Source organism: Benincasa hispida, unplaced genomic scaffold, assembly GCF_027475165.1.
Source record: "Benincasa hispida cultivar pf3 unplaced genomic scaffold, pf3_genome.v1.1 HicScf825, whole genome shotgun sequence".
In the NCBI taxonomy this organism is placed as follows: domain Eukaryota; kingdom Viridiplantae; phylum Streptophyta; class Magnoliopsida; order Cucurbitales; family Cucurbitaceae; genus Benincasa; species Benincasa hispida.
Window position 1 is genome coordinate 1 of NW_028326960.1, and position 61,344 is coordinate 61,344.

General features: G+C 34.2%; 2 non-coding genes and 1 pseudogene across 2 annotated transcripts; 1 reads left to right on the plus strand and 2 right to left on the minus strand.

Annotated features, from left to right (window-relative positions):
- Positions 1 to 25,212: 25,212 nt before the first annotated feature.
- Positions 25,213 to 34,072, plus strand: LOC150029892 (zinc finger BED domain-containing protein RICESLEEPER 2-like; annotated as a pseudogene).
- Positions 28,322 to 28,395, minus strand: TRNAV-AAC (transfer RNA valine (anticodon AAC)). The gene has a single exon. It is a non-coding gene; the product is annotated as a tRNA-Val (tRNA).
- Positions 34,073 to 35,206: 1,134 nt separating the features above from the next.
- TRNAV-AAC (transfer RNA valine (anticodon AAC)) lies at positions 35,207 to 35,280 on the minus strand. The gene has a single exon. It is a non-coding gene; the product is annotated as a tRNA-Val (tRNA).
- Positions 35,281 to 61,344: the final 26,064 nt, after the last annotated feature.

Below are 61,344 nucleotides of genomic sequence, written 5' to 3' on the forward strand. Positions count from 1 at the left end.
AGGCCCATCAATCAAGAGTCATTTACAAGAATTACAACACAATTGAAGAGAATTTAATGCCAAAACTCAAAAAAACCATATCAGTTTAAAATTTCCATACAACTTATGGAATACACTCACCAAGCCAAAATTAACTCGAATTGAATGATTAAATGAAGCTTTGATACTAATTCTTAGTTTCTAAAAACATGCAGTGGAAGAAAACAGGATCATTAATTCTAATTCCTCAATTTTGACATCAAAATAAGCATGTTCATAGGGTATCAAGAGGGTTTCAACACATACTTTTGAAGATTCTCTTCAAACACGAAATTCAGAAGCAATCTCCTCCAATTCTTGTTATGGACCACCACTAGAGTTTCCCTACTATTCTCTAGGAGCCTTATATTGAGTTGTTACACTCAAAAAAAGTTTGAATTTAGGGAAATTGGAAGAGAAGAACACTTGTTCAACATTGTTGAAGAACCTTTCTTCAACCTTGAGATTTCAGCAGAAATTCAGCTTATTGTTTGGACTTTTCCACTCAATCAAGAGTGTATTTATCCAGCCAACTCATGCAATCAGATTGCATACATGGATTTCAGCTCCAACTTGAGAATTTTAGCCGTAAATATGAGTGGAAGTTGACTAACCTACTTGAATTGAAAGTGGGGAAATCCCACATTTTGGGATTTTCTACTTTCAATTTCTTTTCTCTCTCTCTTTTTTTTATTTAAAAAAATTGATTTCCAAAAGCAATAATCTTTTCAATTTTACTTCTTTTAATTAAAAATGAAACTTTATTAATTTTATAAAATTAATTCAATAATTAATTTTTCTAATAAAATTAATAAATAATTAATTAAATATTTTAATTAATTTTATTAATTTAATATCAAATATTAAATTAAACATCAATTCCACTTATCATGAATCCCTATTCATGACTTTAATATTTAAATCATATTTAAATAATATCTGATTCTCCAGTTTAATTTCAAAATTAAACGTGTAATTATATCACATATAATTACTAATTCCCTTAATTCAAATTTGAACGATTCAAATTAACTTATCACGCTATTCCAAGGCTAATTCCATTTGTGAGCTAGTAGGGGGACCTAATGGACCTACAAATCATGGCTCCAACAATCTGAGATTAATTGGCTAAACTCTTTAAATCGAATTAACCCTCATTCGTTAACTACCGAGTCATTCTACTAAAGCTCAATAGTTGCACTCCCACACTGTAGATATATTGTATCCACTTGATATAACCATGATTAGTAAGTCAATATTTCACAGGTCATTCGTATTTACAGCTAGGTCAAAATTATCATTTTACCCCTATAAATATATCTTGCTCCTTAAGCTCCCACTGATCCTCCATTGAACAATTTGTTTATAGTCCGACTCATAAACCATGACCCCTCTTAATCAAGAGGTTGAGAAAATGAGACGGATTTCCTATACATCAGCTATTGATAGCCTTATGTATGTAATGTTATATACTAGACCTGACATTTGCTATGCAGTAGGGATTGTCAGTCGATGTCAGACCAATCCAGGATTATATCACTAGACGGTGGTCAAAACGATCCTCAAGTATCTTCGGAGAATGGAGGACTATATGCTCGTGTGAAATAAGGATTTAATCCTTATAGGATACGCAGACTTTGACTTTCAGATTGATCGGGATTCTTGGAAATCCACATCAGGATCAGTGTTCACTCTGAATAGAAGAGTTATAGTATGGCGAAGCATTAAGCAAGGATGTATCACAGACTCCACTATGGAAGTCAAATACATGGCTACTAAAGAGGTTGTTTGGCTTAAGAAGTTTCTTACTAATTTGGAAGTTGTTCCAAATATGTCTGTTTCCATCACACTTGATTGTGATAACAATGGTGTTATGGAAAATTCTAAGGAACCTAGGAGTCACCAAAGAGGCAAGCACATAGAATGGAAATATCATTTGATTCGGGAGATTGTGCATAGCGGTGATGTGATTGTCACGAAGATCACGTCGGAGCACAACGTTGCTGATCCATTTAAAAAGGCTCTCACGCTAAAGTGTTCAAGGGTCATCTAAAAAGTCTGGGTCTATGGGATATGCGACACATTGTCTAGGGCAAGTGGGAGATGTTACTGAGATATAGTGTATGCCCTAGTTTATTATATTTTGTACTTTATTTGTATTGTACATTAGTCTCCCTGAGCTTTAGGACAAGTGGGAGATTGTTGGAAATTGTGTCATAAATCTCCATGTAATCTCATAGTTTGTAAACTTTGTATAAACATATTGTTGTTATAAAATAATTGTTATTTTATAAGCATATACTCAATCCAATAAACTAAGATCCAAGATTATTTCATGTAATTTAAATAAGTATGTAGAGACATACTAGTGGATCTTGTTTAAATAATAACCTAAATGGTATGTAGTAGATGGATAAGGTTAGGTACCTTATCCTTGTGACACTGCGGATATGACTCGCTCTGTAGGTGTTACAAATCTTGTAAAGTACTACAAATGATATGATTTTGATCATTCATGTGGAGACATGCGAGCGGGGGTATTCTATATAAAGAGTTTGTATAAAACCAGACCATGAAATGATTAGTCTCTTTATATAACACCGTTAATAGTAGAGACTTATATTTCACTAGGATGACCATAGGTGACATGACCAGAATCCTAAATGAGTTGTAAACTCCTGCTCATGAAGGCGGTCCTTTGAATTGTATGGGTGAGATTGGCCAGATTGCCAACTTAACAAGCCTACCATTTCAGGATTCATCTGGCTAGGGAGTTGGGAACTCAGCTATACAAGACGGAATTCACTCCTTCCCTGATGCAGGGGCAAGTAGATAAATTACTCCCTTAAGAACTGATTCTGGGTCTTGAACATAGTGGCCACACTCTCTTCTGGCCCGAGAGAACTTAGTCATAGTCGGACTATGACTTATTGTTCATTAGAGGAATCAGAGGTACTTAAGGAGTTAGATGTAACTACAGGGAAAAAACGGTATTTTGGCCCAACTATACTTACGAGCATTTTGTGAAGGGTCATTGCATTGTTGATTGGTTATATCCAATGGACACAGAAATATCTGTAGTGCGAAGAGTGCAGTTGTCGGTCTTTAGTGGAGTGATCAGCAGTTAACGAATGTTCAGTAATTTAATTAAAGAGTTTAATTAATTATCCGAGTACCGTTAGAACTTTAATCTATAGGTCCATAAGGTCCCCACTGTAGCTCAACAGAGATTTAATCTTTGGATTAATGTGAAATGTTCAAATTAATTGAGGAAATTAATTATATATGATATAATTAGTTATAATGTATTTGATACATTATGAGAGGAATTTGAATATGATTCAAATACTAATTATATGAATGAGATTCATGTAATTAAATATAAATATGATTTATATTGAGAGGAATTAAAATATTTGGATATGATCCAATATCATTTATATGGATGAGATTCATATAAATGGGTTTATTATAAATGTGATTTATATTAAATGTTATGTATAGTTAAGAGAGAATAAAAGCTATAGTTTATGTTGTATTTGATGCAATATAAAACTATAGGTTATATGTTACATTTGATATAACATATAGTTTATATATAATAAAGTAGTTATTATATATTTTATTTTATTAATTTATTTGAAATTAATAAAAGGGAAGGACTTATAACTCCCTCCCGTGGTAAAAGAAGTCAAGGGAATCATCTTCTTTAATCGATTTACATAGAGAAAATTTCTCTGAGAAAACTCCCTCTCATCCTCTCCTTCTCCTTCCCTCTACCAAGGATTCAAGCAAAGTCCACAACTCCTGCTTGAATCCTTTAATCCTAAAAGAGAATACAGAGGGTTCTCGATTAGTAGTGTCTGTGCAAGAAGAAGGAAATCCACGAAGAAGGAGTTCTATTCGTGATTGTTCGAGGGATTCGTGAAGAAAGGTTCTTCAAAAGTGATATCTCTTGAACTTTTTTCTTGTTTAAAAGCATGTTGTAATTTAATGTTCTATTCGTGATTGTATGTTTACTGTAAATCTTATATTTGATAATTAATGGAATTCGGACGATCCGCTTCCGCTCAAGGATCTCATCATGTCGAGATTTCCTTCAGATGCCCCCACTTACATGTCTCTACATGAATGATTTTAGGATCACATCATTTATATCAGTATACAAAATGGGCCGCATCCAATAGTGTCACCAGGATGAGGTGCCCAATCTCATCCATATACTTATATACATTTTTGTCTATATACTAAAACTAAATCCTCTTTTATGTTGCCACATAAAGTTAAAGTATTCATATTATAACCATGGATTTATTTATTGGATGTATAATAGAATGCAATATCAATAACAATTTATTGAATAAGATACTCAATGACACATTTATTGTTATATAGAATATGTTGACAATATTTACAAACTGCGAAGCGAGTCATATTATAGTGTCTCTATATGTCTCCCGCTCACACGTCTCCATATGAATGATTAGGATCAAATCATTTGTAGAACTTTACAATAATTGTAACAACTACAAAGTGGGTCGTATTCATAGTGTTACCAGGATAAGGTACCCAGCTTTATCCATCTACTACAGACTATTTAGGTTGTTACTTAAACATGATCCACCTGTATAAAACCACATACATGTTTTAAGTTACATAAAATAACCTTGGATCTTAGTTTATTGGATTGAATTAATGCAGTCTAAATGTTAATAAAATACCTCTTATTTTATTAAATGTATGATTTGTATTTACAAACTACAAGATATATGAGATTTAGGACACCAAATCCAACAAATGTTTTGTAAAAAAACCAGCAAGCTGATGTTGTGATTGAATAGGCATGAGTTGAAGAGATTCCATTAACCATTTTATCATGAATGAAATGATAGTCTAACTCGTTGTGTTTAGTTTTTTAGTGAAAATGGGGTTGATAGCCAAGTGAACAACAACTTGATTGTCACAAAACAATAGAGATGACATAAAATTGGGAATACGCGAGTCAGTTAAGAGGGAAGTCAGCCAAACTAGTTCACATGTTACAATAGCCATTGCTCGATCTTTTGCCTCTACTAAAGAGTGAGAAATAATACTTTGTTTCTTTGATTTCTAAAAAAGTGGATTTCCCATGAAGATACAATAACTGGTTATGGATTTAAGAGTATAAGGACAAAAAGCTCAGTCTAAATCAACAAATCCTCGTAACTAAGAAGACTTAGATGAAGCAATGATTAAACCTTGTTCGGGAGATGATTTCGAATATTTCAACAAGTGATGAGCAACAGTCAAATGTTGTTTGCAAGGTGAAGACACAAACTGACTTAGTTTGTTAACTGCAAAAATGATATCAGGTCTTACAACGGCAAGATAATGCAGTCTGCCAATTAATCTTCTATAAGAAGTTGGGTCTGCTAGCAAATTAGTGTTGGACATTTTTAGTTTAACAGTAGGATTCATTGGTACATATTTTGTTTTGTCACCAAGCATTTCGACATCTTAAATTAGTTATATAGTATAATGCCTTTGAGAAATAGAAATGCCTTTAGATGTTCTAGCCAATTTGAGACCCTAATCAAACCCTCATACAAAAAGGGAATAATCCACTAATTAGATAGTGTGAAACCAAAGGAGATAAGAACATCAGAAAATTTAGCAAAGCACTGTTAGGAAGCTTGTAATTTCAAACCATATATTGATTTCTTAAACTTGTAGACAAGTTTTGTTCCTGATGTAGAACAAATATGAGGTTGATAACTTTGTGGAAGATCCATATAGACTTCTTCAAATAAATCTCTGAAGGCATTATTTACGTCTAACTGAAGAAGATAAGAATTATTCTTGGAATTGACAAATTGTCCTTGACTAGAAATTTGTATTATCAATTTTGAGGTTAGAGATTCGATCCCTCACCCCAATACTATAAAAAAAAAAAAAAAAAAAAAAAAAAAAAGAAGTTAATTGTTATCAAAATCTATTAAACAATAATTACTACTTATGTAAAGATGAAAATATATTTTAATATAGTATCAAAGCATTAAACCTCTCTTTTTTTTTTTTTTTTTTGGACTCCACTATGGAAGTCGAATATGTAGCTGCTTGTGAAACTACTAAAGAGGTTGTTTGGCTTAGGAAGTTCCTTACAGATTTGAAAGTTGTTCTAAATATGTCTTTTTCAATCACTCTCTATAGTGATAACAGTGGGGCTGTGGCAAATTCAAAGGAACCTCGGAGTTATCGTAGAGCTAAGCATATCGAACGAAAATATCATTTGATAAGGGATATTGTGCATCGCGATGATGTGATAGCCACGAAGATCGTATCGGAGCACAAAGTTGTTGATCCGTTTACAAAGACTCTCATGGCTAAAGTGTTTGAGGGTCATCTGGAGAGTCTGGGTCTACGAGACATATGACATCTTGTCTAGGACAAGTAAGAGATGATACTGAAGAAACTCTTATCAAAGAGTAAGGAAGACACCACCACTTAGAACCCTCGATATTTTTGGAGTGAGAATCCAGGAGGTATGGGCTCTACTGGATTTGGTAGAGGGAAGAAGGAAGAGATGATCGTTACCACGACCAAGAAAGTGGGAGATATCTGGTGTCTATCGTATACACAAATGCTTGATCGTTTAGGTAGAAGAACACGATCGTGTAGTAAAAGAAGTGAGATCATATAGACGATCGTTTAGTAAAATGCTCGGGCACGTGATCGCGTAGAAAACACTAGACGATCATTTAGTAAATCCTATGTGATCGTTTAGTAAACTGCACGCGTATATACGATCGTTTAGAAACTTTTAGTTGTTGTGTATGCTCTCGGTTCGCTATGCAATAGGCAGTATACTACTCAGTGAGCGAATTTTAATTCTTTGCAAAATGAAAACCATATTCATTTTATCCTTCAGTTACGAAAACTGAAACCAACCTCCCACTATCTCATTCGGTTACGGAGAAAAAGCTGGCATAATTATCCCATAATTGTTAAATTAGAAAATAAATATAATCATATTATATTTATAAACTTTGGTTTAATATCACATCCTATGCAATATATGATCCATAGTCCTTTTCTCCTCCACTAGATATAAATAATATTTATATCATTTTCCTCCAATTAAGGTATCTCATACATCATGTCAACTATATCATATATAATTGACCACTTCAATCATATCATATATAAGCAAACTCCCTCTTATCAATTTGAACACTTCAAACTGACCCAAAAACTGATTCTCGACTTGAATCCATTGAGCTACCAAGGGAACCTTGTAGGCCAATGGCTCGAAGCTCCAACAGTACGTGAATAGCTGACTAAACTCTTTAGCCACGAGATCCACCATCCGTTATCTATCAGGCATTCCACTAAAGACCGATAGCTGCACTCTTCTCACCATCAACCGAACCATGTTCAACAAGGTTCTGTTTCTCCTCTCTGCTACACCATTCTACTGAGGTGTACCCAACGCTGAGAGTTAGGAAACGATTCCATGTTCTATCAAATAGTCCTGGAACCTCGAATCCAAAAACTCTCCACCTCGATCCGATCGAAGTGTCTTAATCTATCGATCCAATACATTTTCAACTTCAGCCTTGAACTCTCTAGACTTTTCAAATGATTCAGACTTCCGTTGCATCAAATAACATATCCATACCTAGAGTAATCATCAGTAAAAGTGATAAAATACTCATAGCCTTCCCTAGCTCACACATTCATCAGACTACAGAGATCAGAATATACTAACTCTAGAAGTTCTTTGGCTCGATAACCTTTTTCAGTAAACGATCTTTTAATCATCTTACCCTCAAGGCAAGATTCGCACACTGGTAAACAATTTTCCTCTAACTCACTTAGAAGTCCATTCTTCACCAATCTATCAATTCTATTGAGATTGATGTGCCCTAATTGAAGGTGCCAAAGTTGGGCATTTTCTTTTGGAGAAACTTTTTGACGTTTATTTTGAGTTACGATAGTTTTGAACATCTCTTTATTATGAAGGAACTCGACAGATGTTTCAATGGTACATGAATAGCTGACTAAACTCTTTAGCCACGAGATCCACCATCCGTTAACTGCTAGGCATTCTATTAAAGACCAACAGTTGCACTCTTCTCACCACAGATATATTTCTGTGTCCATCAGATATAACCAATCAACAGTACGATAACCCTTCACAGATGTTCATAAGTACAGCTGGACTAATTTACCTTTTTCCTCTATAGTTACATCTAACTCCTTAAATATCACTGATCTCTCTAATGAATAATACAATATAGTCCTACTATGTGTGGACACCTCTCGGGCCATGAGAAGGTGTGTGGCGCCACATCATTCAAGCCCCAAAATCAGCCTTTAAGGGAGTAATCTATCTACTTACCCCTGCTTCGGAGAATGAGTGAATTCCATCTTGTGTAGCTGAGTTCCCAGCTCCCAAATCAGACGAATCCCCAAAGTTGTAGGTTTGAGTCGATGATCTGGCCACTCGCACCCATGCAAATCAAAGGACTGCCCTCAAAGGCAGGAGTTCCCAACTCACTCAAGATTGAGGTCATGTTACCTATGGTCATTCTAGTGAAGTGAAGTCTTTGTCATGACCGGCGTTATATAAAAATTGAATAAGATTCTTGACTAGAATTGGAAAAATCAATCGATAGGATGGAAGGTGTCAGAAGATTCATCAGGATGTTGTTCGAAAAATGAGTTGGCGGTGGCGGAAGGTCAGTCGAAGGAGGAATGGGATTCATTGTTTGGCACGCGAGGGAAGAAGACGAAGGGTAAAAGTTTAAAAAACTTCTAATACCATATTAAAGTTAAAAAAATGGAGAAATTTGGAAAGAAAAAAAATATATTCATTTTTCTATACTTTATTCCTTCATCAGCAGCACTTCTATATACATTATTCAATAATGTAAAAAGACTAAAAAGGCATAACTAAAAAAACTTATTAACAGAAAGTATAACCAATACATAACTAATCAATTTTTACATCTAATACTGGAGAACTTCAATGTGTTAGACTGATGTGATAACCAACTACATCAGTTACTGCTCTAATAGTACATTATACTTTATTCAATATATTTGTTTTTTAATTATAACGATAAGACGTGAAATAATAATATTTACAAAAAAATAAATTAATAAATAAATAGTGAGAGAATAAAACTTACATTCATGTTTTATTATCAACAATAAAGAAGATTAAAATATTATTTTAGACATTAAAGTTAACTTTCTACCGAAATTAATGGAATAATTAAAATAATTTTCATACAATAAAATAAAAAGGGAATATATTTGCAAAATTTATAGTAAAAATACTAAAGATAACAAAAAAAGAAAAACTAAAAACAACCCTAAACTAGCATTGAGACTAAATGTAAGATTTATTAGGAGTACAAACAAGATACAATTGAAGAAACTTCAAAGTGATGCAGCACACAAGGTATTTAGGCCAAATCTATGGCCAAGCAAAGGGAATCCATCTCGTAGATGAAAGAGCAATCTCAAAGAACAAAGTTCTATATTAAGAGAATGATCAAAAGCTTCCTATCACAAACCCTAAATTGGCTATTTATAACCTTACAAGAAAATATGAAAATAATTAATTAAACACTAATTAAGTTAAATTATCAACTAAATTAAATATTGACTAAAATATACTAATTATCCTATAATTCTTCTCATCATTGAAGTATAGGGACCAAAATAACATTTAATATAAAAAAAAATGAATGAAAGAAATATAGTTGGTATTAGCATAGTTCAACTAGGTTAGACATATATATCATCAACCAAAAAGTGGAGCATTGAATATATGCTATCATATTTTGTCTCCAAGAATAGGGGTGTTTAAAAGACTCGATAACCAAAAGAATTAGATCAACTCAACCCAACTAAGTTGACTTAGGTTCAAATAAATAAAAATGTTATGATTTAGGATGATTCTTAGTTTTGATTTGAACCAAACCAAACATAACTTATATTTTTTAAAAAATATATTTTATTGATTTCATTACAATTATATATAAGGTTGTTTTCAAATATAGGAAAATGAATCAAAATATTTATAACTATCAAATAGACACAGATAATAGTTTATCGCGGTCTCACAAATGGACTATGATATTTTGCTATTAATTGTAAATATTTATAACAATTTTTTTCATTTAAATTAATTTCTCTTATATGTAAATATATATTTTTAATTTTATTTATTTCACAATTAATTTTTATTATTTCTTCTCCCATCATTCTTAAAAAATAAATTGTGTGGCATTATAAATATCATAAAAATAGATGCTCAATGCTTAGTATTTTAAAAGCCATGTGTCATTTTTCATGTTGTCCATGTGCCTTATTGTCACACCCCGCCCCAGACTACCCTCTGAGCCTAGGAAAGGACATGACTGCAGCAATTATCAACCCTTTTGCTGACACTTACTGTCTAATAACTCTTGTGGAAATAACTCTAATACCAATGAACAAATTCAACAATCAACTGATTAAGTCAAGGAGGCAAACAACAACAGATTAAGTAGGCCCATTTTAATACAACAATGTAACGTTTATACAACTCCAAGACTTAACTACAAAGTTTACAACATCAACTGTAAAACCCTCCGGAAGTGTAACTGTGGCTTGTGGCAGACCCTGACCTTAGCAGCACCCTGGAACTCCTCACCTTTCGCTACCTGGGAAGAAAACATGAAATAACAGAATGAGCTTCACAAAGCTCAGTGAGTGGTAAGAAACTTCTAGAGTCTATTTCAACTCATAATTAAAAACATATCATAGATACGAGGTTACATTCAAACCTCAACCTTGAACGAGTCTGTTCTCAACTCTATCTACACGCACGGTAGATAGCTAAACTGATAACTACTTAGAATGAGTATGTTGTCTGCCTACACACACGGTAGATAGATAACTGTTACTAAATACAATGCTTACTCTTTACGTTTTTCTTTGTCTCCTATGTCTCCTATGTGCACATAGCTCCCTGCTCATGGGCTCAGAAGCTAGGCCGGTCAGCCCTCTGACCATCCCATATGAGGATCCTCCCACAGGCTCAGGAACTAGACCTCTTGGTAGCCTGACCATCCGGTGAGGTTTTGCTTTCGGGCTTAGGAACTAGGTCTAATGACCCCTTGACCATCTCGGTCACATAATCTCATTCTCACGCTAGATACTCATTCATAACATAAGCATATACAATTTACTCTAAAAAACATGCTTTAAGACTTAAAGGAAAGTACCACTCACCTTGATCATTTAGGAACCTTTCTTTCTAGAAGTTCCTTGATCTTCCCGGGCTCCTCTTTTGAACCTTAAAATCAAGTCTCAAATTAAAGCTCAGACTACTCATAGTTCTAGGCTTTATCTCGAGATACTTCTTTCTACAAATATATTCTAAAATATCTCAGGAATCATACCTAAAAATCTTAGCTCATAAATTCTCGTGGTTTGACCGAAAAAATTATAAATATTAAGACTGGCTCGCTTACCCGATAGCTCGATCCCTCTGTTTTTTCCTCATTCTCCAGTTCGATTCCTTGTAGCTTCTTCTCCGGCAGCCCTACCTTGAAAACTAGACTCTCCTAGATTTCAAGTGGCTTTGAAATCACTCCAAACGCACAAGTATTCTAGGAGAACGCCTTGTCCTAAGTTAATACTACTTCCAGACCTTCCTGTCCGACAGCATCTCCCCTCTTGGAACCTCTTAACCAACGCATGGTCTTGCTACCAATGCATAGTTTCCTCCCAATATACTCTCATGTCATTTGAAGAGAATTTGAGTTCTCATCCAAAGTCCTTGGCCCTATTTATAGGCGTTCAACATTGCTCTAAGGCCGACACCTCCTACTTGGCCTCATGTTGAAGTGTCTCTTCCATACACTATTACCGCAATCTTGCATCAGCGCAATCCAAGGTGTCTTGCTCCCCTTTTACCAATGCATAGCCCTCAACTTTGCATGTCTTCTTTTGCATCCACTTAATTTGCCTAAGGCCTAAGGTTTCCTCCTAACAAGCCACATGTTCGGATGACGTCCTTGAATGCGTCCATCCTTCATATACGTTCATCCAACTTTATATGCGTTCAACTAGGATAATGACCAACACTCCTTCAACGCATACTAATAGCTTGTCCTATGCGCCCACGTGCCTTCGGATGTCCAGCGCATAATAACCTTTGGGTCGACTTGGTTCTCAACTCAACACCTCAAGGCATAGCTCACCTTCACCTAGGTTCTTGCTAACGCATCCCTTATGACCAACCAACCCACCTCATTAACCTTGCTGCCGCAAGCCTTAACAATGCAAGGTCAAATCACTATACGTCCACCTTAGCTCGTTCCATCGCATACCTTATACCTTACCAAGGCGCCCACCCATCGTATCCATCGCATCCATCGCCGCATGCCATCACATACTACCAACGCATTCCTTCGGCCGCATACGTGCACACCCTCGGCCGCATACCGTAGGTCACATACCATAGGCCGCTCCACTACATGTCCTTGGCCGCACACTCTCGCGTAGTAAGGCCACCGCAGACCACCAATGCATACCACTGTCACATGACATCAACGCATAGCACCGCGCACATGTCATCAACGCATAGCACTGTCGCATGACATCAACGCATAGGCCCCCATGCATGTCATCAACGCATAGCACTGTCGCATGACATCAACGCATAGCACCGCTGCATGTCATCAACGCATAGCCCTATTGCCGCATGCCATCCATTGTCGCATGGTACCAACGTATCCCTTCGGCCACAACCCATCGGCTGTATCGTAGTACCACCGCAACCATCGCATCCATCGCACCGCATGTGCATGTAGTACTACCGCAACCATCTCATCCATCGCACCGCATGCGCACGTAGTACTACCGCAACCATTGCATCCATCGCGCTACATGCGTTGTTCTAACCTCCCAAGACATTGGCTGCCGTATGCGTTTTCTAACCTCTTCAAGACCTTGGCTGCTGCATACACTACTAACCTCCCAAATAATCTCTCAAAGCTTCATGGCCAACGCATGGCACCACTTCAACGCATAGTCCAACACTTAGTCATTTTTCTCCTTGGCTTCCAATGCATGGTTACTCTTGGCAATGCCTCTTGCCAATACTTCGGCCAATCATGCGTCCAACCTTACAAACGCATGGTTGCCTTTTCAACTTATGCGTTAATGTCTCCTAAATCTTAACGCATAGGTCCTTTTGACCTTACACTTAGCCAAATTTCATAATTAAGGCTTAACTCAAAACTACTCAAGGAAAATCTATTCAATACTTAGAAATTTCCTTCACTTCAACATAGGATTTAACTTTCACTTAGTTAATTTCTTAACTACCTGCTTAAATAGAGAAAATGGAAATCCGGGTTTCACATTTACTTACCCCTTAAGAAAATTCCGTCCTTGAAATTTGCTCGAACTAACTCTGGTTTAAGGTTCCACAATAACCACTGTTGTAACCTTTTATAACCTTGTTTATTACCACACTTCCACTACGATACTCTGATATTAACTCCTTAGTTTGTCTAACGATACCTCACCTAGCAATCTCTAAGCCAGATGTTGAACCAAACTATCTACAACATAATCATTTCTATGAGAATAACTTAAATTCACACTTACCTTCCTCGGTAGATCTTCAGGTAGCGTTGTGAGTTCCAGCTCCGATTGCCTGCTAGGTCATGCCACTTCTGCCATTCCTCTTAGTCTACCTTGACTAATTCTTAGGTTTCTCTTTAAACTTTTACTCTACCACACTTCCCTCTAGTTTTACTAAATTCAACCCTCAGGTTTTCTAGAACTTTACCCTCTGGTTTCCAAGAACTTATGCTTTGATACTAAACTAGTATCAACTCAATCTCAACCTTTCCCAGCATTTTAACTTTGATACTAAGCTGGTATAAACCAATTCCTCAATCTTACTAGAAACTTATGCTCTGATACCAAGTTGTCACACCCCGTCCCAGACTACCCTCTGAGCCTATGAAAAGACATGACTGCAGCAGTTATCAACCCCTTTGTTGACACTACTGCCTAATAACTCTTGCGGAAATAACTCTGATACCAATGAACAAATTCAAAAATCAACTGATTAAGTCAAGGAGGCAAACAACAATGGATTAAGTAGGCCTATTTTATTACAACAATGTAACGTTTATACAACTCCAAGACTTAACTACAAAGTTTACAACATCAACTGTAAAATCCTTCGGAAGTGTAACTGTGGCTTGTGGCAGACCCTAACCTTAGCAGCACCCTAGAACTCCTCACCTTTCACTACCTGGGAAGAAAACATGAAATAAGAAAATGAGCTTCACAAAGCTCAGTGAGTGGTAAGAAACTTCTAGAGTCTATTTCAACTCGTAATTAACAAGCATATCATAGATACGAGGTTACATTCAAACCTCAGCCTTGAACGAGTCTGTTCTCAACTCTATCTACACGCATGGTAGATAGCTAAATTGATAACTACTTAGAATGAGTATGTTGTCTATCTACACACACGATAGATAGATAACTGTTACTAAATACAATGCTTACTATTTACATTTTCCTTTGTCTCCTATGTCTCCTATGTGCACATAGCTCTCTGTTCATGGGCTCATAAGCTAGGCCCGTCGACCCTCTGACCAACCCATACGAGGATCCTTCCGCAGGCTCAGGAACTAGACCACTCTGTCCCCTGACCATCCCGTGAGGTTTTGCTTTCGAGCTTAGAAACTAGGTCTAATGACCCCCTGACCATCCCAGTCACATAATCTCATTCTCATGCTAGATACTCATTCATAACATAATCATATACAATTTACTCTAAAAGGTATGCTTTAAGACTTAAAGGAAAGTACCACTCACCTTGATCGTTTAGGAACCTTTCTCTCTAGAACTTCCTTGATCTTCCCGGGCTCCTCTTTTGAACCCTAAAATCTAGTCTCAACTTAAAGCTCAGACTACTCATAGTTCTAGGCTTTATCTCGAGAAACTTTCTTCTACAAATATGCTCTAAAATATCTCAAGAAGCTTACCTCTAAATATTAGCTCATAAATTCTCGCGGTTTGGCCGGAAACATCAAAACCTCAAGACTGGCCCAGCTTACCCGACAGCTCGACTCCTCTGTCTTTTCCTCATTCTCCATCCCGATTCCTTCGAGATTCTTCTCTGGAAGCCCTACTCTAAAAACTAGACTCTCCTAGCTTTCAAATGGCTTTAGAATCACTCTAAACGCATGAGTATTCTGGGAGAACGTCTTGTCCCAAGTTGATGCTACTCCCAAACCTTCCTGTCTGACAGCATCTCCCCACTTGGAACCTCTTGACCAACGCATGGTCTTGCTACCAACGCATAGTCTCCTCCCAATACACTATCCTTTATGTCCTTTGAAGAGAATTTTAGTTCTCATCCGAAGTCCTTGGCCCTATTTATAGGCGTCCAAGATTGCTCTAAGGCCGACACCTCCTACTCGGCCGCATGTCCAAGTGTCTCTTCTTTACACTATTACCGCAATCTTGCATCAGTGTAACCCAAGGTGTCTTGCTCCCCTTTTACCAACGCATAGCCCTCAACTTTATATGTCTTCTTGTGCATCCACTTCATTTGCTTAAGGCCTAAGGTTTCCTCCTAACAAGCCACATGTCCGGATGATGTCCTTGAATGCATCCATCCTTCATATGTGTTCATCCTTCATATGCGTTCATCCAACTTCATATGTGTTCAACTAGGATAATGACCAACACTCCTTCAACGCATATTACTAGCTTGTTCTATTTGCCCACGTGCCTTTGGATGTCCAACGCATAGCACATGTCCAACATATAGCAACCTTTAGGTCGACTTGGTTCTCAACTCAACACCTCAAGGCATATCTCACCTTCACCTAGGTTCTTGCTAACGCATCCCTTATGACCAACGCAACCCACCTCATTAACCTTGTTGCTGCAAGCCTTAACAACGCAAGGGCAAATCACTATGCGCCCACCTTAGCTCGTTCCATCACATACCTTATACCTTAGCAAGCCGCCCTACCCATCGTATCCATCGCATCCATCGCCGCATGCCATCGCATACTTCCAACGCATTCCTTCGGCTGTATACGCGCACACCATCGGCCGTATACTGTAGGCCGCATACCACAGGCCGCTCCACCGCATGCCCTTGGCCGCACACTCTCGCGTAGCAAGGCCACCGCAGACCACCAATGCATAGCACTGTCGCATGACATCAACGAATAGCACCGCGTACATGTCATCAACGCATAGCACTGTCGCATGACATCAACGCATAGCACTATCGCTTGAATCAACGCATAGCACTGCTGCATGTCATCAACGCATAGCGTTGCCGCATAGCATCGACGCATAGCCCCATCGCCGCATGCCATCCATCGCCGCATAGTCCAACACTTAGTCTTTTTTCTCCTTGGCTTCCAATGCATGGTTACTCTTGGCAATGCCTCTTGCTAATACTTCGGCCAATCATACGTCCAACCTTACAAACGCATGGTTGCCTTTTCAACTTATGCTTAATGTCTCCTAACTCTTAACGCATGAGTCCTTTTGACCTTACAGTTAGCCAAATTTCACCAATTAAGGCTTAATTCAAAACTACTCAACGAAAATCTATTCAACACTTAGAAATTTCCTTCACTTCAACATAGGACTTAACTTTTACTTAGTTAATTTCTTAACCACCTGCTTAAATAGGGAAAATGGAAATTCGAGTTTCACACTTATAATAATTCGTGTTTGGTGTACATGTAAATCCATATCCTACTTGTCATTTTGCCTATAAATAGTGATATTCGGTGGATCATAAAATTAGGCACATTGGTCAGAATAAAAAGAAAATTTCATATATTTCTTATTTCCATAAAATCGTATTTGTATTTCTATTACTCCTATTTCCATAAATTATAATTTTAGTTATTCTTAATTTAGCTATTTATAAGTTCAGTTATACTTTATTCTTTTATTATTATTATTATATTAAATTAATTTATTATTATATTTGTATATATATTATATTTTCTCCATATCCGTTATGCTCCATTGTGCTCCTCAATTTAACATACGTTATCAGCACGAGCTCTTGTTGCTTCCATCGCTGAAAGTATGTCAGTTTTTTTCCTCTTTATTATAATTAATAAATTAAATGTTATTTTGAATATTTAGTACATATTAAATTTCAAATATAAATATAATATTTTGTGATAGTATTTCCATGAGAAACCTTACAAAATTAGAATTCGTAGCCCTTGACATTAATGGCAATAATTATTTGTCATGGGTGTTCGATGCCGAAATTCACTTGATGCTATGAACTTGGGAGAAACAATTAAATAAGGAAATACGACATCCAGCTAAGACAAAGAAAAAACTATGATTTTCTCTTGTCATCATCTCTATAAGAGATTAAAAATGGAGTATCTTACAATAAAAGATCCCAGTATCTTGTGGAAATTTTTTAATGAAAGGTATGATCATCAAAAGACAGTAATTCTTCCTAAAGCCCGTTATGAATGGATGCATTTGAGGCTACAAGATTTTAAATCAGTAAGTGATTATAATTCCGCATTATTTAAAATCAGTTCAAAATTGTTGTTATGCGAAGAAAAAATTACTGATGTTGATATGTTAAAAAAGATATTTTCTACATTTCAGGTCTTGAATATGCTCTTGGAGCAACAATATCGAGAGAAAGTTTTTAAACAATATTCTAAATTAATTTCATGTCTTCTCATGGCCGAACAAAATAACAAGTTATTGATGAAAAATCATGAATCTCGACCAACCGAACAACACCATTACCTGAAGTGAATGTTGTATGAATTTTAATAATAATCGTGGTCTAGGTCGTGGTCATGACCCTGGAAGAGGAATAAATTATTATCATTTTCGTAGTAGTCGTTTTAATCATTCAAATTTCAAAAGAACCACGCAAAATGATTATCACAAAGGAAAAGCTCCACAAGATAAGAGTCAACAAGTGTTGAAAATAAATGATTCCAATGCGAAGTGACTAAGCATTGGTCACGTACCTGTCGTACATCAAAACACTTAGTTGACCTTTATCAAGTCTCCCTAAAGAAAAAATGAAAAAATGTGGAAGCAAATTTTGCATACCAGGATAACGATATATTTGACCCATCCCATATGACAAATTTGGACGTGGCAGACTTCTTTGAATTTCCTGAAGAGAAGATTGGCACAGTTAATGGAACATCAAGTGTTTCTTTTGATTTTGAGAATATCTAGACTTAATGTTGTTATTTCTTTTATCTGTCTTCATGTTCTTTTTAGTAATTTTTGTATATTTTAAGTGTTGTTTTTCTTATTGTAATTATTTTCTTTTAATGAAGAAACATGGATCATTTTCGTATGTTGGGTGTTTCAAAAATGAGCAAAGAATATCTATGCCTGACAGACAGTGCAACTACACACACGATACTTACAAATAAAAAATATTTTTCAAAATTAAAAATTGTTCGGAATCCGGGACTGGCGTTGTCGTAACCGCCCCCGACCCAAGCAAGGGTAATTCATTTTAACCGATCCAAGACTTATACCACAAAACAGTAAAGCAGTAAGATCGGGATCGAATCTACAGAGAGACGGTTGAATCAACTTAGGAAAATTTATGATCCACCTAAAAAAATGGGGGTTTTGATGGTTTTTTTTTTGTTTTATAAAATAAATTGACAAAAAAAATGAGAAAAGCAAGAATTAGCATAGGAAAGGGTTGAATCAAATTGAGGGGAAAATCTTTGGATTAGTTTGCATGCTTTTAATTTTCTATCATTAGGCACTAGTTAATTTTTCCAATTATGTGAACCCCTCAACCTACTAGAAATTCCTAATAGCTCAATTAGCCAATTTTGATAAAAATCCAAACCAGCCCTAAGTCAGTTTAAAACTTTTCCTTCTTAGCGACCAAGTTAAAACTGAAAAGCATTAAGAAAGGGTTTAATTGTTGAGACATATTACAAGCCGAAAAGTCATATCTTATATCATGATTTATTTGGGAAAGATTATACTAGGGCATACATGAGTTTGGCTAGAAAAAGTCTAGACCCTAAACATGTGATTCTAATACATGCAACTTAATCAATCAATAATGCATAGGCGAGAATGATTTTGCAAACAGGAATTTCAACAAATTAATTTGTCAGAAAAAATCATCAGACTCCATTTATATTAAAACAAATCCACCAAAAGCGTTCACAATAATTGAATAAATTAAACTAATAACCTTCAAGAATTAAGACATACAAACTATCCTAAGAAAATTACCTAGCCTCTAAAAGGCATATCGGAATTACAATGATCAAAAGAGAGTCGAGACTGACTATGGCAATAATTGCTCAGCAATTTGACTTCAATGGCTCCCAAAACCAGATTAATCTCTCAAATTTTACTCTATTTGAAGGTGTATTGCAATGTGTATGAGGTCTCTTCAAGGCTAACCCCGAGCGTCTTATTTATAGGTTTCGTGCAGCGCCGCAATGTTGGAAATAGCATTGCAACATTGCGGAGCAAATTGGAGAGCGTCAAGGAGACGTTGCAACGGTCCCTCTAACGCTCGGTTGCGTTGCGCACGGCACCAAATTCCCGCCAATTGTCGAAGCGTCGCAACACTCTGAAGGAGTGTTGCCACACTTAGTGTTATGTCCCTCAGCGTTGAAGTTCAAGCGTCAGGCGGCGTTACAACGGTGGTGATGATCCAACTACGCTGCCCTGTACTTGATACTTATGAAGAGCATCAGCTTCGAATGAGCGTTGGACTTAGGCTTATGAAGAGCGTTGCAACGCTGGAACAGGGCAGACTTGTCCTTTTGTATCTCATATTGATTTGGTGCGTTTGACTCTCAGTTTTTCCTTACTTTTTGCTAGATTCTTCATCTTGCAACACACTTGCTCCATTGGGTCAATTCTCCTACAAAATAAGACAAATAAAGCACAAGAATTCAAATATAGGAAAGTTAAGGCCATAAACTTAGCTCTTTTTTAGGGCTAACAACAATGCTAAAAGAAAAAGTAAATACAATATCAGGTTTTGCAAACTTGATCCAAGGTTTTAGAAAAGCAAATATTATTTTGCCTAAAGGAACAAAATTTATATCGTGGTAGACCAGTGTTGGTTGATGATGAGTTTATATCATAAAAAATTGATATCTCAACACAAAAAATTGTCACTAATGAGTTTGAAACACGCCAGAAGCGTGGTAGACCAGTGAGTTCCAAAGATAAAAATCCTCAAAAACAAAAAATAATTAATAGTGAAAAAGACTTGGTTGTTGATGTAAATACCCATGAAGAAATCCTCGACATGACTAGTAAGGAAGGTGAAATACCTAAAGATAATAATGAGATTTCAATAAACTATGTCATGACAGGAAAAATATGGAATTGAATTAACGTAATTATTGACAATATTTTTGTGTATAATGTTGATCTTGATATTATATCTGAAAATGAGCATCCTGAACCAAAATCTGTTGAAAAATGTCGACATAGAAAATATTGGCTTCAGTGAAAAGAAGCAATCAAGGCAGAATTAAACTCATTTTCAAAACGACGAGTTTTTGGACCAGTAGTCTGAACACCAGAAGGTGTCAAACATGTGGGATACAAATGGGTATTTGTGAGAAAAAAATGAAAATAATAGTGTCACAAGATACAAATCAAGACTAGTTGCACAAGGTTTTTCACAAAGACTTGGTATTGATTATGAGGAGACATATTCTCCAGTAGTGGATGCAATTACACTAAGATATTTAATTGACTTGACTGTGTATGAAAGTCTTGATATGCATCTTATGGATGTAATCACAACATATTTATAATGGATCTCTTGATAATGATATTTATATGAGAATCCCATAAGGATTTAAGGTACCTAAAACATATACATCAAATTTCTGGGAATGGTATTCAATAAAGTTATAGAGATCACTATATGGATTGAAACAATCAGGACGGATGTGATACAATCGCCTGAGTGGATATTTATTGAAAGAAGAATATTAAAATAATCCAATATGTCCGTTTGTTCTTATAAAGAAATCAAAATCAGGATTTGCTATTATAACTGTATATGTTGATGACTTGAATGTAATTGGAACTTCTGAAGATCTCAGAGATGAAAGAATTTGAGATGAAAGAATATTTATTCACCTTGATTTGCAAATTTTGCCTTGATTTGCAAATTGAGCATTTAGCATATAGAATATTTACCCGTCAATATATACAGGAAAAATGTTGGAAAAATTTTATATGGACAAAGCACATCCATTAAATATTCCAATGAGTCCATTCATTGGATATAAAGAAAGATATATTTCGACTTCGAGAAGATAACTTCTTAGTCCTAAAGTATCATATCTTAGTGCAAGTGGTGCACATATGTATCTAGCTAATAATATAAGACTGGATATTGCATTTTCAGTAAATTTATTAGCTAGATATAATTCCTCTACTACAAAAAAACATTGGAACAGAATTAAGCATAAACTTCGTTATCTCCAAGGAATAATCGATATGGGTTTATTTTATTCAAATAAATAAAATTTTGATCTAGTTGGTTATGCACATTCTGGATATTTATCTTATACACACAAAGCTAGATCTCAAACAAGTTGTCTGTTCACATGTGGAGGAACTGCTATATCATGGCGATCGGTGAAACAGACCTTAACGGTCACTTCCTCAAATCATGCTGAAATTCTTGCAACTCACGAGGCTAGACGAGAATGTGTATGGCTAAGGTCAATGACTCAGCAAATTAGTGAAACGTTGACTTGTCTTCTGATAAAAATCTTCCAATAATATTATACAAAGACAATACAACTTGCATAGCCCAAATCAAAGGAGGATATACTAAAGGAGATAGAACAAAGCATATTTCACCGAAGTTTTTTTACACTTATGATCTTGAAGAAAATGATAACATCTCTATACAATAAATTTGTTTAAAGGATAATCTGGCAGACTTATTTACAAAGGCATTACTGACTACAACTTTTGAAAAAATTGGTTCACAATATTGGAATGTGGCAACTCAGAGTTCTTAAGTGATGTTTTAGTGAGAGGGAGTAAATATATTGTATTCTTTCAAGAATAATTATTATATGAAATATGTATTTTTTTTCCTTCACTAGGGTTTTTTTTCCATTGAGTTTTTCTTAGTAAGGTTTTAACGAAGCATATTTCATATATATATATATATATATATATATATATATAAGTGTGCATCTAATGAGAAATATTATAAATATCATAAACATAGATACCCAATGCTTAGTGTCCTAAAGATCAGAATCTGACCCCACGAGAAATTGAGCCATGTGTCATTTTTCATGTTGTCCATGTGTCTTGTAATAATTCATGATGTCCATGTAAGTTCACATTCTACTTGCCACTTTGCCTATAAATAGTGGTATTTGGTTGATCATAAAATTATGCACATGGATGCAAATAAAAAGAAATTTTCATATATTTCCTATTTCCATAAAATCATATTTCTATTTCTATTATTTCTATTTCCATGAGTTATAATTTTAGTTATTTTTAATTTAGTTATATTTTATTATTTTTTTTATTTTTTTTAATTATTATATTTTCTCTATATTCGTTGTGCTCCATTGTGCTTCTCGATTTCATAATATGTGAAATGTTTTAGAATGTACATTAATATTGAGTTATAAAATTTAATTCCATGTTTGAAATAAATAAGGTGATATTTTAATAAAGGATACTATTTTTTTGTAAGTATGATATGCTAATAACGAATGAAGTACTAAAAATTAATAACATAAATAATTAACGGATCAATAAGGATTACATATTCATAGGAAATGATCAAGTTAGAATTAATCTCAATAAACAATTACTTAGTTACTTACAAAACAATAAAGTAATAAATTATTATTATTGAAATATGAATTTTTGTACTAATTAAATTTAACTAATTATAGTTTACTAATTAAATATATTTAAGATATTATTAGCTAATAAATTATTAATTTATGTAAAAAAAAGTAATTGCATCTAATAAAATTTTATTATAAAAATAAGTTAAATAAATATTTTAATAGGTTATTATTGATTTATTAACATAAATATTTTTATTATTTTTATTAAATTAGTATTAATTACTTAACTAAGTAACTATATTTAAAGTAAAATTATATATAAAATAAAAATGAAGAACGGAAAAAGATAAAACTCACAGTTTTGGAAGGGAATAGAAAACCTTAGGAAATGAGAATGCATAGGAATAGCTTATTCCCAGTCATAGAAAACTGTGAAACAAACATGGGATTTGGATGTATGTGTCAATTTCTATGCAGAAAATCCTTCAACCAAATGGCCCCTTAGGCGTGATGTCCATCAAAGTAATTTTATGATATATTTTATTTTATTTTATTTTATTATTTTTTTGTGTTTGGTAGAACTAATTATTTAATAATTAAAAAATAATTTTTTTAATCACATAAATTTGCAAAATGAGGCTTTACAAAAATTATTATCTTTCTTTGTACATATTTTAATGAAAATTTTTAAAATATACCAATATTATTTGTAATTTAATTTATATAAGCTTTTATATATTTATCTTTAAGAACTTTGAAGTTAAATATTAATACCTAATTGAAATATATGTCTGGCTTGATAATTAAAATCACTTTGCAACAATTGAGGTATTAATTTATTAAATACTATAAGCTGACTTTTCTTATTTTGATCTGAAATTTATCAAACAATTATTCGACTTACTTTATATGAGGACCCATTTCCTTTGAAATACCATTAATAACAATTATTTTAACCGTTATAGTAAGTCCAACCAAACACATTAACCATTAGGGGTGAGCATGTTAGACTGAAAAACTGACACGACCGACCCAAACAGACCGAAATTAAGTCGGACGGTCGGAAATCTAAATAAATCGATCGAGTCAATTTTTCAGTTTTTCTAATCGAAGGTATAGGCAGTCGGAGTGCGTAAGGGGTCGGGTCGAGACCCAACCCAACCAAATTATTTAAAAAAAATAATGTAAAATGTTATTAGATTGATTTAGGGTAAATTTAGTGTCTTTCTTCTTTCTTCTTTCTTCCGCACCCGCAGGCCGCAGCCACACACATCATCCGCTCCGCACGCCAACCAACTTCGTTCTTCCAGCCGCAGACTTCGTTCTTCCAGCCAGACTTCGTTCCAACTTTCTTCTTTCTTCTTTTCTTCTTTGTCTTGTCCTCGATCTTCTTTTCTTTGTTTCACTTCCAACCGCAGACTTCATTCTTCCACCACTCTACATGAACGCCAACCGATCTTCTTTTCTTCGTTACGCCAGCCACTTCACTGATCTTCTTTTCTTTGTTACTTCATTACGCCAACCATTTCGCTGATCTTCTTCTCTTCATTACGCCAGCCGCTTCGCACGCATGTTGTTCCAGCCGGTAGACTTCCAGTCCAACTTTCTTCTTTTTTTCGTAGGTTCGTATCTTCATCTTGATGTCTTCCATTTCAGCCGTTTCAATATATTGTAGATTGTAGATTCCAACTGTTCCAATGGAAATTAGTTGGATTTATGGATGTGTGGGTAGTGATTGACTTATTGTAATATATTGTAGATTGCACACAATGGCCAAAAAAATGGAAATTAGTTTGAAAACAAAAATGGAAATTAGTTTTTTAATACAACTGTCTAAGCCATTCTTAGTGTGCATGAACTTAACAATCTTGCTGAGTTTATGTAAAGCTGAAATACTTTGAGTTTTTGTGAATTGTGTGATACTGATGTCTGACATGTTGTGGTTCAGCTACGTGGATTCAACGGATATGGAGTTTGATGGAACTACAACTGATGATTCAAAAAATAAACAAGATGCAAAAGAAACAGATGTCAATACAGATTTGTTGATGTTAATTCAGCAAATGAGACATCAGATGTTCCAAATCCACCAAAAAGAAGGAATGCGGTGAAAAAATCCATGGCTTAGGATCATTTTGAGAGGCTAAAAGGTGATTCTAAAGACCCTCATGCTCAATGTAAGTACTATGGAGTTGTCTATGCATGTCATTCCAAACGTAATGGTACTGGGACTATGAAGAATCATTTGAAAAATTGTAAAAAATACCATTACCAGAACAAGAGATATCTAACCCAAATGACATTAGCTTTCAATACTAAAGCCAAAGACAATATTAGGGATAATACGTCACAACTTGAATGTGAGTCATATAGTTTAGAGAGTTGTCGGGAAGCATTGGTTGAAATGGTAATTGTTGACGAATTGTCATTCAAGTTTGTGGAGGGTAAAGGATTTAAGAAATTTGTCGATAGATTAACATGTGCAAGTCAACATAGATTTGTTGTTTCATCTCGGTTTACTGTGGCTAGAGATGTGCTTAAGTTATATGTTAATGAGAAAAAGCATTTGAAATACATGTTTGTGAATAAGAAGTATAGAGTTTCTCTCACTATGGATTTTTGGACATCAGGACAAAATATAAATTACATGGTATTAACTGTCCATTTCATAGATTCTGATTGAAGATTACATAAAAGGATACTTAATTTTTGTCCAATTGAGAATCAAAAAGATGATACTATTGGTAAAACCATTGAAAAGAATTTGAAGGATTGGGGCATTGAAAGGGTAATGACTTTGACCGTTGATAATGCAAGTTCGAATGACACTGTCATTTCTTATCTTCTGAAAATATTCAATAAGGGATCATTGTTTCGTGGAGAATTTCTGCATGTTCGTTGTTGTGCTCATATATTAAATCTCATAGTATGTGATGCTTTTAAGGAACCTAATGATTGCATTGAAAGAATTCGATATGTTGTACGATTTATAAGATCTTCTCCTACACGTTTTTTGAAATTTAAAAAGTGCATTGAAATTGAAAAAAATTCTTGTAAAAGTTATGTGTCTTGATGTTCCCACTAGATGGAACTCTACATATTTGATGCTTGAGGCAGTAGTGAAGTTTGAAAAGGATTTTGATATATTAGAAGATGAAGATGCTTCTTATAGACACGATTTGTCACCAAATAAGGAAGATTGGACAAATGCTAAGATGTTGATTAGGTTTTTAAAGGTCTTTTATAATGTGACATTGAAAATTCAGGGTCTTTGTACACCACTTCGAATATGGTTTTTCATCAGATTACAATGGTTCAAAATTGTATACGTTTGAATACTGGTAGTGCAAATGCAATGCTAGTTAGAATGGCCAATAGTATGAAGGCCAAATTTGAGAAGTATTGGGGGAACAATGAAAAAAATAATCTATTGTTGTATGTTGCTATTGTGCTAGATCCTCGAAAAAAGCTAAGGTTTGTATCTTTTTGCCTTAAAAAATTTTTTGGGCCAGAGGTTGCCAAATCTATGGAATGGAACAATGTTGCAGATGTCTCTTTCATGAGTACAGTATTACTCATACTTAGAGTGGGAATAGGAGTACTACTACTAATACACCAATTGTCTCAGCCTCATAGACCATGATTGATTGTGATCTAACTAAAAAGGTGGGTGAAGACTTTGTCTAAGATACAATTGATCTTGATTTTGAAGGCGATGAGACTACACCTTTCGAACAGGGGTCAAAGATTGATATTTATTTTTTGGAAGCGAATGTTAAGAATGAAGGTGATTTTAACATAATTCAATGGTGGAAGAGGAACAGTCATCAGTTTGAGGTTCTTAATCGTATGGCTAGAGATATTTTGGCAATTCCAATATCTACTGTAGCATTTGAGTAGGCTTTTAGTACAGGAGGACGTGTTATTGATTCATCACGTTGTTCACTGGCTCCAAAAATAATGGAGGCTCTCATTTGTACTCAAAATTGACTAAATTCGAGTCCAATAGATCTTGAAGTTCAGCATGACATAGAAGAAGTTTCATTATTTGAAGAAGGTATTTATTCATCATTTGTATTTTGTAGTTGTAACTTGTTAGATTAAAATCTTAATGAGGTTGTCTTTCTCTTCTTAATCTTAATTATATAGGATTCAGAGTGGTTATAGACAATGAAAAAGACATTCAAGACCTTCTAGATTTTGAAAAGTTGTCAATTATCGATTAAGCATTTATCATTTGATTTTATTGTAATTTGGTTGTTTTTGACAATTGACTTTATGTTTTATTGTAATTGAGTTGTATTTGACAATTGACTTTATGTTGCAATTTCTAATTTGATTGTATATGACTATGTGTCACGTGACATTTCTATTTGTGATGTACACTCTCTACTCTCATATTAGTTTTGTTTTCAAATATATATGTAATATGTATTAGAGGTTCTTTAAGCAATTAAGCAAGCGAACAATAACACGATCCCAAACAATGGACATGTTAATTGTTAAATATTAAGGGTTGTCAAATCAAATCATATCAATATCTTATTTTTAATACCTCTAGGCTAGCTCTATTCCATAAGTATTAAAATAATAAAATGTGAAATAGTATCTTAAATTCTAAATCACAATCACAAATTAAGAGAGAAACTAAACATGACTGATAAGGAAGTTAATAAATAGTTTATTTTTTATTTGTATTAAAAAGATTGCTATTTATAACGATAATGATTTATAACTAAATATAACTAGCAATTTTTCTTATAATTTTAATAAATAAATATAATTTCTTTTAAAGGAAGAAAAAAAATAATAATAAAAAGTAAAAAGATAAAAAACATAACCCGACCAAAACCGACCGATTGGCCAATCGTGTTTCAGTTCAGTCGACGATCGGGACCAGTTTGGACATATTCCAAACCGATTCTGGTCGATTCGGGGCCGGTCTGGTTGGAAAATCGACTCCGACTGGCCAATGGTCACCCTTATTAGCCATATATAACCACATAAAGACATTATTGAATGCTAACCACATAAAGACATTATTGAATGCTAATCATATACTACAATTATAATTTATTATTATTATCTATCCAACGTAAGCATAATTTAATTAATTAATATAATATTTTGTCAAATTAATCAAATATTCTAATTATATATGTTTTACCCAAAATTTTATGCAAAGATTGGATTGAAATAACCAAATTTAATTTCAAAACAAGAATTTAAAGTTTGTTTAGATTGAGAAAACCAAAAAAAAACTTGAAAAAAGAAATATCTTTTTTTAGTATTAAACATCATGATTGTAATGCGATCCAGGAAAAAGAAAATGAAGGAGCAAAAAAAGTAATAAAATGAAAATAAAAACAAAAGAAAATAAATAAATAAAAGAATAAAAAACAAGGTGGCGTCGCCCGGATTCGAACCGGAGACCTTCAGTGTGTTAGACTGACGTGATAACCAACTACACCACGACACCATTTTGTTGTTTTCCTTTTAGTATTATTTCTGATTTAATATTTCATGCCAAAAATAGAATTCATCCATGAATTAATATTTCCACTGATTTTCTCTCTCTAATTTCATTTTTATCTTTAAAATTATTACCCTCGTGAAAAGAAATAATTTTGTTCTAAAATAAATAAATAATTAATTAATTAATTTAAATTCATATGATTTGAAAAATGAAATATTGATTAAACTATTAAAAAAATCCTAAAATATTGAGTTGGTTTCGACTATACTCCCAATTTTTTTAAGTTTCATTTACCTCCTAACATTCGAAGTTTGTTTCAAAAACAACCATCTCGCAGTCTTTTGTAGTTAAATTCATTCAAAAACAAGTTCGTATTAGCTTATGTAAACATATCCAAACACGTACATAAAAAAAGAGACATAATGTATCTTGAATAGTATATGTTGCCTTTCTTACTCCTTTTAATTCTAATCCACAATATATATATTTATATTTTTTGTTATTATGGTCATAATTTTTTTGCTAACTCGTCTCGTGTGTTTAGATTATTTTACTTAAACAACAAATAAACAAATACAAACTCCATGATTTAAAGGTATAATTGAAACCAACCATAGTTAGATCTACTTTTTTATACTTTAACAATTAAATATTCCATAAATTAAAATTCGAAACTAATCTTTTTGCACAAAAAGTAACATCAAATTTCTTTTTATTTTTCTTAACTATCAATAGAGTCATATTCTTACTTACAATATTTTGCTTTTGTCAAGAGATCAAGAAGATCATATTCTTTTTGTCACAAAAATTTCCTCTTCCTGTTTTCATTGTGCAATGGGAGAGCCATTTTTGTGCATTACAAACAAAAACCCAGATTTGTTTACTCTCTAATTTTCATACTCATTTTCAAAGAACTTCTGCATGTGCTGATTAATAATTTAATTTCTGTTTCTATTTGCTTTGTTCATCAACCTTCTATAGATGAAGCAAAAAAGATAGTTTTTTTATTCACATAAATCAACCAATTACATATATTACAAAAAGAAAAACAAATAAAACCAACTGAATTACCTGTACTAATTTGTACACAATTTACACCTAAAAAAACAATTTGGGGCACTGCGAGAGAATGAGTTCGATCTACAGTGGCCATCTACCTAGGATCTAATATCCTATGAGTTCTCTTTGTATAATGACGCATATTATCCCGTAAGATTAGTCGAGGTATGCATAAGCTGACTCAGAAACTTAAAATAAGAACAAAAGAGCAAGGAAAAATGTGAAGTAATTAGTTATATTACCAACCCCAAAAGTTGCCAGATTCAAATTGGTAAGTCTAGAGTACATTTAATAAAGTAGTTAGATTGTAATCTATCTTATTCATTACGGTATTAGTTCGGAAGGTCAAGAAGCTCTTCGGAAGAGACTCCAAGATCATACTAACTTGACTAGTTTCATCTATGGTAGTCCTGTAAGCGTCTGCGATGTTAAAGTGAACCATCATGTCTAGGACCTGCTCTCTGACATTGGTTCCATCTTTCATATATGAGTTATAAACATATTTTATAGCCTCATGTCGTACAGAAGATGACGGTCGCCCAAACATTTCTTGCAATGACACCATAATTTCACGGGCAGTGGTCATGGCTTCATGTTTCTTGTTGAGCATATCATCTATTAAACTTATGCATTTAAACCCATTTTTAGCAAAAAGTAATAAAGTACCCATATTTCTTTATTTATTTGCAACGATACTTTAATGATTTAGAAAAGATGCTACCGAGGGGTAGTCAAATATTCTTTCACATAAGCAAGATAATCTTAACCAAATACTATATCCAGAATAACTCTTATTCTTATAGTTCGTTTGGTTACCATTTTTGGTCAAGAACTTCACTAACGTTTAGTAACTCTTGTAAGTGTTACCCATCATTTTCAGATCTTATAGAGCGGTATGAACATGCCTTTGATTTGGAAGATAATATTCAAAGCGGAACTTATAAGACCCTATGACATATTGTTTAATCACATAAATTTGCAAAATGAGGCTTTACAAAAATTATTATCTTTCTTTGTACATATTTTAATGAAACTTTTTAAAATATACCAATATTATTTGTAATTTAATTTATATAGGCTTTTATATATTTATCTTTAAAAACTTTGAAGTTAAATATTAATACCTAATTGAAATATATGTTTGTCTTGATAATTAAAATCACTTTGCAACAATTGAGGTATTAATTTACTAAATACTATAAGCTGACTTTTCTTATTTCGATCTGAAATTTATCAAACAATTATTCGACTTACTTTATATGATGACTCATTTCCTTTGAAATAACATTAATAACAATTATTTTAACCGTTATAGTAAGCCCAACCAAACACATTAACCATTAGGGGTGAGCATGTTAGACTGAAAAACTGACACGACCGACCCAAATCGACCGAAATAAAGTCGGACGGTCGAAAATCTAAATAAATCGATCGAGTCGATTTTCAGTTTTTCGAATCGAAGGTATAGGCGGTCGGAGTGCGTAAGGGGTCGAGTCGAGACCCAACCCAACCGAATTATTTAAAAAAAAATAATATAAAATGTTATTAGATAGATTTAGGGTAAATTTAGTGTCTTTCTTCTTTCTTCCGCACCCGCAGGCCGCAGCCACACACATCATCCGCTCCGCACGCCAACCAACTTCGTTCTTCCAGTCGCAGACTTCGTTCTTCCAGCCAAACTTCATTCCAACTTTTTTCTTTCTTCTTTTCTTTGTTGTCTTGTCCCCGATCTTCTTTTCTTCATTTCACTTCCAACCACAGACTTCATTCTTCCAGCCACTCTGCATGAACGCCAACCGATCTTCTTTTCTTCGTTACGCCAGCCATTCCGCTGATATTCTTTTCTTCGTTACTTCATTACGCCAACCATTCCGCTGATCTTCTTTTCTTCGTTACGCCAACCGATCTTCTTTTCTTCATTACGCCAGCCGCTTCGCACAAACGCTGTCATTCCGCTTCGCACGCATGTTGTTCCAGCCGGTAGACTTCCAGTCCAACTTTCTTCTTTTTTTCGTAGGTCCGTATCTTCATCTTGATGTCTTCCATTCCAACCATTTCAATATATTGTAGATTGTAGATTCCAACTGTTCCAATGGAAATTAGTTGGATTTATGGATGTGTGGGTAGTGATTGACTTATTGTAATATATTATAGATTGCACATAGTGGCCAAAAAAATGGAAATTAGTTTGAAAACAAAAATGGAAATTAGTTTTTTAAAACAACTGTCTAAGCCATTCTTAGTGTGCATGAACTTAACAATCTTGCTGAGTTTATGTAAAACTGAAATACTTTGAGTTTTTGTGAATTGTGTGATACTGATGTCTGACATGTTGTGGTTCAGCTATGTGGATTCAACGGATATGGAGTTTGATGGAACTGCAACTGATGATTCAAAAAATAAACAAGATGCAAAAGAAACAGATGTAAATACAGATATCGTTGATGTTGATTCAGCAAATGAGACATCAGATGTTCCAAATCCACCAAAAAGAAGGAATGCGGTGAAAAAATCCATGGTTTAGGATCATTTTGAGAGGCTAAAAAGTGATTCTAAAGACCCTCATGCTCAATGTAAGTACTATGGAGTTGTCTATGCATGTCATTCCAAACGTAATGGTACTGGGACTATGAAGAATCATTTGAAAAATTGTAAAAAATACCATTACCAGAACAAGAGAGATCTAACCCAAATGACATTAGCTTTCAATACTAAAGCCAAAGACAATGTTAGGGATAATACGTCACAACTTATATGTGAGTCATATAGTTTAGAGAGTTGTCGGGAAGCATTGGTTGAAATGGTAATTGTTGACAAATTGCCATTCAAGTTTGTGGAGGGTAAAGGATTTAAGAAATTTGTCGATAGATTAACATGTGCAAGTCAACATAGATTTGTTGTTTTGTCTCGGTTTACTGTGGCTAGAGATGTGCTTAAGTTGTATGTTAATGAGAAAAAGCGTTTGAAATACATGTTTGTGAATAAGAAGTATAGAGTTTCTCTCACTACGGATTTTTGGACATCGGGATAAAATATAAATTACATGGTATTAACTGCCCATTTCATAGATTCTGATTGAAGATTACATAAAAGGATACTTAATTTTTGTCCAATTGAGAATAAAAAAGATGATACTATTGGTAAAACCATTGAAAAGAATTTGAAGGATTGGGGCATTGAAAGGGTAATGACTTTGACCGTTGATAATGCAAGTTTGAATGACACTGTCATTGCTTATCTTCTGAAAATATTCAATAAGGGATCATTGTTTCGTGGAGAATTTCTGCATGTTCGTTGTTGTGCTCATATATTAAATCTCATAGTATGTGATGTTTTTAAGGAACCTAATGATTGCATTGAAAGAATTCGATATGTTGTACGATTTATAAGATCTTCTCCTACACGTTTTTTGAAATTTAAAAAGTGCATTGAAATTGAAAAAATTTCTTGTAAAAGTTATGTGTCTTGATGTTCCCACTAGATGGAACTCTACATATTTGATGCTTGAGGAAGTTATGAAGTTTGAAAAGGCTTTTGATAGATTAGAAGATGAAAATGCTTCTTATAGACACGATTAGTCACCAAATAAGGAAGATTGGACAAATGCTAAGATGTTGATTAGGTTTTTAAAGGTCTTTTATAATGTGACATTGAAAATTCAGGGTCTTTGTACACCACTTCGAATATGGTTTTTCATCAGATTACAGTGGTTCAAAATTGTATACGTTTGAATACTGGTAGTGCAAATGCAATGCTAGTTGGAATGGCCAATAATATGAAGGCCAAATTTGAGAAGTATTGGGGGAACAATGAAAAAAATAATCTATTGTTGTATGTTGCTATTGTGCTAGATCCTCGAAAAAAGCTAAAGTTTGTATCTTTTTGCCTTAAAAATTTTTTTGGGCCAGAGGTTGCCAAATCTATGGAATGGAACAATGTTGCAGATGTCTCTTTCATGAGTACAGTATTACTCATACTTAGAGTGGGAATGGGAGTACTACTACTAATACACCAATTGTCTCAGCCTCGTAGACCATGATTGATTGTGATCCAATTAAAAAGGTGGGTGAAGACTTTGTCTAAGATACAATTGATCTTGATTTTGAAGGCGATGAGACTACACCTTTCGAACAGGGGTCAAAGATTGATATTTATTTTTTGGAAGCGAATGTTAAGAATGAAGGTGATTTTGACATAATTCAATGGTGGAAGAGGAACAGTCATCGGTTTGAGGTTCTTAGTCGTATGGCTAGAGATATTTTACAATTCCAGTATCTACTGTAGCGTCTGAGTAGGCTTTTAGTACAGGAGGATGTGTTGTTGATTCATCACGTTGTTCACTGGCTCCAAAAATAATGGAGGCTCTCATTTGTACTCAAAATTGGCTAAATTCGAGTCCAATAGATCTTAAAGTTCAGCATGACATAGAAGAAGTTTCATTATTTGAAGAAGGTATTTATTCATCATTTGTATTTTGTAGTTGTAACTTGTTAGATTAAAATCTTAATGAGGTTGTCTTTCTCTTCTTAATCTTAATTATATAGGATTCAGAGCAGTTATGGACAATGAAAAAGACATTCAAGACCTTCCAGATTTTGCAAAGTTGTCAATTATCGATTAAGCATTTATCATTTGATTTTATTGTAATTTGGTTGTATTTGACAATTGACTTTATGTTTTATTGTAATTGAGTTGTATTTGACAATTGACTTTATGTTGCAATTTCTAATTTGTTGTATATGACTATGTGTCACGTGACATTTCTATTTGTGATGTACACTCTCTACTCTCATATTAGTTTTGTTTTCAAATATATATGTAATATGTATTAGAGGTTATTTAAGCAATTAAGCAAGCGAACAATAACACAATCCCAAACAATGGACATGTTAATTGTTAAATATTAAGGGTTGTCAAATCAAATCATATCAATATCTTATTTTTAATACCTCTAGGCTAGCTCTATTCCATAAGTATTAAAATAATAAAATGTGAAATAGTATCTTAAATTTTGAATCACAATCACAAATTAAGAGAGAAACTAAACATGACTGATAAGGAAGTTAATAAATAGTTGATTTTTTATTTGTATTAAAAAGATTGCTATTTATAACGATAATGATTTATAACTAAATATAACTAGCAATTTTTCTTATAATTTTAATAAATAAATATAATTTCTTTTAAAGGAAGAAAAAAAATTAAAAAAAGTAAAAAAAAAACATAACCCGACCAAAACCGACCAGTCGGTTTCAGTTCAGTCGACGATCAGGACCAATTTGGACATATTCCAAACCGATTCTGGTCGGTTCGGGGCCGACCTGGTTGGAAAATCGACTCCGACTGGCCAATGGTCACCCCTATTAGCCATATGTAACCATATAAAGACATTATTGAATGCTAATCATATACTACAATTATAATTTATTATTATTATATATCCAACGTAAGCATAATTTAATTAATTAATATAATATTTTGTCAAATTAATCAAATATTCTAATTATATATGTTTTACCCAAAATTTTATGCAAAGATTGGATTGAAATAACCGAATTTAATTTCAAAACAAGAATTTAAAGTTTGTTTAGATTGAGAAAACAAAAAAAAACTTGAAAAAAGAAATATTTTTTTTTAGTATTAAACATCATGATTGTAATGCGATCCAGAAAAAGAAGAATGAAGGAGCAAAAGAAGTAATAAAATGAAAATGAAAACAAAAGAAAATAAATAAATAAAAGAAAAGAAAAAGAGTTGGCGTCGCCCGGGTTCGAACCGGAGACCTTCAGTGTGTTAGACTGACGTGATAACCAACTACACCACGACACCGCTTTGTTGTTTATCTTTTAGTATTGTTTATCAGTTAATATTTTATGCCAAAAATAGAATTGATCCATGAATTAATATTTCCACTGATTTTCTCTCTCTAATTTCATTTTGTCTTTAAAATTGTTACCTCTCGTGAAAAGAAATATTTTTGTTCTAAAATAAATAAATAATTAATTAATTACTTTAAATTCATATGATTTGAAAAATGAAATATTGATTAAACTATTAAAAATACTCCTAAAATATTGAATTGGTTTCGACTGTACTTTCAATTTTTTAAAAATTTCATTTACCTCCTAACATTCGAAGTTTGTTTCAAAAACAACCATCTCGCAGTCTTTTGTAGTTAAATTCATCGAAAAACAAGTTCGTGTTAACTTATGTAAACATATCTAAATACATACATAAAAAAAGAGACATAATGTATCTCTAAATCGTACATGTTGCCTTTCTTACTCCTTTCAATTATAATCCACAAAATATATATATATATATATATATTTTGTTATTATGGTCATAATTTTCTTTAGATTATTTCACTTAAACAACACATAAACAAATACAAACTCCATGATTTAAGGGTATAATTGAAACCAACCGTAGTTAGATCTACTTTTTTATACTTTAATAATTAAATATTCCATAAATTAAAATTCGAAACTAATCTTTTTGCACAAAAAGTAACATCAAATTTCTTTTTATTTTTCTTAACTATCAATAGAGTCATATCAAGAGATCAAGAAGATCATATTCTTTTTGTCACAAAAATTTCCTCTTCCTGTTTTCATTGTGCAATGGGAGAGCCATTTTTGTGCATTACAAACAAAAAACCCAGATTTGTTTATTCTCTAATTTTCATACCCATTTTCAAAGAACAAATTTGGAAAGAACTTCTGCATGTGCTGATAATTAATAATTTAATTTCTGTTTCTATTTACTTTGTTCATCAACCTTCTATAGATGAAGCAAAAAAGATTGTTTATTCCCATAAATCCACCAATTACATATATTACACAAAGAAAAACAAACAAAACCAACTGAATTACCTGTACTAATTTATGTACACAATTTATACCTAAAAAAGCACTTTGGGGCACTGTGAGAGAATGGGTTCGATCTACAGTGGCCACCTACATAGGATCTAATATCCTATGACTTCTCTTTGTATAATCACGCATATTGCCCCGTAAGATTAGTCGAAGTATGCATAAGCTGACTCAAAAACTTAAAATAGGAACAAAAGAGCAAGGAAAAATGTGAAGTAATTAGTTATATTACCAACCCCAAAAGTTGCCAGATTCAAATGCTTTTGAAAGATTGGGCTTAGATTGAGAAGAATGGTCAGAAATGGCAGACAAGATATGGAGATCAATTTTTTTTTCTTTTTTTTTTTTTTCATTTTGGGTACATAGTCTACATTTTTTTAGCAAAATGAAAGATTCTTCAAAATATAACTTGATGTCTTCCACGGCTTCAGCTGAAATGACTTCTCCTGTTCCAACCTTGAAAGTCATTTTGTGTTGTGAGAGTTGAGTCTAAGAACTAGTTTCCTGTAGAAAAGTGCAAACATGGTTAGCGACGTCTGAATCTAATATCCAGGTTAAGTGAGAATTTTCCACTAAGCATGTTTCAATTACAAGTAAATCTGATTTACCTTGTTTAGCCTTTTCAGTTCTCTTTTCAGCAAATATTTCGGGCTGTTGCGTTTCCAATGCCCGTACTCTCCACAATGGAAACATTTTCCTTTAGGAGCCTTTGTTTAAGTAGTAGGTTTCTTCTTCCCCTTCCCCTTTTTCTTCATCTAGATACTTTTATCTTTAAAGGATGAAGGGGCAGACTTCATTTTATCTAAAGGCTTCATTCTCGAAGATGATCCCTTCAGAAATTTTTTCTGTTGTAAAACAACATTTGCTTCACTTTCTTTTTATTTCATCACTGGTTGGTAAGTCTGGAGTTCAATTAATAAAGTAGCCAGATTGTAATCAATCTTATTCATTACGATATTAGTTTGAAGGGTCAAGAAGCTCTTCAGCAGAGACTCCAAGATCATACTAACTTGACTAGTTTCGTCTATGGTAGCCCCGTGAGCTTCTGCGATGTTAGAGTGAACCATCACGTCTAGGACATGCTCCCTGTCATTGGTTCCATCTCTCATACATGAGTTATAAACATATTTTATAGCCTCATGTAGCACAAAAGATGACGGTTGCCCAAACATTTCTTGCAATGACGCCATAATTTCACGGGCAGTGGGCATGACTTCATGTTTCTTGTTGAACATATTAGATGTGCTTGCCAAGATATAGGCTCTCGCCTTCTCATTAGCCCTCACCCATCTATCATAAATTTTCGGAACATTTGGGTTAGTATTTGAACCGGGAAGAGGAGAACATTCCTCTGCTAAAACAAACCTTAGGTCGTTAACCACTAATATTGTATTTATATTTGATTTCCAATTAGAATAACCTTCTCCGTTAAATTTGTCGGAAGTAAGAAGTTGAATAATTGAGTTTGACATTGCTGAAAAATAAACAAATTCTATTAAACTTATGCATTTGAACCTAATTTTAGCAAAATGTAATAAAGTAACCATATTTCTTTATTTATTTACAACGATACATTAGTGAGTTAGAAAAGATGTTACCGAGGAGCAGTCAAATATTCTTTCATATAAGCAAGATAATCTTAACCAAATACTATAATCCAGAATAACTCTTATTCCTATAGTTCGTTTGGCTACCATTTTCGGTCAAGAACTTCACTAACGTTTAGTAACTCTTGTAAGTGTTACCCACCATTTTCTGATCTTATAGAATGGTATGAACATGTCTCTGATTTGGAAGACAATTTTCAAGACGGAACTTATAAGACCCTATTCATTTCTGAAGCTTGGGTTGTTCTGAATCCTATGTTACAACCCTCCCAAGAGGTTGTCACGGTTAACGACTAGCTAGTGTCGCCTAAAAATGACAGCAGACATAATATAGGAATCTCACGGTTCAAACTAATAGAGAAGACCGTAGGATATGTTGACACATTTCTTTCACCCACTTACTATAAACTACCTCCCTCATTCGCCTTGTTATTGACCCATGCAAACATTTTCTGAATAAAGCAATTACGGTAAAAGCAACATGAAGTCGAGCATGGATCTCATGGTGTGAACTCTTGGGATCGTGAAAGCTAAAAATGATATATCGAATATATTGTTAATCTCCCACTGAAGTGTTCTAAATATTTGGATATTCTTTTACTTAGATATATTCTGGCTAATTTTAAACAACCTAAGTCTATATGATTTTATCCAAGTATAATGTTTATATTTGGATTTTAACCTACAATGTCTAGATGTAAACCAATTTTAAACCTCACAGCACTCACACAAGCTCATAGAACCGGTTAACAACACTCAATATTTCGGTCATAATCCCCCGGTAGGAGGTATTACGTAAACCATCAACTTAAGTACCTTTAGCCTTAGACAGGATTATTAAACCAATTGAGTTTGTAACCGTATTTTATAAGATAACGACCTATTTCGACTATTAAAACAAGTGGTTCACCTACGTGAGCATGCAACTAATCTTTGTTATGGATTTTAAATGTCTAACCCAATTTTATAACAACTTATAAAACTTCTAGACATGCTTTACAACCATAATATACGTCAGATATCTCGTGATTTAATATAACAGTTATATTAAAATATATGATAAACATGCATACTATATATTATAACACCTTATAACATACTTTCTATGCATGTAACATGCTTCCTATGGTGGGATTTTAAATCTACATGACATACTCATATACATATACAAGATTTATTTAATTATAACATACATCACATTTATAAATAATTAAAATCAAACTGATATGGTTTTAGTTTTAGCATTTTCAAGCAAACAAAGGCCTAATTATTACATAAAACAACCGAATTTGGCTCCAAAACACTTCTAGATTGCTCGAACCACCTTGAATCGGACCCGAACCTCTCAAATTGGACCTTTAATGCTCAAAATTGGGTTGAAATAGGCTTAATCAGGTCGAACCAGACCTCTTTAACCCAAACCGGCTGGACCGGTTCACTTGGACCGCCAGTTTGGGTGCGTACATGCATGCTGGGTTGAGATGAACATCATCGCAATGTTGCATCCCAGCATTGCAATGCCATGAGATGTTCTTCACGATTCTGGGTTGGAACATGAACAGCATCGTGATGCTCCAAGCACATTGTCACGACGCTGTGAGGTAGTGGCTGAAACTTCAGTTTTCTACTGCTGACCTTCGTTGCTTCTTTCTTCAATTACACCCTAATTTTAACTCTAATGACTCCAATCGAATTATAGACACTTACGCACACATTAAGTAAAGGAACTCCGTTTACAGAGGACCTTTGAGCGGAAGCGGATCGTCCAAATCCTATTATGAATGAACGCATATGTTTACAGTCATACAAGAACAAATTATGCATAAATCTTAAATTATAGCATGCTTTGAAATAAAAATAAAGGATCAAGAGACTATACCTTTGAAGAACCCTTCTTCAAGTAAATCCTCGAACGAACTCGTTCATGAACGCTTTGAACAAATCACGAACACTCATCTCGAACAAGCAACAAACATTAACTCGATCCTTGAACCAAACAGGACACCACCATTTGGTGACCTTGGTATTCTCGGTGTGATAATCCATGAGTGGTGGGCTCTGGCTAATTTTGGTTAGAGGGAAAGTTTGGTGTGGGGGAGGAAGACGATCAAGTAGACGAACAACACTATCGTGTAAACAAACAAGTCTATTACATAGACAAGTCTCTTGATCGTGTAGTTAATGAAGCTATCGTATAGTCTCTCAAGAAATCGTGTAGATACTCGATTGTTAATCACGTCCGTACTTTGGAATTCTGAAATCAAATTTCATTTATTCGTTTTTGCCACAAAAAATAAATAACTACCCACTAAGGGTGGTTATGGAGAAAAAGAATTTAATTATCAAATTAGTAATAAATATAAATAAATATGATAACTAACTTATCATATTATATTTATAACCTATAGTTTTAATATTGCATCATTTACAATAAATAAACCAGAGTTCTTTTTCTCTATTTTATGGCATTTAATATAAATCATATTTATATTATATTTAATAACAATGAATCTTATTCATAAAAAATATATTTGAATCATATTCAAATATTTGTTCTTCCAATTAAGCAATAATGTATCAAATACATTATGTCAATTATATCATATATAATTGAATTAATTGAATTATATTATATATAATCAAATTTCCTCTTATTAATTTGAACATTTCAAATTAACCCCAAAAACCGATTCTCAAACTTAAATCCATTGAGCTACCAAGGGGACCTTATGGACCTGTAGCTTGAAGCTCCAACGGTACGTGAATAACTGACTAAATTCTTTAATCACATTATCCACCATCTGTTAACTACTGAGCACTCCACTAAAGACCGACAGCTACACTCTTCACACTACAGATATATTTCCGTGTCCATTGGATATAATCAATCAACAGTACAATGACCTTTCACAAATCACTCATAAGTACACCTGGGCTAAATTACCGTTTTTCCCTTGCAGTTATATCTAACTTCTTAAGTACCACTGATCCCTCTAATGAACAATAGATCATAGTCCCACTATGATTAAACCCCTCTCAGACCAAGAGAGGGTGTGGCGCCACGTTGTTCAAGACCGGAATCAGCTCTTAAGGGAACAATTTATCTACTTTCCCCTACTTCGAGGAAGGAGTGAATTCCATCTTGTGTAGTTGAGTTCCCAGCTCCCCAATCAGACGAATTCTCAAAATAGTAGGCTTGTTGAGTTGGCGATCTGGCCACTCTCACTCATGCAAATCAAAGGACCGCCCTCATAGGCAGGAGTTCACAACTCACTTAGGATTAAGGTCATGTTACCTATGGTCATCCTAGTGAAATGAAAGTCTCTATTATGAACAACGTTATATAACGAGACTTAAACATTTCGTGGTCCGGTCTTATACAAACTCCTTTATATAGAATATCCCTGCTCGTATATCTAATACATGAATGATCAGGATCAAATCATGTGTAGCACTTTACAACATTTGTAACACCCACAAGGTGGGCCATACTCATAGTGTTATCAAGATAAGGTACCCAGCCTTATCCATATACTACAGACCATTTAGGTTATCACTTAAACATGATCCATTTGTATGTCTCCACATACATGTTTAAATTACAATGATAATTATGGATCTTAGTTTATTGGTTTGTGGTCAATGCAACTAAAATATCATATATTTCATAGACATAAGTGAATAAAATATCATATATTATTAATCACAGAATGTTTGTTCATACAAGTGTTTATAAACTATAAGATCCTACAAGATTTAGGGCATCAACCCCAACAATCTCCCACTTGTTCTAAAGCTAGTGGGATGTACAAGATAATCAAATTACAACACAAAACAATAAACTTGGGCGTAAACAAGCCCAGTACAAGATCTCTCACTTGCCCTAGTCCAGCTGTGGTCTGTCCCATAGACCCATACTTTGTAGTCGTAAACGTATCAGCAATGTTGTGCTCCAAAGCTATCTTTATGACAATCACGTCCCCTCGATGTACAATCTCTCGGATGAGATAGTATTTCTGCTCAATGTGCTTGCCGCACTTATGACTCCTGGGCTCAAGGGAATTTGCCACAACACCACTATTATCATAATAAAGGGTGATGGACTTAGACTTGTCTGGAACAACTTCTAGATTAGTCAGTAAATTTTTGAGCCAAACGACCTTCGTAGCAGTTTCACAAGCCACTACATACTTGATCTTCATGGTGGAGTCTGTGATGCTCCCTTGCTTGGTGCTTTACCATACTACAACTCCTCCATTAAGAGTGAACACTAGTGCTGAAGTGGATTTCCTAGAATCCTTATCAATCTGAAAATCAGAGTCCGTGTATCCTGTAAGGATAAAATCCTTAGAAACAAACACAAGCATGTAGTCTCTTATTCTCCGAAGATACTTGAGGATGTTTTTTACGGCTATCCAGTGATCATATCCTAGATTAGATTGATATCTACTGACTATCCCCACTGCGTAGCAGATGTTAGGTCTAGTACATAACATCACATACATTAAACTGCCCATAACAGATGCATATGGGACCCGTCTCATTTCCTCAACCTCTTGAGGTGTCTTAGGACATTGTTCCTTTGACAATGTAACTCTGTGCCTAAAAGGCAGTAGGCCCCTCTTGAAGTTCTGCATCGAGTACTTGATTACCATTTTGTCAATGTGTGATACCTGAGATAGTGCTAACATTTTGTTCTTTCGATCCTGAAAGATCTGAATCCCAAGGACAAACTGAGCCTCTCCCAAATCTTTCATTTGGAAATGGGTCGCTATCCAATTCTTAATTGAAGTCAGTAAGCCTACGTCATTCCCAATGAGCAAGATATTGTCGACATATAGCACTAGAAAAACTACTGATGATCTTCTTGTAGACACAAGGCTCATCAACATTCTGATTAAACCCATAAAATTTGATCGTAGTATCAAACCTTATGTTCCAAGATCGAGATGCATATTTCAGTCCATAAATGGATCGATTCAGCTTGCAAACCTTTTGCTCTTGACCTTGGATTATGAATCCCTCCGGTTGCACCATATAAATGGTTTCCTCAAGATTGTCATTCAGAAAAGCAGTTTTTACATCCATTTGTCATATCTCATAGTTATAAAATGACACAATGGATAGGAGGATGAAAATAGACTTCAGCATGGCAACAGGCGAGAAAGTCTCCTCATAGTCGACTCCCTCTACCTGTGTATAACCCTTTGCCACTAGTCTAACCTTGAAGGTTTGCATCTTTCCATCAACACCATATTTCCTCTTGTAGATCCATTTATAACCTATAGGTTTAACCCCATCAAGTTGATATGAGATCCTAAACTGAATTGAAGTACATAGACTTTATTTCGAAATCCATGGCTTTGACTCATTCATCTTTGTCAACATCCTTCATTGCCTTCTTATAAGGCAGTGAATCCTCAACCTCACCATCAGCTACCATAGTTAGGATTTCAATTAAACTCATATAGCGAATAGGTGGGTTTACAACCCTCCCACTACGTCGAGGTTCCCTCAGCACTTGAGGTGGATTTGACGTACTAGATGAACTCAAATCAATAACTCTTATTGAGGTAGCAGGCTTTTCAACAACTCTTGTTGAAGATTCAGTAGTTTCTTTGGAAAGCTCATTCAACACGATTTTGCTTATAGGTTTGTGCTCCTTTATATAATCCTCCTAAAAAAAAGTAGCATTTGTCGATACAAACACTTTGTTTTCTTTAGGATCATAAAATAACCTCCTCTCGTTCCTTTGAGGTAGCCTACAAATAGGCATAGTCTCGAATGTGGTTCTAATTTCTTAAGATTAGCCTCAAGCACATGTGTTGGGCAACCCTAGATACAGAAATGATGTAAACTAGCTTTATGACCATTCCAAAACTCCAAAGGTTTTATGGCAACACTCTTGGAGGGAACACGATTTGGGATATAAGCTGCAGTTTCTACTACAAAACCCCAAAACGAGTTATAAGAAAGCATAACTCATCATCGACCGAACCATATCCAACAGGGTTCGATTTCTCCTCTCTAATACACCATTCTGTTGAGGTGTAATAGGTGCTGAGAGTTGGGAAACTATTATATGTTCTATCATATAGTTCTGGAAATCAGAATCCAAAAACTCTCCACCTCGATCAAATCGAAGCGTTTTAATCGTTTTACTTAATGCATTTTCAACATCAGCCTTGAACTATTTGAACTTTTCAAAGGACTCAAACTTATATTGCATTAAATGAAGGTACCCATATCTTGAATAATCTGTTGGCTTTTTAGCCCTTAATCTCAAATTAATTAATTTTAATTAATTAATTAATCAATATTTTGATGATAACAAACTCAATTTTTAATTACTGAAAATATTAGTGTTTTAATATGTCCATAGCGTAGAGCTCGGAACAATGATTCCAACACCTCTTGAATCACTCAAATCGGAGTTAAAATAAAGACGATATGACCGAAACAAATCTATAGAGAAAATACCGTAGTGGATGACGTGGCATAACTAGACCATTTGCATGTAGACATGTGGCAACATATTGATTGAATGGTGGATCATTAAGAGATTAAAAAATTGAAATAAAAAAATTTAAAAGGAAAATAAATTTAATATTATTTTATGTTTGTGTCTAACGGCTAGTTTTTTTTACACATGGTATGTTTTTATTTTTGGATCGATTTTAAAAAGAATGAATTTAAAAAGAAAATGAATTAAAAGGAAAATAAATTTAATATTATTTTATATTTGTGTCTAACGGCTAGTTTTTGACACATGGTATGTTTTTTTATTTTTTGGATTAATTTTAAAAAGAAAATGAATTTCAAAAGAAAAGGAATTTAATATTATATTTTGTTTGTATCTAACGACTAGTTTAGTTTAAAATCTTCACCATTGATTTTTCTTTTCCAAAATCTAATGGTCCAAATTAATTGTGGTTTCTAAAAATTTTTCCATCTCTATATAAACCATCTTCCTCTCCAAATTTTAAACCAACAAATTTTACATTTCATAATCCTCCAAAACTCAAGAGTTCCATTATTGCTCTCTCTAAGTTCTCAATTTTTTTTCATCTTATTCTTGAGAAAGTGTTATTGATTTTGTGAGGATAAATTTGTTGAGTGCTTAAACTTATAAATCCACTCTAGTGAAAGTTGTATTGTGTTCTTCAAAAATTCCAACATTTGTAACGGTTTGATCCTAAACCGTGGAAAGGATCGGGTTTGCTTTTGAACCTATAAAACAAGCCGTGGTGTAATGGTTGGGCTCTAATCCGTGGAAAGAGTCGAAAAGATTTTATTCAAATTCCCAAGAGGTGCTTGGGGAGTGGAGTAGGTCGAGTTTGACCGAACCACTACAAAAATTACGGTGTCTTTTTTTCTAACTCTTTCCTTTTTATTTTTGCAATTAATTTAAGCAATTTATTGTATATTTTAGTTTGTTATTATTTATTTGCTAAAATTTGATAGAATTAAATTATCACATTTTCGTCATCTTATTTGTTGCATAAATTGATTTTTTCTTATTATTTATAAAAAGTGTATTAATTAGTTCAATTTGGTTAATTTAGGAAAAAAAGTTTTATTAAACCCTATTCACTCCCCTCTAGGATTTCCATATCGATCCAACATAATCATCAGTAAAAGTGATAAAATATTCATAGCCTCCCTTGGCTCGCACATTCATTGGACCACAAAGGTCTGAATGCACTAGCTCTAGAGGCTCTTTGCTATATAACCTTTTCCAATAAAAGATCTTTTAGTCATTTTGCCTTCATGGCATGACTCACACAGATAAAGAATTTTCTTCTAACTCGCTTAGAAGTCTATTCTTCACCAACTTCTCAATCCTATTGAGATTAATGTGCCCTAAACTTAGGTGCCAAAGTTGGACATTTTCTTTAGGAGAAATTTTAAGTTATTTATTCTGAGTTACGCCAGTTTTAAACATTTCTATGTTATGGAGGAAATTTATTGCTAATGGCCTTAGCACATACAAATTATTTTCCAGCTGAGCCGAACATACATCAACACCATTTTTCGAAATAAACACTTTATTTCTAGAAAAATTAAGTTGATAATTACATTCGAGTAAAGACTTTATAGAAATTAAGTTCCTCTTTAACTCAGGAACTACATATACATCATTCAAAATGATAAACCTATTCTATAAAGTCAACTGGAGACCTTCCACTGCTACAGCTGAGACGACATGCCCGGTTCCAACTCACATCATCATCTCACCAGCACCAAGCTGCCGCTAGGAACTAATTCCTTGAAATGAAGCGCAAACATGGTTAGTGGCTCTAGAGTCAATAATCCAGGCAAAATCATCATTCTTCACTAAACAAGTTTCTGAAACTAGTAAATTACGTTTACCTTGTTTGGCCTTCTTCTTCTCAGCCAAATAACGTGGGTAGTTTCGCTTCTAGTGCCCGTCTTGGTTGCAATGGAAACACTCTACCTTGTCAACCCCTACTGGGTACCTACCCCTTAGAGTAGTAGGTTGTGGGTGCAAGATTGTATCAACAGCAGTGGAAGCACAAAGATCATCTAAGAACTCTAATTCACTAATTTTGGCAAAATATAAAGTATGCTCTTGCAGAAAATAAGTGAGTTTCAAGACATATCTCTTGTAGAACTTCTTCAAAGTTCCTTCTCCAGCTACCATCTTCTTCGAATCTGATTGTAGACCACCTCAAGATCTTCCCCACTATTCTCTTGGTGCTTTAGATTGAGTTGTGGGACTCAAAACAAGCTTGAATCAAGGGATGAAGAAGAAAAGCTCACAGTAGCAATCTTGGTGAAGAACCCTTTCTTTAACCCGAATTCTCTCTAAAACTCTCTATAGATTGCATGCCCGAATTTCACTCCAATCTCTTCATTATATTGCAGATCAACATACAAAGGAGAGAGTTGCATGAGTTGCAGCTCATGCTTGGAGAAGACAAGGCAAAGAAGATGCTATTTGTGTGAGCACGTTGAAAGATGGATAATGGAAAATCTACTTTTTCCATTTTGTGTTTTGCTTTTTCTAAATTTCCAATTTTATCATAAAACAAAAAATGATTTTATAAAATCTATTTTGATTTTAAAACTAAAAAAATTAATTAATTTCATAAATTAATTATTAAATAAAAATTAATTAATTTAATATCAAATATTAAATTAATTTTTACACATATCCATCTTTATATATTTAAATCATATTTAAATATATAAATTCTCCTATCCCGTTTAATTCTCAAATTAAACACGTAATTATATCTTATATAATTACTAATTCCCTTAATTCTAATTTGAACATTTCAAATTAACTTATCACGCTATTCTAGAGCTAGTCCGTTACGAGCTAGTAGGAGGACCTCGCAGACCTACAGATCATGGGCTCCAATGATCCGAGATTAATTGGTTAAACTCATTAGACCAGATTAATCCCTATTTGTTAACTAATGGGTCACTCCACTAAATCCCATAGTTGCACTCCCCTCACTCTAGATATATTATGTCTACATGATTTAACCATAATCAGCAAGTCAACCCTTCACAGGTTGTTCGTAATAATGACTGGGTCAAATATTTGTTTTACCCTCGAGATTACGTCTTACTCCTCAAGTCCCTACTAATTCTCTAATGAACAACTGGTTTGTGATCCAATCACTAAACCAATCTCTCTCAGCCCAGTGAGAAGGTGAGGTCTCTTGTTCAAGTCTTGGATTCAGTACTTGAGAGAACAACCTTTCTCCTATCCCTAAATCGGGTAGGCGTGAACTCCGTCATTCACCCTATGTCCTTAGCTATCTATCCGGTCTTACCCCTGAAATGGGAGTCTTATTGAGCCAGCGCTGTTGAGCCAACCCTCACCTATGCAAATCTAAGGGCAATCACGAATAAACAGAAGTTCATAGTTAACTCAGGATTAAGATCACGTTACCTAGGTCATCTAGGTGAAATAGTCAGTCTTATACAGTAAGCAGCGTTATAAATTAAGAGTGACTTATTTCTTAGTCCGATCTTATGCAAACTCATTACACAGGACGCCCCCACTCTTCATGTCATAACATGTACAAATTAGGATCACATCGTGTGTAGCAGTTTATAACTTTTTGTAACAACTACAGAGTATGACGCATCCAATGGTGTTACCAGAATAAAGTATCCAAACTTATTCATGTACCATAAATTATTTTGACTATTTACTCGAACCTGATCCACTCTTATGTCTCCACATAAAGTTCAAGTACTCATACAATAGTCATGGATCTTAGTTTATTAGATTTAGACTTTCATACAATTTATGAAATCAATAATAAGTATATTGATTATAGAAAATGTTTATCATTTTACAAACTGCGAGTTTTAGGACATAAAACCCAATAATACTCCCACTTGGACTAAAATTTCAATGGATCAATATATACAAATATATACAATGTTGAGTTTACATGGAGAGAATAAAATGTACAAATACAATAAACTAGGGCATTAAAATACCCATAAATTCTTCCACTTGCCCCAGTGATACAAAACTCGTAGACCTAGTCCTACTAGGTGACTCTCGAAGACTTTAGCCAAGAGGGCCTTCATAAATGGATCAGCTAAGTTGTCTTGGAAGCAATCTGGGTGATGATTACGTCTCCTCCGTGTACAATCTCCCTGATGAGATGGTACTTCCGTTCAATGTGCTTTCCCCTTTTATGGCTTTGTGGTTCCTTTGAATTTGCAACTGCTCCACCATTGTCACAATAGAGAGTGACAGGTAGGTGCATATTAGGAACTACTTCCAGAGAAATCAGGAACTTCCTGAGCCATACTCCTTCTTTTGCTGCTTCATTTGCTGCTACATACTCAACTTTCATTGTGGAGTCAGTAATACAACTCTGCTTGATGCTTCTCTATACAACTGCTCCTTTGTTAAGAGTGAATACTGACCCCGAATTTGATTTCCTCGAATCAATATCGGTTTGAAAGTCAGAATCAGTGTATCCAGTAAGGATCAGATCCTTAGCACCATACACAAGTATATAATCTCTCGTTCTCCGAAGATACTTGAGAATGTTTTTAATAGTAGTGAAATGATCATGACCAGGATTGGACCAAAATCTGCTGACAATTCCTACAGCATAGCATATATCGGGACTGTTGGGGTTGATGCCCTAAAGTCTTGTGTCCTGTAGTTTGTAAACAGTTTGTACGAACGCTTGTGTTGTATAATATATGATATTTACTTCACATCTTGTATTTTGCTTAGTTGCTTGTTTTATTTGTTTTACCACAAACCAATAAACATAAAATCCCTGATAATCTGTATATGACTCAAGCATGTATATGGTGACATACAAGTGGATCATGTCTTGAGCGATAACCAAAATGGTCTATAGTATATGGATATATGAGGGAAACCTTATCCTGGTAATGCTACGGATGCGACCCGCTTTGTGGAATGGTCACAAGTGTTGTGACTTGTCACAGATGGTCTGATCCTGATAATTCGTGTTGGGGACATGCGATTGGGGGTGTCCTATACAAAGAGTTTGTATAAGACCTGATCACGAAGTGTTAACGTCTTATTATATAACACTGTTCATGATAGAGACTTCACTTCATTAGGATGACCATAGGTAACATGACCTCAATCCTGAGTGAGTTGGAAACTTCTGCCATTGAAGGCGGTCCTTTGATTTGTATGGGTGCGAGTGGCCAGGTTACTAATTCAAACCTACCATTTTGAGGATTCGTCTGATTTGGGAGATGGGAACTCAACTACACAAGATGGAATTCACTCATTCACCAAGGCAGGGGTAAGTAGATAGATAGCTCTCTTAAGGGCTGATTCCAGGGCTTGAACGATGTGGCGCTGTACACCTTCTCTTGGCCCGAGAGGTGTTCACACATAGTTGGACTATGTTGTATTGTTCATTAGAGGAATCAGTGGTATTTAAGGAGTGAGATGTAACTACAGGGGCAAAATGGTAATTTGGCCCAGCTATACTTACGAGCATATGTGAAGGGTCATCGTACTCATGGTTGGTTATATCCGATGGACACAAAAATATATTTGTGGTAAAAAGAGCTTAGTTGTTGATCTTTAGTGGAATGCTTGACAGTTAACAGATGGTGGATCTCGTGGCTAAAGTGTTTAGTTAGTTATTCACGGACTATTGGAGATTCGAGGCACAGGTCCATTAGGTCCCTTGGGTAACTTGGATAAAGTCGAGAATCGGTGTTTGGGTTAATTTGAAATGTTCAAATTGACAAGAGGATGTTCAATTATATCTGATATAATTGGACTGGTTAATTATATATGATATAATTGACTAAATGTATGAGATACATTATTTTGGAGGAAATTAGATATAAATGTTCAAATTGACAAAAGGAATTTCTGCCATTGAAGACGGTCTTTTGATTTGTATGGGTGCAAGTGGCCAGGTCGCCGATTCAAACCTACCATTTTGGGGATTCATCTGATTTGGGAGCTGGGAACTCAGCTACACAAGATGGAATTCACTCCTTCCCCGAGGCAGGGGTAAGTAGTAGATAACTCCCTTAAGGGCTGATTCCAGGGTTTGAACGATGTGGCGCCACACACCTTCTCTTGGCCCGAGAGGTGTTCACACATAGTTGGTCTATGTTGTATTGTTCATTAGAGGAATTAGTGGTACTTAAGGAGTGAGATGTAATTACAAGGGAAAATGATAATTTGGCCCAACTGTACTTATGAGCATCTGTGAAGGGTCATCATACTCATGATTGATTATATCCGATGGACACAAAAATATATCTGTGGTAAGAAGAGTTCAAATGTTGGTCTTAGTGGAATGCCTGACAGTTAACGGATGATTGATCTCATGGCTAAAGAGTTTAGTCAGCTATTCACGGACCGTTGGAGCTTCGAGTCACAGGTTCATTAGGTCCCCTGGGTAGCTTGGATAAAGTCGAGAATTAGTATTTGGGTTAATTTGAAATGTTCAAATTGACAAGAGGAAGTTCGATTATATCTGATATAATTGTACTGGTTAATTATATATGATATAATTGGCTAAATGTATGAGATACATTATTTTGGAGGAAATTAGATATAAATATGATTTATATCAAGTAGAGGAGAAATTACTATAGTAGATATGTGATATCAAACTATAGAGTAAAAATATAATATGATTATATTTATTAATATTTTAATTGGTTAATTATATGATAATTAAGCCAAAAATCACGTTCAGACGTGCGTTAGTGGGAATGCTTCGGTTATTTAACTGATGAATAAAATGAAATTTGTTTCATTTTTTGAATAGTTCGTCATCGTCGTTCGGAAAAAGATAGAAGAGCGCGCTGGTGAAATCTAATCGATCGCTTAAGTATTTCGTGAGCCTATACGATGGTCGCTCTTCACCTAGATGATCGTCCACGTCGTGCCTAAATGATCGCACACTAAGTCCTAAACGATCGGATAGCTTCCCTAAACGATCGTATAGTGTGTCGTGTTACATAAACGATCGTATACCTTTTCCTAAACGATCGTGTAGCTTCTCCTAAACGATAAGTATTTTGCTATACAATAGCGCCTTTTTCCCTCCCACTTGCTTATTGCCTACACGATCCGTTCTTCCTCCTTCCTATACCAAATTCACCAAAGACCACGCTTTGGGTTCTCACTTTGAGAATACCTGGGGCTATTTTCTTGTGGTATCGTCCCCGCGCGTTCGTGTTCATGTGGTTGTTCGTACTGCTGTAGTCGACGCTGCTGCTGGGCGTTGGTTGATCGGGTCGAGGGTTCCGCTGCGTTGAGTTTCGAAGTTTGAAGAACGTCTTCAACTGGTATGGCAACTCTCTCCCTCGTTTATTTTTTTTTCAAAGCATGCCTTTAATTGACTGTTCGTCTCTCCCTCGTTTATTTTTTTTCAAAGCATGCCTTTAATTGACTGTTCGTCTCTCCCTCGTTTATTTTTTTTCAAAGCATGCCTTTAATTGACTGTTCATTTGCATAACTGTATGTTTGAATATATATTGTTATATTTTGGTCATTGTGAAATTGGAGTGATCTGAACGCGCTCATGGAACTCTTCGGTAAGAGATCCTTCACAGAATGTGTATGGTTAAGGTCAATGACTCCGCACAATCGTGAAACGTTTGACTTGTCTTCTAATAAAAATCTTCTAACAATATTATACGAAAACAACACAGCTTGCATAGCCCAAATAAAAGGAGGATATATTAAAGGAGATAAAACAAAGCATATTTCACCGAAGCTTTTCTACACTCATGATCTTGAAGAAAATGATGATATCACTATACAATAAATTTGTTTGAAGAATAACCTGGCAGACTTATTTACAAAGATAACCTGGCAGACTTTTGAAAAATTGGTGCACAACATTGGAATGTGGCGACTCAGAGTTCTTAAGTGATGTTTTTGTTAGGTTTATGTCCTAAAACTCGTGGTATGTAAACAATAGAACTTATTCTGGAAATTCAATAAGGTGTTAATGAATAAATATTTTGCTTAATAGAAATCCAATAAACTTGAAAGTCCTTTGACTATTGGATGAGTACTTGAAATTTATGTGGAGACATAAAAGTGGATTAGGTTTGTGTAAACAATCAAAACGATCTATAGTATATGAATAAGGTTGGGTACCTTATTCATATAACACTATTGGATGCAACCTGCTTTGTAGTTGTTACAAGGAGTTGTAAAGTGCTATAAACGAAGTGATCATAATTCGTTCATGTTGGACATGAGGAGTGAGGGTGTCCTTATGCAAAAGGGTTTGTACAAGATCGGACCACAAAATTAGTCACTTTTACTTTATAACGCTGTTTACTGTTTAAGACTGACTATTTTAAAGCGATGATCTAGGTAACTTGACCTTAATCCTGAGCTAACTATGAACACCTATTTATTCGGGATTACCTTTAGATTTTCATAGGTGAGGGTTGGCTCAACAGTGCCGGCTCAATAAGCCTCCGATTTCAGGGATAAGACTGGATAGATAGCTGGAGACATAGGGTGCAAGATGGAATTCACTCCTACCCGCTTTCAGGGATAATAGAGAGGTTGTTCCCTTACGTGCTAATTTTAGGTCTTAAATAAGGGATCCCACCCTCTCATTGGCCCGAGAGGGACTTGGTTTTGTTGATTGGATCATCAAACAATTTTTCATTAGGGAATCAGTGGGGACTTAAGAAACAAGAGGTAATTTCGGGGTAAAATAGAGATTTGACACAGCCGTTATTACAAACATGTGAAGGGTTAACCTACTAAATCGAGTGGACATAATATATCTACAGTGAGGGAAGTTCAACTATGGGCTTTAGTGGAGTGACCCATTAGTTAACGAATGGGGTTAAATCGGTCTAATGAGTTTAGCCGATTAATCTCGGATCATTGGAGCCCATGATCTGTAGGTCCACAAGGTTCCCCTACTAGCTCGGAAATGGATTAGCTCTAGAGTAGCGTGATAAGTTAAGTTGAAACGTTCAAATTAGAATGAAATAGAATTGGAGAATATATGTTTAAATATGATTTAAATATATGAAGATGAATTTGTGTAAAAATTAATTTAATATTGGATATTAAATTAATTAGAATTATTTAAATTGTTTAAATAATTATTTATTAATTTTATTAGAAAATTAATTTATGAAATTAATTTGTAAAATTAATAAAATTTGATTTTAGAAATAAAATATGTTTTTAAAATAAATTTTGGATTTTGGAAATAGAAAAACACAAAAAATGAAAAATTAGATTTTTCATCATCATCTTCAAAGTTGCTCACAATGAAACCCACTTCTTCAAACTTCATTTACTCCAAGCATGAGCTACATCTCACGCAGCAAATTTCTTTGTATGATAGTCTGCAATATATTGAAGAGATCGGAGTAAAGTTGAGGTGATGCAACCGAAAGAATTTTTCTAAAAATTCGGGTAGAAGAAGATGTTCTTCATATGGGTTGTTACAGTGAGCTTTCTCCAAATTCTTTTTGATCCCAGCTTATTTTGAGTCTCACAACTCAATCTAGTGCACCAAGAGAATAGTAGGGAAGACCTTGTAGTGGTCTGCACAAAGATTTGGAGGATTTAACAACTAGAAATAGAGACTTCAACGGTTCTTCAAAGGTATATTCTTGAAACCCATTAAATTTTGTTTAAGCATGTTTTGTTTTCTGTCAAAATTAATGAATTAGAGTGCTTATGGATCCTGATTTCTTCCGCTACGTGTTGGTACCTATCCAACAGTTTTCGTGAGGGGGATTGTATTCTTTCAGGAGTAATTATTATATGAAATATGTACTCTTTTTCCTTCACTAGGGTTTTTTTCCCATTGGGTTTTTCCTAGTAAGGTTTTAACAAGACATATTTCATATATATATATATATGGGCATCTAAAGGGAGTACTATAAATATCATAAAAATAGATGTCCAATGCTTAGTGTCCTAAAAGTCATGTGTCATTTTTCATGTTGTTCATATGCCTTGTAATAATTCATGTTTGGTATCCATGTAAGTCCACATCCTATTTGTCACTTTACCTATAAATAGTGGCATTTGGTGGATCTTAAAAATGCACATTTGTGAGCATAAAAAGAAAATTTCATATATTTCCTATTTTTCCATAAAATCATATTTCTATTTCTATCATTTCTATTTTCATAAATTATAATTTTAGTTATTTTTAATTTAGTTATATTTTATTATTTTATTTTTATTATATTATATTATATATATATATATATTATCTTCTCCATATTCGTTGTACTCCATTGTGCTCATCAATTTCACAACACGTGGAATGTTTTAGAATCTACATTAATATTGAGTTGTAAAATTTAATTTCATGTTTGAAATAAATAAAGTGATATTTTACAGATTAAAAGTTTACTTTTTCTGAAAACTAAAATGTGAATGAGTGACCAAACAACCCAATCCAAGCACTTCATGGCTATTTGATCTGGGTTGAGTTTGTTTGTTTAATAAGTGTTATTTGGGTTGAAAAAAACTTATAACTCGAACCTTACAAATACAAATAGGTCTAAAAAGTGCCTCGATAGGTCTAATCCTATTCATGAACACCTCTACCTGAAAAAATAATAATAATAATAATAATAATAATAATCGTCATCATCGTCGTCATCATCATCATCTAGTTTTTTACACATGGTATGTTTTTATTTTTAGATTGACTTTAAAAAGAAAATGAATTTAATATTATTTTATGTTTGTGTCTAACGGCTAGTTTTTGACATATGGTATATATATATATATATTTTTTGGATTAATTTTAAAAAGAAAATGAATTTCAAAAGAAAAGGAATTTAATATTATATTTTGTTTGTATCTAACGACTAGTTTAGTTTAAAATCTCCATCATTTATTTTTCTTTTCCAAAATCCAATGGTCCAAATTAATTGTGGTTTCTAAAAACAGCAATGAAACAAGCAAAACATGCTTTCATTCGCCCTTAGACTATAATACTTATAATAAAAGGATGATGCATGATAATGCTCAATGCATGCAAAATATAACTCTTATATTTCATGTATGCGCATACTTTCAAGTAATTTCTTCATGCTCGATTATAACATTTATAATATATGATGCATGAATAATTGCACAACTTAAGGTGGGTTTTAACTATATGACAAATACTTTGGAATATAAGCACCATACATTACATGTATAAGCAATCAAAGTTGATGAACTGGGTAAAATTGCCTTAAAACACAAAAAGGAAAGCTAACTATTACAAAGACAAGGAGTCTCTGGTTCAAACAGGCGAACCGGGTCTTGAATCGCTCGGCAAAGCATCGCTCTCCTACCATCATGTACTAAGAACCCTGCGATCATCTACACGATAAAACAAACACTTCGTTCTATTGCTTACCAGCGCTCCAGAGTTAAACGATTGTTTAGAATTTACTATACGATCGTATAGAAAAATCCAAACGATTGATTAGTTATTACTACACGATCGTGCACCTTAACTAAACGATGAAGCTTGAAGTACACGATCGCTTAGCGCACTCCACATAGCACCCGCCTTCCACGATCGTTTAAGCGACTACGATGCCGCGAAGTACCATCGCCTAAGCGATCGCTTTGCTAGTGCCTCCGTATCGCATAGGTAGTAACCAAGTGATGAAGCTTGCTAACTACGCGATCGTCTAGCACACGCCTTCTACTAAACGACGAGCATCGTATGCTCCCACTACGATCGTCTACCTCTAGCGCCTACGCGATCGCGCAACCAACGCTACACGATATGGTAAACGATTTACCCCATCACTTAGCATTAGCTAAACGATCGATTAGAAAATAATACACAATCGTATAGAAAAAAATATCTAATCGATCGCTTAATTAAATCCAAACGATCGTTTACCTAAGGCTACACGATCCGACCAACACTTGGTCTTCTTCTTCGTTGAGAACTGCATCGCCATGCCTCGAAGCTTCATCCCAAACGACTCGACGAACTCGAACTTTTCGAATTACAAACTCGATTGCAAAGTTAATTTCGCCAGGGGCCCTTACAATTAAACCTTTTAATAAGCCAGGGGCCCTTACAATTAACACTTTTTAATAACTAAAACTTTAACAAAAAGGCAATTTAAAACCCGAAACGTTCATCATATTCATCCACAAATGTAGAAAACGGTTAACCACAAATGCAGAAACCCACTACAACTGAAAAATGCGTTCAATTCAGATATGTAATTTGGAATATCAGAGAACGTGGCTCTGATACCAATTGAAGGAAATCGGAAGCGAGATTTCCATGGGCAGTGGAATAAGACTATTCCAAATTACAATCATGAATGAACATATATTTACAGTCGACTTCAAAACAAACGGTTATACAATTTAAATGCAGAAATTACAGTATGAACAATACAAATGCATACTATGCGATCGTTTAGTCTATCGTTTAGCTCGGTCTGTTGCCTATAGACACTACACGATCGTTTACCTTGGGCCAGCGATCGTCTAGCAAAACTATGCGATCATTTAGTAAATACTGCACGATCATTTAGCTTGCCAAACCGTCGTTTAGTAAATCCGAATTTACTTGACGACTTCGTGAGTTTCTTTGGCGTGAGAGAGAAAACTCAAAACTTTTTAGCGTTTATAAAAAAAAAAAAAAAAATTCCTTTTTGAAAATAGGAAACCACTTTCCTTTTAAACTCATGGTTACCATGATCCAATAACCACCCACTCATATGGTTATTAAAAGAAAAAGAATTAATTATCTAATAATTAATATTATTATAAACATAAATGATAACCAATTTATCATAATATATTTATAACCTATAGTTTTAATATTTCATCTCATGAAACATATAAACCATAGTTCTTTTTCTATTCCATGGTACTTAATGTAAATCTTATTTACATCAATCCTCCACTAGATGTATCTCATACATCATACCAATTATATCATATATAATCAGAATACCTATTGTCAATTTGAACATTTCAAATAAACACCAAGAACTGATCCTCAACTGAATCCATTGAGCTACCAAGGGAACCTCATGGACCTGTACCACGAAGCTCCAACGGTACGTGAATAACTGACTAAACTCTTTAGTCACAGGATCCACCATCCGTCAACTGCTAGGTACTCCACTAAAGACCGACAGCTGAACTCTCCTTACCACAGATATATTATGTGTCCATCTTAATCAATCAGCAGTGCAACAACCCTTCACAGATCGCTCGTAAGTACAACTGGGCCAATAACCGTTATGCCCCTGTAGTTACATTTGTCTCCTTAAGTACCACTGATTCCTTTAATTAATATAACTCATAGTCCTACTATGACTGAGTCTTCTCTTCCAAAGAGGAGTTGTGGCTACTATGTTCAAGCCCCGGAATCAGCCCTTAAGGGAGTAATCTCTCTACTTATTCTTGCTTCGGGAAATGAGTGCATTCCATCTTGTGGATTGAGTTCCCAGCTCCCAAATCAGACAAGTCCCCAAAATGGTAGGCATGTTGAGTTGGCAATCTGGCCACTCTCACCCATACTAATCAAAGGACTGCCCTCAAAGGCAAAAGTTCCCAAAACACTTAGGATTGAGGTCGTGTCACTTATGGTCGTTTAGTTGAGATGCAAGTCTCTAGTATCAACGACATTATATACAGAGTCTAATCATCTCGTGGTCCAAGTCTTATACAAACTCTTTGTATAGGACACCCCCACTTCACGTCTCCACATGAATGGTCAGGATCTACCATCTGCAGTAGTTTACAACACTTGCAAACCTCTACAAAGTGGGCCGTATCCGTAGTGTCACCAGGATCAGGTATCCCACCTTAATCCTTATACTACAAACCTATTTAGGTTATCACTTAAGGCATGATCCACTCGTATATCATATATATATGCTTAAGTTTACATAAGATAATCAAGGAGCTTTGTTTATTGGAAATGAGTAAATGCCAAAATTAAATAATACTTATTTTATTCATTAAACAATGTGTATCTTTACAAAACAACGAGACTCCGGGAGAATTAGGATACCAATCCCAACAAAGCACACATTAAGGCCCATGAATAATGAGCCAATTACAAGAATTACAACACAATTGAAGAGAATTTAATGCCAAAACTTAAAAAAACTATATCATTCACCATTTTCATACAACTTATGAAAGACACCCACCAAACCAAAATTAACTCGAATTGAATGCTTAAATAATGCTCTGATACCAATTGTTAGTTTCTAAAAACATGTAGCGGAAGAAAACAAGATCATTAAGCATTCTAATTCCTCAATTTTGACATAAAAACAAGCATGTTCATAGGATATTAAGAGGGTTTCAACACATACTTTTGAAGATCCTTTTCAAACACGAAATTTAGCTGCAAATCTCCTCTAATTCTTATTATGGACCATCACTAGAGTTTCCCTACTATTCTCTAAGATCCTTAGATTGAGTAGTGAGACTCAAAACAAGCTTGAATTTAGGAAAATTGGAAGAGAAGAACACTTGTTCAATATTGTTGAAGAACCTTTCTTCAACCTTGAGATTTCAGCAGAAATCCAGCTTATTGCTTGGACTTTTCCACTCAATCAAGAGTGTATATCCAGCCAACTCATATAATCAGATTGCATGTATGGATTCTAACTCCAACTGGAAAATTTGAGCTATAAATGTGAGTGGAAGTTGACTAACCTACTTGAATTGAAAGTAGGAAAATCCCACATTTTGGGATTTTCCACTTTCAACTTCTTTTCTCTCTCTCTTTTTTTTTTATTTAAAAAAAATGATTTCCAAAATCAATAATATTTTCAATTTTACTTCTTTTAATTAAAAATGAAACTTTATTAATTTTATAATTAATTTTTCTAATAAAATTAATAAAAAATAATTAATTAAACATTTTAGTAAATTCTATTAATTTAATATCAAATATTAAATTAAAGATCAATTTCACTTATGATGAATCCCTATTCCTGAATTTAATATTTAAATTATATTTAAATACTATCTGATTCTCCAGTTCAATTTAAAAATTAAACGTGTAATTATATCACATATAATTACTAATTCCCTTAATTCAAATTTGAACGATTCAAATTAACTTATCACGCTATTGTAAGGCTAATTCCATTTGTAAGCTAGTAGGGGGACCTAATGGACCTACAGATCATGGACTCGAATGATCCGAGATTAATTGGCTAAAATCTTTACAATGAATTATCCCTTATTTGTTAGCTACTAGGTCACTCTACTAAAGCCCAGTAGTTGCACTCCCCTCACTGTAGATATATTGTGTCCACTTGATATAACCATGATTAGTAAGTCGATCCTTCACAGGTTGTTCGTATTTACAACTAAGTCAAAATTACCATTTTATCCCTGTAAATACATCTTGCTCATTAAGCTTCTACTGATCCTTTATTGAACAATTGATTTATAGTCCAACTCATAAACCATGACTCTCTTGATCAATAAAGGATAGAGCCTCTTTGTTCAAGACCAAGATTTAGCACTTAAGAGAACAACCTATCTACTAACCCCGAGTCAGGTAGGAGTGAATTTCATTTTATAGAACTATGTCTCCACCTATCTATCCTGTCTTATCCTCAAAATAGAAGGTTTATTGAGCAGTGTTGTTGGACTACTCTCACCTATGCAGATCAAAGAATAATCCCAAATAAACAGGAATTCATAGTTAGCTCAAGATTAAGATCGAGTTACCCTAGGTCATTTAAATTTGAAATAATCAGTTTTAACAGTAAACGGTCGTTAAAAAGAAAAGTGGCTATTTCATGGTCCGGTCTTATGCAAACTCATTGCATAGGATGCCTTCACTCACATATCTCTACATGAATGATTTTAGAATCACATCATTTGTATTAGTATACAAAATGGGTCGTATCCAATAGTGTCACCAGGATGAGGTACCCAATCTCATCCATACTTATATACTTTTTGGCTATATACTAAAATTAGATTCTCTTTTATATCGCCACATAAAGTTAAAGTATTCATATTACAGCCATGGATTTATTTATTGGATTTATAATAGAATGCAATATCAATAACAATTTATTGAATAAGATACTCAATGACACATTTATTGAAATTATAATATGTTAACAATATTTACGAACTGCGAAGCGGGTCGTATTCATAGTGTCTCCACATGTCTCCCGCTCACATGTCTCCACATGAATGATTAGGATTAGATCATTTGTAGCACTTTACAATAATTGTAACAACTAAAAAGCGGGTCGTATTCATAGTGTCACCAGGATAAGATACTCAGCTATATCCATCTACTAAAGACCATTTAGGTTGTTACTTAAACATAATCCACCTGTATATAAACTACATACATGTTTTAAGTTACATAAAATAACCTTAGATCTTAGTTTATTGAAATGAATTAATGAAGTCTAAATGTTAATAAAATACCTCTTATTTTATTAAATATATGATTTGTATTTACAAACTGCAAGATATATGAAATTTAGGGCACCAAACCCAACAGATGTTTTGTAAAAACATCAGTACGCTGATGTTGTGATTGAATAGGCATGAGTTGAAGAGATTCCATCAACCATTTTATCATGAACGAAATGATAGTCTAACTCGTGTTTGGTTCTTTCGTGAAAAAGGAGATGGCATAGAATTGGGCATACGCAAGTCAGTTCAGAGGCAAGTTAGCCAAACTAGTTCACATGTTACAATAGCCATTGCTCGATATTCTGCCTCTACTAAAGAGCGAGAAATAATATTCTATTTCTTTGATTTCCAAACAAATGTATTTCCCATGAAGATACAATAACTGGTTATGGATTTACGAGTATAAGGACAAAAGGCCCGGTCTGACTCAACAAATCCTCGTAACTAAGAAGACTTAGATGAAACAATGTTTATGCCTTGTTCGGGA